Source organism: Coturnix japonica, chromosome 27, assembly GCF_054131305.1.
Source record: "Coturnix japonica strain WE chromosome 27, WE-NBRP24, whole genome shotgun sequence".
Lineage (NCBI taxonomy): Eukaryota > Metazoa > Chordata > Aves > Galliformes > Phasianidae > Coturnix > Coturnix japonica.
Genome location: NC_140689.1, coordinates 6,346,929 through 6,407,876, shown reverse-complemented (window position 1 = coordinate 6,407,876; position 60,948 = coordinate 6,346,929). Strand labels below are relative to the sequence as shown.

General features: G+C 43.1%; 2 protein-coding genes across 2 annotated transcripts; one reads left to right on the top strand and one right to left on the bottom strand.

Annotated features, from left to right (window-relative positions):
* Positions 1-2,352: 2,352 nt before the first annotated feature.
* LOC146756420 (nuclear pore complex protein Nup153-like) lies at positions 2,353-34,154 on the bottom strand. Its single transcript, XM_085524391.1, has 10 exons — positions 33,747-34,154; positions 23,162-23,378; positions 20,549-20,797; positions 19,778-19,917; positions 19,567-19,695; positions 17,764-17,934; positions 6,902-7,253; positions 5,795-5,992; positions 4,452-5,291; positions 2,353-2,916 (listed from the first exon to the last, which is right to left on the bottom strand). The coding sequence occupies exons 1-10, from the start codon at positions 33,864-33,866 to the stop codon at positions 2,465-2,467; spliced, it is 2,868 nt and encodes a 955-aa protein (XP_085380517.1). The 5' UTR covers positions 33,867-34,154; the 3' UTR covers positions 2,353-2,464.
* A 24,177-nt stretch (positions 34,155-58,331) lies between these two features.
* Positions 58,332-59,272, top strand: LOC146756419 (uncharacterized). Its single transcript, XM_085524390.1, has one exon. The coding sequence runs from the start codon at positions 58,415-58,417 to the stop codon at positions 59,270-59,272; it is 858 nt and encodes a 285-aa protein (XP_085380516.1). The 5' UTR covers positions 58,332-58,414.
* Positions 59,273-60,948: the final 1,676 nt, after the last annotated feature.

The window sequence follows — 60,948 nt, the reverse complement described above, 5'->3', positions numbered from 1 at the left end:
CTCAGCACCTTGGCCAGCTGCTGCTGCAGCTCCCGAGCCTGGCACAGGGCTGCATCGCAATCACGCTGCAGCAGCTCCTTTGTCGCGCGCAGCTCGGCCTCCTTCCAGAGCAGCAGCTGACGGGTCCCCGTCGCCCGCTGCCGCTGCTCCCACTCCTTCAGCTGCTGCTCTTCCTGGGCCTGCTGCTTCTCCCAGGCACAGCGCAGTTGGTCGGTCAGCAGCTGCCGCTCCCGCTCTGCCGCCTTCTGCAGTTCACATCTCTCGGCAGCCCAGCGGCGCTGCAGCTCCTGGCAGTGGAGCCGCTCGCCCTCCAGCTGGGCCTGCAGCACCTCCAGCTCCCAGCTGTTCTCCTCCTGCTGCACAGGATGAACGCACATAGTGGTGCAGATGAAGAGGTATTGTACAAGCCATTCACTGTGCAGGCTATATTCATCTCTATAGCCGAACCATGCCAAGTCAGTGAAAGAAGTAACTTGCTGGATTCTAAAATAGTTTCGCTTGAGAACGGCGCTGTTGCCAACTCTACTTGTTACAAAATGAACTACACCAGAGAGAGAAGGAAAGGGCAGCAAAGTTTTATATTTGTTTAGGCAGATCTGACTTCAGCTAACCCAGCACGAGGTACGATCCCAACAACTGAACAATGCAGGGCAGCAGCTGCTTTGAAAGTTGCTTTACCAATCTGCCGATTACTTTTTACGTCTAATTGCAGTCTTTATCTTCCGACCGGGAACTGAAGATCCGGAGGCAGAGAAAATATTTTTTCCATTAGTCCTATGAATAGAAACCGGTAGCACAGAGTTAGGACAACGCAGAGTTAGCGCAACGACACATCATCAGTAGGGTAAAACTAACCTGTCTCACGACGGTCTAAACTTCATTCACTAAACTTCAGCTGCACTTCATGGAAACCAACTCACTGACTAACCAAGCTCTCTTTGAGACCTGAAACGAAAAGGATGGTCAACACTCACCAGCATTGGAGGCGCCGGAGCCAAAACCTGGCTGTTGGCTCGATTGCTGTCCAAACACAGTACTGCTTGTCACAGAGCCGAAGGCAGGAGGCGCAGGCTGAGAGCCAGATGAAAACAGTGATGTCGACAAAGATCCAAAGCTGGGAGCATTTGGCTGGCCGGAGCCCTGGCTCTGGCCAAATGCTGGTAGCTGACTGGCACCAAATGCTGGTCCAGCAGCAGGCGCTGAAGACCCAGACCCAAAGACAAATGTAGAGGATGACCCTAAAGGAAAAGAAATTTCAGTATGTGCTGAGTTGTTTTGTTTGTTACAGAGCTTTATGTTTGCAGCCAAGTAGGTAAAACAACAAACAGCACCTCATTCATGATAGGAATCCTACCTTTTCTTGTAAGTTACATGAAAAACAGCATACTTAAAGGAGTCAGACAACACACACCTCAAACATGGGTTGTCTAGACTCAAATTACTGTTAGCCATTCATGCTCTAGAAGCAGGCTCCCACAAATAGCACAAGCTGATTTGTATTACTAAGACTTATTTATACCACGGGTAAAGAACACTCACTCACTTATTTGTATTATTTTAAGCGTTCAAAACACAGCTCCTGATCTATTAGAATGAGGAGAACGCCAATCTTTCCTCTCATAAGCAACTGCACCCCTTCCTCATCCAAATGTTCACAATTATCAATTTCTGGAGACCACATCAGGCTTGCAGGGACCTAACTGAGCTACCAGAATAATTCTGTCTCTCCATATAATAGCAAACAAGCTCATTCAATTAGCTGCTTTGGTTCTGCATGGCCAGCAGAAATAATGAGAAAAAAATACAGGACTGAGCTGTGACTTCAAACATACACACTTCTGCTGAGCAAAAAGAGACCTTCTAAATAGCGCTGTTAATCTAAATGCAATTTAGATTAATGTCACGCAACATAAAAATAACAACTGCTGCAACGTAACTCGGAATGGCTGATTGTTTTTCCAGGAAGGAAAACAAAAGTTAAGACGGACTAAAAGGCATTCCAGTACTTTTATGAAGATTTGAAGATTATGAAGACCAAGAAAATGAAGGACTGGCTATCGTGCTCATTAGAAGTCACGCTTTACAAAGCAGCAGCTGCATATATCAATACTGTGTTTGTAATATACACTTGTGAAGGGTGGATAGTACAAATCTTGATGTTATTTACAACGCTCAAAGAGTTTTAGGTATGGGAGAGAAAAATTCAAGTTATAACTAACTTTTAACCTTCAGCACTGGATGGATACTGAGAAGAGGGAAATTCATTCTCACAATGACAAGTTCCTATGCAAATGAAAGCCAGTAAAGGATTATCCAATGCACAAAATATCACCACAGCCAGTTGATCCCTAAACTGTATTTCCCAGACTGCCTCAAAACTTGACCTGAGCCCCAAGCATTAGCACTGTTTATATATTGTTGGATGTAAATATTCACTACTTTTCTCAATTTCCACGCATTTTCCCTACCTGTTCTCCAGGAAACACTCTTTCCCTGCTCCACTTTTGTGATCTAAGAGCAAAAACAAAAGCACCTGCTTAAATGTACCTGTTGTACTCGATGTGGCCGTGGCTCCAAAGGTAAAGCCAGAACTTGCTGCATTGCTACTGTTGGCTCCTGAACCGAAGACAAATGGATTAACTGCTGCACCAGTGGTGGAAGATGTGGTGGTGGGTTTGTTTTCTTGAGAGAAGCCAAATGACTGAGATGCTGTAGATTCTGCAGAATTGCCAAAAGCGGTGCTGCTCACAGTGTTGCTGGCTTGCCCAAACACAAAAGGAGTGGGAACTGGTGCAGGGTTGGAGGAAGAAGTGACGCTGCCAAACAGGCTGCTGCTGTTGGCTGAAGTAGCAGGTACGGCTGCGCTGGAGGAACTGGAGCTCAAGAAGCTGAAGGATGGCTTTGCTGCTCCTTGATCTGAGAGGGAGAACAGAACATAAAACGCTGCAAAACGGCAAACCAAGCGCAACAGAGAGACCCTGTTCCAGCCACTGTACAAGGAGAAATGCTGGACGATGTCTCAACTATTATCCAGCTACTGTGGATTACATAAAATCCAGGTTTAATACACTGATCGCTGCCATGTGCAATTAAAGGAATGGGAGAATTGTGAAGAATGATGACACCACCACAGTTCTAGGCTTTAGTAGTTACAGACACCACGCACTGGCTATAACAACTGGAACCAGAATGAACCAGTACATCTCAGCTCCTCAAACAAAACTATTCTTCAGATGCTCTGAGAAGAACAACATGCATTACCTGCAACACTTCTGTAGTTTACTAAATAACACAGCAAAAAAAAAAAAAAAAACCCACAGTGGTACAGCTGCTTTTGTAGCCTCTCCTGAAATTACAGCCCTGTGCCTACAGCCCTAAAGCTGGCTAAGCCCATCATCCTGCAGCCTCACTCTTTTGGCTTAAGCTCACTGTAATTCAGTACTTTCAAGACCTGCTTTTGGGAGCCACGGAGAACAGCCCCCTGTTACAGAACTGTCACAAAGTACTGAGTGCAATTTTACATTTAAAGTTATCTTTTAAAGTATGCAGTTCTTCAGCTTTCCCTAAGCTTCTGCTCTCTCATTATTACACCTGACCCTGTTCTTGATTTCCCACTGCTGTTTTTCCAGAAGTTACAGACCCTTTTCATCTATGCCACTTTTAAGGGACTCTCTACTGTGCTGAAGAAGGCTCGTTAAAATCTCATTTTTACACAAGGTGTTTCATCAAATTTCCATGGTTAAATCAAACTCCAGAACTTCAACTCAATCATAAGAACCATAACCCCATGCACTGCTTTTATTCTCTCTGTTCCTTCCCTTATAACTTCCAAAGTTAGTAGAAGTGAGTAATGAACGCTGTTCTGCAAACCATGGCTGATAAGTCATGAAATCAGAATCAGAATTCTTCCACATGGCAATTGTTACTAAAATCTTTCAGCCCGCTCTTTCAGAAGGTTAAAGATGCACAAAACTGTGTAGTACCTATTAAGCAATTTCCACACCTTCATGGCAGTAAATTGCAGCAGCACAGCTGCAAGAACACATGAATGAGACACCTCCTCACATCCCCTTTCACTATGAAAACCATCGCATGAGGCCTCTGTCGCCACACTAAAGACTGTACCACCAACTATGCTGCTAGCACAGAAACCATACAAACCATCCATGCTCATGTGGGATGCAATACAGGTTCCTTAATGTGTGACAATATGTATATATTTTTTGTCTAAACCTAGTCTTAAAACTCACTGAAATCAAATCAAAACAGGAATTCTACTAATTGTCTATACGTCAACAACTGGAACACAAATCACACTGCACAGAGTAATTAAGCTTTTTCTAAAGCTCCAGTACATGAACCCAGCAACTCCTACAGATTCTGTAACTTATGACTTCAGAGGTACCATCTGAGGGACTTAGACAACTGAAGACAAAAGATATTCTGCTTACCTGAAGTATTGGCTTGGGCCCCAAATGAAAAAGTTGGCTTTGCCTGCTCAGTTTCTTTCTCCGATGGTTTAACAAAGCTGAAGTTGAACATAGGTTTTGCTGTGCTTTCTTCTTTGGTACGTTCAGGCTGCCCAACAGAAAAGACAGGTTGTGCCTTTGACTCTTCATTCTCAACTTTCTTCCCAAACAGTAACGGAGGAGCAGAACTGACAGAATCCTGTTTCACTTCTGTCCTTCCCAAAACAAACTGCGAGGCAGGAGCCGACTCCACGTTACCAAAAGAGAAGCCTCTCTTTGATGCAGGAGTTTCGTCCTTTTTCTCATCTGATTTCTTAAATGCAAAAGAAGCTGATGCAACTTCATTTTCTGCCACAGTTCCAAAAGTGAAGCCAGCGACTCCAGTTTTATTCTCACTGGTAGTTATGGAAGTAGAACTTGAACCAAAACTGAAACCCCTCAGTATGGGTTGTTGCTGTTTCTTTTCCTGCTGTCCCATGCTTGCTGTCCCAAACTGAAATGTTAAAGGAGCTGGACTACTTGTAGATGGAAGGCCAAAGGTAAAGTTGTTACTTTTCTCTTCATTTTTACTCTCTTCTGGTTTAGAGTCCGAGGATGAAACTCCAAATTTAAAGTTCCCTGAACTGCTTGGAAACTTGAACCCCCCAGGTGCAGAGTTGGAAGATGCAGTTTCAGCTGCAGTGCCAAACTTGAAGCCCCCTTGTTCTCCAAATTTAAAACTTCCTGTGACACTCGATGTTTGAGAATCAGAGGATGATGACTGAACACCAAATGTAAATGATGGCAATGGAGCATTTGTGGACACAGCAGGAGCATCAAAACCTGCAGAAGTGAGAAATAACGTTTAGCTTATAACCTATGTCACAACATCTGTGGCACATGAAGGCTTTAGCTACTTAGCTGTGGTTCCATTCCCAGACTTCCCAATCAAACAACTAAAATCAACCTAAAATCGAAACAGAAAACAAAATTCCCTCACAAATCTCTGTAAATTAACCTTTTCACAGTGGCATTTTTCTGTCTGCAGCTTGGCTTTCAGATGTGTACTGGTATGGGATGTAATGCACATAACATGATTATTACACTTCTTGTCTAAACTGTAAATGAACATCATGGAAGATGATGCGTGTCATTAAAAACTAAAAAGTGTATGTTTTTATTCTTGGGAAAACGTGTGGAAATGTACATATGTGACCTTATCTAGACAATATTCCTACAGGAAAAAATGAACAGATTTGCCATAGCTTTAAGGGAAAAAATAATTCAGCTTTAAAAGAAGTCGAAGCAAAACAAACTGCATCCTCATTTCGATCATGAAGTATTACCTTTGAACTCTGCTTTGGTGCCTGGCTTCGCACTCTCACAGGCTACACACTTGGTGGCCTCTGCTTTGTTTTGGACCAAGCAGACCTCACAATCCCAGCTTCCTTCAGGCTTCTTGAATTTGTCTAAATCCAGGAGATCTCCAGAAGGAGCAGCAAATGCAGACGTGCTGCTGCTGCTGGTCACAGGCACTGAACTCCCTGGGAGATAAGCAATAATTAAACACTCTGCTTGAGTTACAAAGTGAATGTGAAGGTTTTTTTTTCAGAACCTCTCAAATGCTCTTTAGTTTACATACCGGACAAACACAACAGTAAAACAACAACAGCAACTCATATAATACAGCAACACAGCCAATTTCAGATGTAATTCGTGGATATTCTTATCAACTAAAATCATGACAATAATTCCTGCTTGCACAAGTAACCCACCGTCAATGTTAGCACACATAAATTGATGATGAGAGTAAAGTGACATGAAGCTGAAAATTCATTAGATTTGCTTATCTCCAAATTCCAAAGTCAGACATGTTCAAAACGATACCGTTAGGAAACAAAAAAAGCCCAGAGAGGAACTCAAAGCTCCCAGGCTCACAGCTCTGTTCAGCACATAAGCTGCGCTGTCATCAAGAGCAGCAGAAACCTCCATAAAAGAGACCTGAAAGACACTGCTTTCCTTCTGATTTTTCTCGCCTGTAAGGGAATTGTTGCCATTTGATGCTGCAGCAGAAAACTTTTAGCTCTCTAAGCACGAGGATTGAAGCAGTTACCCAGAAGGCACAAAAGCATCACAGTGACATCTTCACTCCAACCGTTTTAAATCACTGAGGGCAACTTTTAAAACAGTAGAAGAAGAAAATGCCTTGTATTTGAAACAATAAAGACGGGGTCCTCTCTTTCATGGTATACCCAGCAGATTTTATCCTCATCTTACTTGCAATGCTCTTCCCCTTCACAGACATAACATATCCATGCAGATCCCTGCACCAGGAGGATAATGGTAAGCCCCTCATGTTTTATACACACAGTTTGGGTATTTTTAGTCTGTGATTTTTGTTATGGAATAAGACGGAAACAACACAAGCTTAAAAAAAGAAGAAAAGGCCATACCTGGTTTCTCAGACTGACAGGCTACACATTTGCTGTCTTCTGCCTTATTTGATACTAAGCAGGTTGCACATTCCCAAGAGCCTTTTGGCTTCTTAAACTTGTCTCCAAAGCCCAGACTGACAGTGGTGTCAGTGCTGCTAGAGGAGGCTGTCACAGTCACCGAGCTCTCTGTGGTCACTGGCAATGCCAGAGTAGGCATCACTCCCATTCCAGGCTTTGGTGTCTCACATGCTACACATTTGGTAGCTTCAGGTTTGTTCTGGACCAGACAAGTATCACAATCCCATGTTCCAGGCGCTGCTTTGAATTTGTCTCCGAAGCCCAACACCCCTACAGGAGGGGTGGGGTTTAAAAAAAAAAAAAAAAAGGAAAGAAAAATAAGAAAAAATTGTCAATTTCTTTTTGAGCTATTGTAGCCATCATTAGTCCTTGAAATGAAACCTCTTCATCAGAATCAGAAGAAACAGTTAAGCTGCTTCAAAAGTTCCTAAATGCCGGTAAATACAATTACTGCTATATAGAAAATCAAGTTTTAAAAAAGAACAGGAAGGAAAATGACATACATAAAGTTGCAACATCCATATGGAAATAATGACTAAGCCAGAAGACCTGAAATAGAACAGCTGATTCATATTGATAATTTCTAATGTTTCTTTTAATTAGCCCAGACGTGGACTGGTTCTCCAGTTCTGTGATAAACATTAACTCTGCAAGGATATAAAAAGAACAACTCATGAAAATACACAAAAAGTGCACATATGCACATAAGGGAAACACCGCCAACAGCAGAGCAAGCCTTTAAGATGGCAAGAAGTTTGAGAAGCAGCTCAGGCTTTTATGTGGCCATCAGCAGGAACAGCAGAGGTGTTTGGCTATGCCAACATTCCAGAAGTCTTTTCAGACACGAACACAGATCCCTTTTGTAATGCATACAAAGGCATTTCTCTGTTTATTATGAAAGCCTAGATCAAAACCAGAAAGATTTCCCAATGCAAGTGGTTAAGAGAAGAAAACGTACCCCAAACCAGAAGTGAAATAAGAAATAACATCAGAAGTACTGTGGCAACAAAATGAAATATCCCTGGGAAAAAAAAATAAATCATTATATCAATGCTTATCCCATCAGTTGTTAAAGTAATCTATTAGTTGACATTGGAAGACACCAGGTCCAGTTTCTGGAAGACTGAGGAAAAGAATCAGTCTAAACTTGTCAGACACTTGAAAGCAGCTTGATTAGCACTGTAACTGTTGAGGGGAAGCCAGATCCCTAAGGCCATAAAGCTCGGGCTTTTCTCTAAACCAAACTGTCAGTCAATCAGAATTCTGAAAAAAGTCTTATGTCAAAATAGATATTTGTACAGACAACTATAGCCTGCATATAACAGTCTGTTATCCCTCTTTCTCTTAACACGTATCAGCTTCAAGGGGCAAAGACATTTGTCAGGCTTCAAGTAAATCCATCCCACAACCAGGCAAGTTTAAAGAACAAATAGCCCTTGGTAGGTTGAAAATAGTTTAACCAGTATGCCAGCTTATCTACTCTATGGACAAAAAGTAAGACACTGCAAAATTGCAATAGTGCAATAAACATTGCGTACAAAATAAAATGCAGTATGTATTCTGAATCTCTACATGGAGGAGTAGAATGGATTTCAACAAAAGACGATTCAGAGCTGTTTGGAATGAAACCACAAGTCAAACTGAACGCCTCTTTTCATTAAGACCAAAACCTTAAAGCCAACCTCTCACACCCCTGACAAGGCAGCTGCTGTGAAGTCATACTTTTAAATGCCAAATCAAAGCGTTGAGGTGTTGTTTTGTTGGTTGTTTCGTTTTGTTTTTTATTATGAGCCAAAGAATGCCCCAGGCCACACTGGAATTGCTTGGCAGACGAACAGAGCCCTGTTACTGTTGTTTGAAGAGAAAAATCCACACCCTAAAAGGTAACCTTAGAGTGCAAAGTGCCTTCAGTCAAGCTTTACAGAACAAACTATTAGTCCAGAAAGGAAAGCTATTGACGTCATCTGGAGAACTCATCCTACCTACCTAAACCCAGTAAGCAGTATAGCACAGATCAATCTCCTCTGGACAATTACAACTGTTAACTCCCTGAGAACTTCGTTTTAGGAACAAGCTGGCACTTGGCCTCAAAAGGTTCTGTAAAGCTCCGGGTTCTCATCCTAACTAAAACTAATAGGTCTTACTCCAGAGAATATCAAGATGGATAAATGGTTCCATTGCCAATAAGTAAACTGATAAACTACAGAATATCTGCCAAAGTGAAATTTCTTACACTGTAGACTTCATTGAAGTGAAAACTAAACTGTCTTTACTTCCTAAAGAAAAAAAGGCCTCCAATAGCAAATACTCTTTCTGCAGATACAGCATCGTAACTGTAATGCTACAGTGCAATGGAAAACACAGCAATGACAGCAGGGTAGCTAAGTTCTAGGCTACAGAAAGTGAAGATAATCCCAAATGCAGCAGCCATGGATGTAGAAACAAAGTAAAAAAGCTGCCATTTTTACACTCAGACCAATACTGGGAATGCGGTGGTTTTTCAGAAAGAAAAACATAAAGAAAACTTTGTGTACAGGAGGATACAAAAGGAAAATGTCACTTCTGTCTTTTAATATTCTTTCACTGAAAACAACCTGATCCTACAGTACATCATTACATTGTGAAACAACCACAAGCCACTTAATCGTTCCAAAAATGTAATTAAATACAGAAAAACTCAACCTATTTCTCAGTAGTTCCTACAGTTTTAATGCATATCCCAAATGTACTAGCAGTACACTCTGCAAAGAAAGAACATCTCGGTATAGGAATTGGTCAGAAACATTCCAGGCAGGTAAGGGCTGCAAAATTTACTTACTTTGTGCTTTGTATCTACTCTCTGGTGAATTTTGCTAGAATCAGCAGATGGAGTCAGAGATGGCTTGACATAACGGGCCAGAACGCCTGACAGAGAGATTGCCTTTGGTGTCACCACTCTTTGAACAGGTGGATGCTGAGATTCCATCTTAGAAAGGGAAGCGATAATCAATTTATTCTTTCATGCACCAAAACTAACTGCAGTATTTATGGATGAAAACATTTACAGAACTATAAACATCCTATTAGTCTTGGAACTCAACTCTAAATGCATTCAACTCACAGAGGGAAATCACCAGAAAACCAGAGATCAAGTCCAGAAAGCTACACAGAAGCTACATAGAAGTAGCCAAAGCTTGACTAAATCTCATTTCAAACTTTGGCACTTAGTTTCATAGACAAAACAATTCACACTACCATAACCAAAATAACTCATGTTCCTACAATACTCCCTGTCACGGGTTACTTAGATTTACCTATGCCCGTGACAGGGGAAGCCACCCCACGCCCCCCCCCGGGGCCCGGAAAGGAGGGGGAAAAGGGGAGTGGGATAAAACAGCGACAATCTAAGGAGGAAAAACTTATTTTACTAAATATGATATCGAAATACAAGATAACACAATATAATATAATTAAGGCTAACAAAATTGAACGAAACAGAGAGAGAGAGAGTCTCCGAAAACCGAGAGGCCTACTGTGAACTCTAGGCGACACGGCTGGAACGCTTCCCACTCTCCGAGAAGTTCGAGAGAAGAAGGAGGGCACTCCAGCCTGGGAACGAGATTATATAGAGTCCTGGTCCCGTGACTTATTGTTACTCCTGTTGTTCTCTGGGATATGTAGTCTTCTTCTGTGGACTGCACATTCAACAGAAGTATCCATACTTGACATGATGTTATGATGTGGAATACTGATAGCAAAATTACAAAATTACAAAACCATGACATTCCACCCCTTATTCTACATTATTACATCATGGTTAATATATACATATATATACATAAATATACACGTATGTAAAATTGTGATAGCTAAATAGTAGAATTGCATGTAACATAACTAAATGTACAACTATAATAACTAAAATACACTACACATGCAAACATATATACATATAAATACATAAAATTATTGACTGCACTCCCCCAGCGTCAAATTCCCTTGTGGCACACATTGAACATCCCCATCCTTCTGCATTACCCACCAAGTGCACCCAGGTCCCTGGGCAAAGACAGTTCCACGGATAGGTTTGCCCTTTCCAGAAGCTGGAAGGACCCAAACAGCTTTTCCCAACATGTTCTTTACATGTACAACAGGGACCTTATCTCCTTCTACAGTGTGTAGGGGGCTAGATTGACTAGGACCATCACGATTGACAGATCCTCTAGTATTCACCAACCAAGTGGCTTCTGCCAGATTCTTCTCCCAGTGCTTAAATGTTCCACCACCCATTGCTTTCAACATAGTTTTCAACAACCCATTATATCGTTCAATTTTACCAGAAGCTGGTGCATGGTAGGGAATATGATAAATCCACTCAATGCCATGATCTTTGGCCCAAGTATTTATAAGAGAATTTTTGAAATGTGTCCCATTATCAGATTCAATTCTTTCTGGGGTGCCATGTCGCCATAGGACTTGTTTCTCAAGACCTAATATGGTGTTTCGAGCAGTAGCATGGGGTACTGCGTATGTTTCAAGCCACCCAGTGGTTGCCTCTACCATAGTGAGTACATAACACTTACCACTGCGAGATCGTGGCAAGGTGATATAATCAACCTGCCACGCCTCCCCATATTTATACTTTTGCCATCGCCCTTCCTCCCAGAGAGGTTTCATCCTTCTGGCTTGTTTAATTATGGCACATGTTTCACAATCATGAATAATCTGCGCAATAGCGTCCATGGTTAAGTCCACCCCTCGGTCTCTGGCCCACTTATATGTCGCGTCTCTTCCTTGATGACCTGAGGTCTCATGAGCCCATCGAGCTAGAAATAATTCACCCTTATTCTGCCAGTCCAAGTCAATTTGAGCCACCTCAATTTTGGCAGCTTTATCTACCTGATGGTTGTTTTGTTGTTCTTCAGTAGCCCGACTTTTGGGCACATGTGCATCCACATGACGCACCTTTACAACCATATTCTTTGTTCGGGAAGCAATGTCCTTCCATAGTTCAGCGGCCCAAACAGATTTTCCCCTCCGTTGCCAGTTATTTTGTTCCCACCGCTGTAACCACCCCCATAAGGCATTTGCCACCATCCATGAGTCAGTATAAAGATACAGCATTGGCCACCTCTCCCGTTCAGCAACATCTAAGGCCAGCTGGACAGCTTTTACCTCTGCAAACTGACTTGATTCTCCCTTACCTTCAGTGGCCTCTGCAACCTGTCGTGTGGGGCTCCACACAGCAGCTTTCCATTTGCGATGCTTCCCTACAATGCGACATGATCCGTCAGTGAATAGGGCATATTTCTTTTCATTTTCTGGTAATTCGTTGTATGGTGGGGCCTCTTTAGCACGTGACACCTCTTCTGCTGGTGATGTTCCAAACTTTTTATCTTCAGGCCAGTCCATGATTACCTCTAGGATTCCTGGACGATTGAGGTTTCCCATTCGCGCTCGCTGTGTAATCAGCGTAATCCACTTGCTCCAGGTGACATCGGTAGCATGATGAGTGGAGGGAACCTGTCCTTTGAACATCCAGTTCAGCACTGGCAGTCGAGGTGCCAAAAGGAGCTGTGTTTCAGTCCCGACTACTTCGGAAGCAGCCCGAACCCCCTCATACGCGGCTAAGATCTCCTTCTCAGTTGGAGTGTAGCACTCTTCAGACCCCTTATATGATCGACTCCAGAATCCCAGGGGTCGGCCTCGGGTCTCTCCTGAGGCTCTTTGCCACAAACTCCAAGTGGGGCCTTTCTCTCCAGCAGCAGTATAGAGGATGTTCTTTACATCCTGTCCAGTCCGTACTGGCCCCAGGGCTACAGCACGGGCTATCTCTTGTTTAATCTGTTCAAAAGCCTGCTGCTGCTCAGGGCCCCATGCAAAATCATTCTTCTTCCGCGTTACCTGATAAAGGGGGCTTACAATGAGGCTGTAGTTTGGAATGTGCATCCTCCAAAAGCCCACTGCACCCAGGAAAGATTGTGTCTCTTTCTTGCTAGTTGGTGGAGACATGGCAGTGATTTTGTCGATCACATCTGCTGGGATGTGACGACGTCCGTCCTGCCACTTTATACCTAAGAACTGAATTTCCTGGGCAGGTCCTTTTACTTTGCTTCGCTTAATAGCAAAGCCAGCTTGTAGAAGAATCCGGATTATCTGCTCTCCTTTTGTAAAAACTTCTTCTGCTGTATCGCCCCACACAACAATGTCATCAATGTACTGCAGGTGTTCAGGAGCACCACCCTGTTCCAGTACAGTTTGGACCAACCCATGGCAAATGGTTGGGCTGTGTTTCCACCCCTGGGGCAAACGGTTCCAAGTATACTGAATGCCCCTCCAGGTGAAGGCAAACTGTGGCTTGCATTCTGCGGCCAAAGGAATAGAGAAGAAGGCATTGGCAATGTCAATGGTGGCATACCATTTGGCTGCTTTTGACTCCAGCTCGTACTGGAGTTCCAACATGTCCGGCACAGCAGCGCTCAATGGGGGTGTGACCTCATTCAGGCCACGGTAGTCTACTGTCAGCCTCCATTCTCCACTGGCTTTACGCACTGGCCATATGGGACTGTTAAAAGGTGAGTGAGTTTTACTGATCACTCCCTGATTCTCCAACTGGCGAATCAAATCATGAATGGGGAGCAAGGAATCCCTGTTGGTGCGATACTGCCGTCTGTGCACTGTCTTTGTAGCAATCGGTACCTGCTGCTCTTTTACTCGTAGCAGCCCCACAACAGACGGGTCCTCTGACAGGCCAGGCAAAACAGACAGCTGCTTAATGTTGTCCATGTCTACAGCAGCTATCCCAAAGGCCCATCGATACCCCTTAGGATCCTTGAAATGCCCCCTTCTGAGGTAATCAATACCCAGTATACATGGAGCCCCTGGGCCAGTCACAATAGGATGTTTTTGCCAGTCTTTGCCAGTGAGGCTTATTTCAGCCTCCAGCACAGTCAATTCTTGAGAGCCCCCAGTCACTCCAGAAATATGGATTGATTCTGTCCCTTCATGACTGGAGGGCATTAGGGTGCACTGTGCACCGGTATCCACCAGTGCCTTATATTTCTGTGGTTCTGATGTGCCAGGCCATCGAATCCACACAGTCCAATAAACTCTATTATCCCTTTCCCTCCCCTGACTGAGGGCAGGGCCCCTCTATTGGTTACCTGTGATGACTGGAGCAACTCCACTGGTGGTTGGTATGTCTAGTAGTTCTTTCACCCGTGCTCGTAGTGCAGACGTGGGCTGATCATGCCACTTCCTCATGTCTTCTCCACGGTCACGTAGGTAGCGCCACATGGAAACACGCGGTGCAATCGTACTGTTGTTCTTTGCTCGAGCTGGGAAGCGTGTGCGTTTAACAGCTGAGACTTTTGGTGATGCAGGTGGGGAGTAGGACTGGACTAGTTTGATCAGATCCTTCATTAGACCTGGTGGCCCGTACGAGGATTGACCTTCATCAGTTGTTTCTGATACTGTTACGGGATCATTGCAATTAGTTGATGGAAACAATTTCTTGCACATTTCATCTACTCGGTTTTCTAGCCGTGAGATGGCAGAAACTGCGGCATGCAGTTGGGGGAGCTGCTGATCGGTGGTTTGAAGCATTATAATCAGCTCAACAACTCGGGGCCATCTGTCCACGAATCCTTTAGATCCTGATACCAATGACTGTGCAATTCTCTCTGGTGCTGTACTTGTGATTTTCTGCCACATGTCAGGATCGGCCCTCACTCTCTCTGGGTCAAGTTCGCTTGGATCAGGGCTGTACAACATTTTCGCCATGGCCAATTCCCTCAGGCGCTGAATACCTTTTTGGACGGTATTCCAACTATCAAATTTAGGCTTCAAAGCATCCTTAAAGGGGTACCTTTCTCTCACGGCTTCTAACAGCCGCAACCAGAGAGTAGCAGCTCCATCCGAACATCTGCTAATCCCTCTGTCGATACCTGCATCTTGGGCAATGCTTCCTAGTTGGCGAGCTTCATTACCATCTAGAGACAAGCTGTTGGCCCCGTTGTCCCAGCAGCGAAGCAACCAAGCAAGGATACCTTCATCTTGACGCCGTGTGAACTCCTTTCTTGAGCCTTGGATTTCAGTCAGCTTCAGAGGTCGACAATAGGTGATTTCCTCCTCATCATCAGTCTCTTCTTCATGCCTCTTGGTTTTTGCCTTTGCTTTTTTCGGTACTGCTCCATGCCCGGCACCTGGGTCTTCTGCTGCCCCCCCCTGTGCTTCTCCTTCTTTTCGTTCTAGACGCATGGACACCCGTTTCCATTTCTTGCCTTCCACAGGGGCAACTGATATTGCTACTGATGCCTCCTGTGACTGATCAGAATTAACTTGGGCTTGAATCTCAGATCGGAAACTCTCTCTCTCCAGAATAGTATGATACAAAGCACGGTATGCATAAGCCAAACCCCACATAAGGTTTACCTCCTTAGATCTCTGACCCAAATACTCACTTAATTTCTTAGGGTCCCTTAGGTGTTCAAGAGTGAAATCCCATGACACTGCGGGTCCCCATGCTTCTAAGACTTTTCCTAAACCTTTCCATATTCCCTGCCAGTCATCATTCTCTGGTTCTGGAGGAGACTTCCGCATAGAACGAATGCATAGGAACATATATGCATGCATTGATAGTGATAACATGAATGCAAGTATGAACCCTATCTCAGTTATTGAAAAGCGTGTGGAAATCTGAGAGTACAACCTAAATAAAAAGGGTTTTTTTAGCCTGTACAATGAATTAAACATGGTGGTGTTTGTAAAATTGCCTGTTCCATCTGGGATGCAAGTATTTGTAAAATTGCCTGTTCCATCTGGGATGCAAGTGTTTGTAAGATTCACAATTCCATCTGGGGTGTAGATGCCAAAATTCTGACCATACCACATCTCGTAAAAGTACCAGGCAGGTGTCTCCATCAGTATCCACCTTATTAGGCTATATACCTGCACAATTCCACAACACCAAATTATGGTGTTAATAGTTGACCAATACTTTAAGAAGATCATAATTGCTTTCAATCCCTTAAACAGAGCAACTGGGATGAAGAGTGGATTCATAGCTGGCAGGCTCTGTAAAAGTCAGAGCTAGCTAGCTTTGCTCTAAGGGAGAAAGAAATCCCTTTGTTTTCTACACAAAAGTTAGATAGCAATGCTGAGAATGTGCAGCAGCCCTTAATGTTGACAATTTGTCTGGTATTTCAAGGTCACGTTCTCTGTGAGCAGCTACGGAAAGATAACACTCCCAACACTCCTGTAACGAAGCTCTTTAAGAGCAAAGAGAGAGTTGTTCTAAAAGCTAAAAAGCTCTATGCCCGCATTCTCCACCAAAAAATCTGTCACGGGTTACTTAGATTTACCTATGCCCGTGACAGGGGAAGCCACCCCACGCCCCCCCCCGGGGCCCGGAAAGGAGGGGGAAAAGGGGAGTGGGATAAAACAGCGACAATCTAAGGAGGAAAAACTTATTTTACTAAATATGATATCGAAATACAAGATAACACAATATAATATAATTAAGGCTAACAAAATGGAACGAAACAGAGAGAGAGAGAGTCTCCGAAAACCGAGAGGCCTACTGTGAACTCTAGGCGACACGGCTGGAACGCTTCCCACTCTCCGAGAAGTTCGAGAGAAGAAGGAGGGCACTCCAGCCTGGGAACGAGATTATATAGAGTCCTGGTCCCGTGACTTATTGTTACTCCTGTTGTTCTCTGGGATATGTAGTCTTCTTCTGTGGACTGCACATTCAACAGAAGTATCCATACTTGACATGATGTTATGATGTGGAATACTGATAGCAAAATTACAAAATTACAAAACCATGACACTCCCCTCTTTTCCTCTGCCTACACTGTGATAGTTTTTACTAGCTTAACCCATTGATTTATCATTCAAAGCATTAAGCAACTGATAGGGCCTTCTGAGCTACATACTACATAGATTTTCCTCCTACAGAGCCAAACAAACAGTAGAGCAAAAAGTAAAAAATGTTGTCAAATAATATTAAATTAATCTCATTCACTAATATGTCATCTAACATTTTAGATTTGTACTAAATAGATTTAAAGTACTTTAACTTCCCTGTTCAAAGTATTGCCCAGTTAGCTGTTCAGTACACCAAGAGCTATTCTGTCTGGTGCAGATCCTTGAAATAAGTGAAATGCCACATACATCACTGCTACCCACTGCAAAAGTTTTGCCTGAGCGTACAAGAGCTCTGTCAACCACACGCTCACTTCAGCAGGAAAACGGAGAGCCATGTCCTTCACAAATAATTGTTTTCATCACGGGCCACCCTTCTCCTGCCAAATATTATGAATCCTAGTATTGTGAACAGACAGTCTATCTCCTTTTACCCAGTGACAGCTGTGTGCAACATTCGTTTACTGCCTGACAACTTCAAGCTCCCTGTTGCAAATTTGGCAGATCTTTCTTAATGCCTTATCACAGGTGTGGTTCTACAATTTGACTGAGAATTCACACCAGATTTGCTTGCAGTTAATTGGGTAACAAGCTGTACTTTATTTTCAATAATCTTGCAATTTAGTACACGGCAAAAAGAAGGTGCAGGAAGTCTCAGATGTTTGGAAACTCTGAAGTGATTGTAAACTTAATTATACACCGATCAAGCGATTGTATAAAGGACAGAAATTAACAGTTTTCTTTCTCGTTATCTGGATGGTGACAGTAAACAGAAGTATTCTTTTTCTGTGCTTGAATCAACACAGAAGCCTGCACAAAATCTGGAATTCTTTTGGAATCCTGTGGAAAAAATAATGCAATAAATTAAACAGGGCTCAACATAGGGAAGACTTTCATTCTTTACTGGCACATCTACTAAGTTTTACTAATATATTAAAAGGAGTGCTGCTTACTGCCAGAGGACTTGACATCTTCTCTAGTGACTGCAGGATGCGCCGTGCTGTGGAACTCGTCACACCATAGGATTGCATGTTTGCTTGTTTAGCTTTCATTTGCCTTACTGGTGTCTGAAAAAACAACACTGTAATTGTCATGCTGTTCAATTTCGAGTTAAACACACGTGTATTTTATGGCCCCAGGCTACACGAACAATATAACCAATATTCTCCGATGACAGAGAAAAACGCATTCGCTGGGAGCTCAAGACAATGAAAAAACATTCTGAGTTATAGCAGTTTAACTGGGTCTCCAATACATCTTGCACACGGGATAAAACAAAAACAAGAAGCCCATATGTGTAGAAAGTAAAGATGGAAGATGTTATGACTGCCGGTGTCTCTGAAGCAGTAATTAGGAAAACTGAACTGAAGCAAAGGCTTGTGATCCAGACAGCGCTTTCACTAACAACACAGACCTCAGGAGTTTCATGATGGTACAATACCATCTTTAAATCAGTGTATAGAACCACAACCAGGAGTTTTTAGTTCTACTTCTCTCTTGCCTGCATCCAGACATCTTAGGGAGACCTCCAAGGAAGAGACTCGACAGCCTCTGAATAGCCTGTATCAATGTTCCATCACCTGCACAGCACAGAAGTGCTTCCTGGTATCTACATGGAACCTCCAGTGTTCCAGTTTGTGCCCAATGACTCCTGTCCCAGCACTAGGCAACACTGAAAAGAGACCAGTGCTTCACCCTTTTGGCATCCGCTCTTCAAGGATTTACAGACACTGATGAGATCTCCCTAAACAGGCCCGGCTCTCTCAGCCTCTTCCCACAAGAGAGGTGTTCCAAACCCCTCATCACCTTGGTGGCCTTCTGGACTCTCCTCAGTATGTTGCTGTAATCCACAGCATACAGGAATAAGTAAGCTACTGTCTCCTTTAAAAGCCTAATATTTTGGTTCCTATTTTCAGTATAACCTACAGTTACACTGCAAAAAGTTTAAATAACTGATCATAGAGGGCTCCCAGCTTTCAGGAAGTTTTAAAAACAAGTTTTCAAGGTTTCCCATACATCAGAAACTTGCACTCTAGCTATTAAGAGTTGTCAGCATTCATTTACAGCTTCATTTCAGAACACCAAGAACTCTTATGGGCAAATAACTCTCTTCAAGAACAGTGTGAAACATTAAAAGAAAAAAGAATGCTACTGTTCACCTCGAGATTGGCATTTAGTCCTGCATGCTCCTCTCAGTATTAGAACAAAGGACCTGTAATGCTAATTCTAGATACAGTAAAGAGCAAACAGCCTCATACAATTTATTCATAGCATGAGCATAGATATGATTGTGTAATTTCTACAGATAAATATCAGACAGGTCTGACCACTGCAGCTTTTGCTACTATAAGCACAAGTTTTCAGTGTTGTGCTGTCATTGTTCTAATTGCATGACGTTATTTTAACGTGATACAGTTAGAGGTATACAACAGCACTCAAATGGAATATTTTTAAAGACTTAACAGAGGAAATCCCAACTACAAACATCTAGCTTTAACAGTCATTCTCCTTCATTCCAACAAATACTTACATAATAACCATTAAAATAATTTGAATAACAATTGCCATTTAAACTTCTACTCTTGTAGGCAAAGAGGGAAGAATAGGAGCTGTTGCCACATTCTTGGCTCCCCTCTCAAAGCTACAGTGCTACTTTAATATTTCAACCACAATTTCTTACCACGCTGTTTTTCTCTTACCTGATAAGGAGCAGCTCGCACTTTTGTCTGCCTTGCAGCTGCAGCCCTTCCACCATAAGTGGTCTTTCCAGGGTAAAATGGAGAGTCTCCAAGCTGGCTTGTCTTAAAGACAGAAGTGTTTCCAAGCGTCTATAGAAACATAGCATGGTAACTGGTCAGTAAAATGGGTATGCATTTCAAATGATTAAAACAAATACTGTGCAGTACTTACAGGAGAGAGAGCTCCAAAAGCAGATAAATTGAATGCAGGTTTCTTTGAACTAGACGCAGAATGTTGGGTGAGGGAATGAGATCTTTCAGCTTCTGAGGACCAAAGCAGTGGTGCTGAATTATTTTTTGAAACTGCGGTATCTGCCAAAAAGACAAACACTGGATATAAAAGCCTCGAGGACAAAAAGAACTCCCGTTATTAAGGATCACACTGACCTAAGCTCTTTAATACAAAAATCATTCCTTAGTGAACTCAGCATAAAACACGGCAGCACTGACAGCTGAAGCCTTCTTTCAAGAAAGGCCAGAAAAGCAGCTCAAAACTTGCACAGTCAGAATAGTTCCTTTATCTGCTCTTTGTGAAACACAAGAAAACAACCCGCATTGCCATTTGTCACCTGTAGTTACTCACTAGCTGTCTGTTGGACAGTAGCTCTTCCTTCTAAGCAATAAACCTAGTTGTTGAGCTAAAGCAATTCACTTTCACTTGCTACCATCCCAGTTCAATATTTACATACAACTAGCTGAGAGTGGGTAAATCAGAACTGATTTTTTTTTGTAATACCAAGGTCTCATAATGCACTTCTGAACACAGTTACATTAAAACGTTGACTGAAACAAATACTTCTAAAACACTAAAAATAAAATGCAATTCTCACTTCCAAAGTTGACATTCACTTATTTACTAAGTTGATGAGGAATATGAATGGATGCAAAGTATTTCACATGATGTAAAAATTACACTAAAGCCTAAAAAAAATATGAAAATTACCTTTCTCAGATGCTCTAGAGGAGAAGCCACTAGTTGTTGCGATGTTATCATCATCGTGCTGAGAGGTAGAATCTTTTATTTCCTTTACTAGAGACAGTCCAGGATTGCCAATGCCAAGTGAAGAAGATGTAGAGGGCTGACAGGGTGGCACAGTGGAATCTGACACGTTACAGTTCAAATGGCCCCGATGAAGAGAGGGCCTCGTTAATACAGATGAACAGTTCAATGCTGATCTACTCGTGGATGGTTCTAAATACAAACAGGGAGACGATTAGCTTTCCTATAGACGAGCTCATAGAAGCCAAAATCTGTTTTCTATCAACAGTCAAGCTATTGCCAAGATCTAAGCACAAAAATAGAGAAGCCAAATTTAACTTCTTCCTCATCCAGATAGAGTTTCAACTGTGTGACTATAACAGCAACACTACTTGCAATTCTGAGTATTAATATCACATTAAGAAGAAGTTAATTACGGGGCTTTACAACACCGGCCCCTGACTTCATGCTCAAGTACTTCAACACTGGATCTTTAACTAAATCAAACATACAGACTCCTTCCTCTTGCATGAAAAGCTTGCAATAAACTTTCCAAAATTTGAGACCATGCAGCAAATTGCAGACAACACTGCCGTTTACATAATCTCAGTACATTAGTTTGAATACAACATGAAAATGAATGTTTGCAGTACTTTTTATTTTTCCTTCCAAAACAAATCTACAAATCAGGTCATGCCACATGTAAACATTATCTCCTATCCATAAACTTTGGAGATTTTAAGTCAAGAAACAAGTAAGCATGTTTTCCTCTGGAACCAAAGGGTCAACAAACACTGCCAGTGGCCTGGAGGGGGTGGCCTCACAGCTCCAAGTTGCTGAATGAACAGGACTACTAATAAATATCTTGCCTGATGAAAGTTCACTCTCTCAGGAATCCTGGGAATTCAAAAGATTCTGAGCCGCTCTCCCCTTGATACTTGCACTGAAGCTTAAACTAGCTAGTTCAATCCTCATTACCACTGCTATAGCACTAATCAGTTCTCTGAAACATTAGCAGATTATGAGGACAGTATTGCTTGACAGTTTATTGGCCAAGCAAGAAATACATGCTGTAGCACGTAGGTATCTCAGAGCTGAAGAAATACATATTTCTAAAATTGCAGTAATAACTAATCTTAAACAAAAAACTGAAATATAGCAAGTAACATACACAGACAGCAACATAAGCTAGCAGAGGTCCCACACGGTCCACCTGCTTCCGATATTCTGGACTTAATAAGTTTGCTGTGCAGCTGTTCTTACTAACAGGTCCTTTCACACAGTCCTGTAGAAAAGCCAACACACGCTCCTCAGTCATGAAGACATTATCTATTCCTTTATTCATACTTATTTCCTCAGGTCCTGTTTGTCGCCTGGGAGAAGAGGCCAAACCCCTCCTCATCACAACCTCCCTTCAGGAAGTTGCAGAGTGCAATGAGGTCTCCCCTGAACCTCCTCTTCTCCAGGCTAAACAATCCCAGCTCCCTGAGCTGCTCCACATAAAACTTGTGCTCCAGACCCCTCACCAGTTTTGTTGCCCTTCTCTGGATGTGTTCCAGGGCCTTGATGTCTTTCTTGTAGCGAGGAGCCCAAAACTGAACACAGTACTCAAGATGTGGCCTCACCAGTGCTGAGTACCATTGTTTACAATTACATGGCATTGTAGGCAAAGATACTTCCTCATTGTTTTTGACTCTGACAACAGAAGCAACTGTTTCGAACTGTTTTTGAACTGTTTTTGAAGCGACTTTCCACATTATCTACGATTACCTTTACATGCTCAGACTAAACTACTTTCCTTAAAGAGGAACCCAACTGAAAGCACACGCAAATTCACACAGCACGACTACAGACTACAGAATCAGGGAGGAACCTGATTTAAAACAAAGATGAATTTTTAACATAGTACAGAGGCTGCAAGTCTCTGCCAAGAGTCCAAATATCTTTTCAAAGACAACAGCCTAGATACTAACACATATCTTAATTTTACTGAATATTCTAAAAATAATGTAATATATCACATGCATGAGTTCCCCAGCTCGCTATTAAGCTAACAAGGAGCTTTACTAAATCGATCAAAGTCCAAAAAGTAATAAACAAATAAAAAAATAAATAAAATTCTAAAAATCAAGACATGAGAAGAAATGTTTCCTCTGCCATTCTGGAATCTACTTTTTGTTTTCAGGACTTCAAAACAAATTAATGTTTTTAACTGCCTAAGGCAGTTAGACAAAGACTAACAGGTCTTCTAAAAAATAAAACAGAAAATACAATTTAGCACACTTGTGAGTATTTTCAACGTTTCCTCCCTGACTAATAGAGTACATGAAGTCAACGGACGGCTTCCAAGAGTTGTAAGTTCTGTGCTTTACAACTGTATTTACAGTTTAAAGCTAAGAGACAGTTTCACAAACTGTTGTTTTGAGGTTTGGGTGGGTTTTTTGTTCACTTGTGGAGGAGGGGCTGATTTTAATTACATCAAAAACCCTCTTAGCAAATTCCTTTGGTTATTTAGATTTGAAACCAGAAATCTGTGAGGAAATAGAGAACCGGAACACCACATGATTTTTCACATACCTTCCAGGTTAATTCCTGCTGGTTCAGGCGTGACTCTCCCATCGGTCATTATGGTATCTTCATCTCCACAATCGTGATGATAATTTACTGGATTCTCTTCCTGGTTTGTAGATTCATTTGTATCTGCACATTCATCTTCACTTTTATTAAAATACTTCTGTAGCCATCCTGGTACAACGTTTTTCACCGACTCCGTCATTCTGCTAATGATTCCCTGCTTGAAAGAAGAAATGCTTCTTTAATTACAGAAACAGACAACAGCATATGCTGGGATACAATCTTCCACAAACCTCAAAGACAAGAGTAAGATGCAAGAGTTTGATCCTAAGTGTAGGATTGCTATGCTTCTGGGATGCCTAAAATTTCCCTAATATTAATTTCTGACTAACTATTAATATTCAAAGTTCCGAAGCTTCCATCAGAGTCAATTCACAAGGCCACCAGGAAACTATTTCTACATAACTCCTCATCTACATACTTGTTTCACAACTCTTCCTCCACACACTCCATTGGAAACCACCTAAAACAGAAGCTCAGCAGTTATCTGCAGTGATAGTGAGGATCATTGTATCTGCTATCATTCCCTGAAAACTTTAGCATCCCTTTCTGTCAAATCTCAACCACAGGCAGACAATCACTTGCAGCACTCCTTCTCGCACTGCTGACAACCATGGAGCTGCTTGGCTCCTTACACTACAAGCAAACATGAAGGCTGACTCAGCAACTCCAACACTGAAAACCAAGAAGTGACACAAGAGTGAATGGAATTCAGCAAAAAAAATCTGTTGCTAATGGGTACATCCAGGTTTTGGCTGGTTCTGTACCAACAGGCCTGCTCTAACACTTTTCTGGGTTTGGGAAATAGAATTCTCCAGCTGAACTTGTTATTTGGGTGTAGAAAATTGATAATATGCTTTGAGCATGCTGAAGCTAGCTACAGTCTAACAAAATTCTGAGATAACAACCATGCACACACATAACAACACAACAAAAAACCCAAATAACCAAAATAAAACCCTGTATCATTGAAGTATTCCACAGAAGACAGTGCAAAAACCGAGATACAAGAATTATAAACACCGATACATCCTTGAATCCAGAGCTGAGAGGGAGGTAAGAGAAGAGGAAAAAGTAGAAAACAAAAAGCCTTTTCGCAGGAAGAAAGTCATCCTAATTCACAACTAGACATTTTTCCTAATGATCTGTAATTCTATTGTTTATTTGCACAAGGACAGAATAAATACCCGTGGACAGTTTGAACCACACAGGATACCATGGAATGAACACATCCATCACAATTACTACCTTAAAATGCACACGACTACGAAATGCTCAGAATGATGCTATTCTCTTATATGCTAAGCCTCAGCTTCCCTGCAGAAACCACAAATGCAGATGATGCCAGAGTTCACAAGCAGTTCAACGCAAGGTGTCAGCAGAGTGGCTCCTTCTAATCCCCCAGCCCCTTATTTACACCCTTTTCCCTGACACACTTCACTTTTTACCAGGGCTACCAATGAAAGAGCATTGGGACAAATCAGACGGGATAATATTTGCAAAAAAGAGCAAATGCTTAGGACACAAACAGCACCCAGGGCTGCGTTCCTTCACAAAAGGCACTGCTTCATGTAGTCAGTAGAAACTGACTCAACAACTTGAGTTCAAGAAAGAGAAGAACTGGGTCCTGCAGAGGCAGGGCAATGAGCAGGTTTACCCGCTTCCCTTCATGGCATCTTACTGAGGAGAGGGTGCACAACCACCAGAGGCCGTTGTCAAAAACTCTGTTATCTTCTAGAACTCCCTTGCTGAACAGATGTGAGGGACCTGCCACCTCAACGGCATCCTCTAAACGACTGGAATACTTGATGGTGAACACACACATTTTGTTGTTGGCTGAGTCTCCACCCACAGAGCAAGGCTCCAACTCAAGACAACACTGGATCCAAGAATGTGGTGGAAAATCTCTTTCACCTTTGTTTCGTCTATTCTTTCACTGTTTCTCCCCTCGATCTCTTTCCATTTGTTTCCATCACCTCCAGGGATAATGACTCCACCACCTTCATGGGCAGCCTGTTCCAATGCCTCATCACTATTTTAGAGGAGAAATTTTTCTTAATATCCAACCTGAACTTCCCCAGTTGCAACTTAAGACCATTACCTCTCATTCTATCACTAGTTACCTGGGAGAAGAGCCCAACTCCCACCTGGCTACAACGTCCACTCAGGTCACTGTAGAGAGAAATGAGGTCTCTCCTGAGTAGCCTTCTCCAGACAGAACAATACCCCAGTTCCCACAGACATTCCCCATAAGACCTGTGCTCCAAATCCTTCACAGCTTTGTTGCCCTTCTCCGGATGTGCTCCAGGGCCTCAACATCTCTCTTGTAGTGAGGGGCCCAAAGCCAAACACAGTATTTGAGGTGCGGCCTCATCAGAGAGATGATCACTCCCCTACTCCTGCTGGCAACGCTAGTTCTGATACAAGCTGGGATGCCATTTGCCTTCTTGGCCACCTGGAGACACTGCTGGCTCACGTTCAGCCAGCTGTTGACTAGCACTTCCAGATCATTTTCTTCCTTACAGCTTGCCAGCCATACTGCCCCAAGCCTGTAGCACTGCATGGGGCTGTTGTGAGCAAAATTGGTCTCAATGAAACTCATACAACTGGCCTGAGCCCATCAATCCACGTGGTGACCAATGCATATGGTGAAGTAAATCAAATACAAGTAAAACGCTACCTGTGTTTATTTCACTTACAACTTCCAAGCTGATTTCATTACAAAAAAAATACATAATGAATCTTACAATTCCTGGAATATACTGGGCAATGCATGCAAAGCAGAAAAAAGGAAACAACCCAAGAAACAGACGTGCTTCATTTTATAACAAGACTTACTTGTGAAATGCTCACCCCTCACCTCTTCACACCACAGTTACTTACCAGGCCCTCCCTTGTCACCTGAACTCACTAGACATACGCCCAATGTGTTGCCGCACAAAAACTCTTCTGGTGCCAGCCCTGTGCTCAGAGGAAGGGCAGCTCTGTAGTTCCTCATTGCTACTGGCCTGGGAGGCTCTGAAACATGATACGGTGACAGGGAGAATCCAAACTGTGAGTAGCAGCAATTTGGTCAGTGAATACGTTTTGGTCCTTCAGCAGATTCAGAATTAACTCACTGATTTCAGCAGTTTGAAAGCTGCTCTCAGTTCCAGCAGTTGTCTGCTGATGTTAAATGCACTCACACGCTAAGCTCATCTGAAAACAGCAGCGGCAGGAAAGCAGAACAAAACACAGAACGTGGAGAAGAGATCCAATAGCTTATGAACAGGTATTTACAACAGCTCCTCGAACATGGTACCCCCCAAGCACCTGCAGCACTGCTGGGTATGTCTCCACCAACACATACATGCACCACCACAGCAACAGTAACTACAGCTGCAGCTCAGAGGCTCGCTGCCTTGGGATGCGACTCCAAACAAATGATGTGCTGTAGGCACCCAAGAGTAAGCAAGCAGGTGGCCTAATTTACTACTTTGAAACACCATTTTCTGAAATGGTTGATATAAAGAAATAAAAGCCAATAGCCAACAGAACTCAGGCTCCTTCCATCCCCCACATTACCCGGTGCCAGCTCTGGTGCAGCAGGCTGCTCTCCTTACTAGCTGAATTTGTTAATCTGGCAAAAAGCGCATGTTTCTCTGCTGGACTAATGAGTTCAGCTGGCGCAGTGCAACGAAAATGGCTCAGGAGAAAGAGAAATATCGGGCAGCAGGACAAGATAAAGAAGCAGCAAGACCTTCCTTTGAGCAAATATCCACAGATACACAACCATGGACAGCCGTACCAGGCCTGCTTCAAACCAACTCAGCCAGAATTTCACCTTCAGCTTGCAACAGCTCACTATTTAGTTACAGTGGTGATAATGCAAAAGCAAGGACAGAAATGGAAATGTGACATGGTTGTCTCCTGCAGCAGCACAGATGCAGAATGGCTCCGAACTCGCCGTGCTCTTTTCCTTTAGGGAGTGGTTTCAATCTGGATGTAGGACAGCAGAGTTTGATATTTCATTTAGAAAACAGACAATAAAACTTATGACTTAATAAGAACAATATGTTACAGGAATGTCATCAATTATACGACAGTGGAAAAAAACAACTATTTAAGGCAACTGGACTAGTACAACTTTACTTCCAAAGACCACGAAGAAGGGTTTACGCTTTCAGATGCCAGTACTTCCTTCTTATAGTGATAAACGAGCCTTTCTTAGTCCAGCTCTAGAATGAACACCCAGGGACACTGGTGCTGTTCTGCATTCTGGCACTGCCTGCAGATTTCCAGCAGGAAGACGACAGCCCATCATCATCACTTCCATCCAAGTGCAAAAAGCCAGTGTATGGTGTGCTCCTGTATGTAAACCAGCATGTAACTATAGCTTAAATCCTAGTGACACCACGGATGCCCCGTCCTTGGAGGTGTTCAAGACCAGGTTGGACGGGGCCCTGGGCAACATATTTCTGGCCACGTGCCTTCTCCACAGTTCATCTGACAGAATCAAGAGCATCTCTCAAACGTAAGTGGATCTCTAAATACCATTATCTTACCACTACCAAACAAAAAGATTGTCACTGCACAGAGATTTACTCAGTGGCTGTAGATAACAGCATACAGTTCTACAAATCTGTATGTATTCTGCAGCTTTGCATACTATCATAGTGAATACTTAAGGCTGATATTACAGCAGCTGTGATATTAGAATGACCACATGCCCGGTGCAGATGAAGAGTTTTAATCTTTGGTTGATACCTTAGAGACAAGCAGAGGTAGAGCACTAAGAGGGAAAGGAGCCACGAGACCCAGTTCACACAGAAAAGAGTTTGTCTCAAAGCAGAGCTACAGCTTCAAAGCAAAGTCAGCTATTTTTTCAGGACACACTTGCACAACTCCTTCCAACAGCAGCGTTATGGAGACAATAATAAACAACCTTACCAAGGAGAAAGAAAATTTTCTGCTGGCACAGGTATTTGCAAAGCAAGCATGTGTGTTAAAACTGTAGCTTTAAGCCTAGTTCCAGAGGTATAAATGTTAACAAACACATTTTTTTCTGCAACAAAAGTAGAGATTATCATGAGCCTATGCTTACTTTAAAAAAGATCACAGAATCACAGAGTTGTAGGGGTTGGAAGGGACCTCTAGAGATCATCGAGTCCAACCCCCCTGCCAAAGCAGGCTCCCTACACCACATCACACAGGTAGGCGTGCAGGCGGGTCTTGAATATCTCCAGAGAAGGAGACTCCACCACCTCCCTGGGCAGCCTGTTCCAGTGCTCCGTCACCCTCACCGTAAAGAAGTTCTTGCGCACATTCGTGCAGAACTTCCTATGCTGTAGTTTCAACCCATTACCCCTAGTCCTATCCCCATGCACTAGATGGCAATCACAACCATGCCAAGCACGCACAGAGACACTATAATTAAATGCCAAGTGCAATTAGAAGATGAGTTACAGAATCTCAAAAGGAACTGCCGCCCTGAAAACGTCAGTGCTACCGCCCCACCACAATAGCTTTAGTGCTGTGCCACTTCCTAGACAGCAGAAAAATGACTTCAGGTCTTCTCTTGTCAAAAGAAGGGGAATATATCTGTATTCCCTCCAATAACAACAAAGAAAAGCAAACGTTATAGTTAAGAGGATCTTTTAATTAATGAGTGTTTTTTGTAAAATAATCTAGAATACCACTATGACAAACACTGCATCAGCAAGTTGCAAAATGACTTACGCTTCAGGCAGTCAAACAAGCTAGTTCCTGCTCGCCTTGGCCCCATTTTCAGATGACCCATCTGCCTTGGCTTTAAAGGGCTCTGTAATCTTCCAGTCCCTTTCACTAACAGAGGTGAGGGAGTAACAGCCTGAAGTGGTGACGCATAGAAGTGAGTACGAAGCTTATGCAGACCAGGATGTCATTGGTGTCCTTGGCCACACTGATGGCTCATGTTCATCTGCCCGTTGACTAACACCTCCAGTTCCTTTTCTGCTGGACAGCTTTACAGCCACACTTTCCCCAACCTGTACCACTGCATGGGGTTGTTATACCCCAACAAAACAAGGTTCCTGTCAGCCCACTACTGTCAAGAAACACTGCAGCCTTGCCCTTCAGCATTCGGACATTGCCCCCTTAAGTTTGCTGTCACCCAGGAGCCAGCTGGGGGTGCATGCCCTTCTCTTGTCCCTGTTGCTTCCTAAAGACCTAAAACAGAATTAGTCCAAATATCAACCCCCAGGAGATTCTTAACAATTGGCTGTCAGTGTCCCTCAGCAGCACAGATCACAACCCTTTAAGGCCAATGGTCAGCTAGTCTGGCCCAACCACCTGGCAGTCTACTTGATGAGCATGTATTTCACCAATCTGTCTACACAAATAATAGAGAAGACCATGCTGAGGTCCTTGCTGTTCTCCGGGTGAGCCATGCTGACTGAGCCAGCCATCCATCCTGCTTATGTTAAATTTGTTACACAGTGCTGCCGTAGCAGTCGTGCTGATCCAAAATAGCTCCGCTCAAACTTCTTCAGGTAAGCAGAAGAAATGTGGTGCTCTACCCTCAGTCTTCTGAATCAGCAGCTCAGTTCCCACACAGCAGGGAAGCAAGAAGCAATGCTAATTACCGACTGGAGGAATAAACAACACGGAGGAAATGATGAGCCGCTGGCAAATGAAGGCCGTGTCAGTGTCCCAGCTAAGGGACCATTCTTTCATCTACTTTAAAATCTTCTGTCTGAAGACACCGCTCACTAAGATTGCTCTCCTCCAACACTTAGCCCCCAAGGCTGTCGTGAAAACACTTTGCAAGACAGAAATCAAAATATTCATAAAATGGGACAGCAATCAGATTCTACTGCTTGTCGTACCACTGACAGCACTGCCAGCTTCAGTGAGGGAAAACTGTCAGCATCTCAGCTAAGGTCTTCCCAACCAGGATACGACGCCGCTCCAAAGCCAAGTATTAGATTTAAACACCTGTTTTGCTAATACAATTTGATATTGTTGGAACAGAGACGAAACATCATTTAAGGATGATGATTCAATTAGTTCTGGAAGTTCACAAACGTTGAGCCCGATGTGCTCACCTGCTACTAAATCAAAACCAGCAGAGAGACATACAAGTGTAAACACAACCACTTCAGCACACTTTGCGGTATAATCCTGTTGGTAAGAATGAAACCGATAGCCATAATTGCTTAGCTCTCCATGGACATTCTTAATAGATTAAGTATTTTTATAGATTAAGATTTTCCCTCCTAAGATTTACAAGAACTAACTTACATTACTCAACAGGATATTCTAGGAACTTTCTGCATGATTTCAAGATCTCATCCCCAAATAAACCCAGCAGTTTATAAAACTCCTGCCCACTGCTTGCAGGCACTGCACACCACAGAAATCCCAGACATAAATCAAGTGCGAGTTTATAACTGGCCCATGTTCATTATAGAATCTAGTGATAATGCAATGATTCAGGCATTGCTGCAGACAGTGGAAGTTCCCAATCCCATAACTACTCTGTCCTTACGTGACATCGCATGTGACCCTAAACTTCATCCATCCAAGAAGAGCTGCTTTACAATCAGGACACACAGAAAATGCACCTCTCATCTTTCTGGTATCATCCCAAGGACGTCAGAATCAGACTGATCACAAATATGTAGCAACTCCTGCTGGTTTCTTCCACGCTAATCAGTACATCTACACAAAACAGCAAAGCTAAACCTAAAACTAACAATAAGAACACAGAGATATCATATAGATATTTAATAAGTTAATAATGTCAACAGATATCCCATTAACACACCCACCCTAGTAATTGCAGTCATCATCCTACTTAAATGACCAGGACAACCCAGCATTTAAAGCACTTCCAGCCACATCCAGGAGATGAAACCCACATGCCAGGAACAACAGGTCCCTTGCTGTACCATACTGAGCCCTCAGAGCAAATACATGACTTTAGGCCAAGTGTCCACACTCTTCAGGTCGTGCTGAATGAGGATGGATGTTTCAGCACGAGGCAGCTGACTGAACAGGTCGTTTGCCAAGTATGGCGTTACCAAAAGTCAACACAAACAGCATGGAGCTGTCGTCATTCAGCCATTAGGAAAACCCAGTTGCTGAGAGGAACTCCTAAATGTTACCTGCAGAATGCCTCACCTAGAAATACAGAAGGGCCCTTTTGGCTCTGAGGACTGCCAACCAGGAATCCTTCACAGTGGAAGAGTCTGTATCCCCTTTACTTAGTAAGGCTGCTACTTCTCATTTGTTTGATAACAAAGCCACTGACGGTGCCGTTTGTTGTAAGGCAGGAGGGAAAGCACCATGGTTTAAGTTCCTTCACTTCTGGGACAATCAGCATTCGTATCTCCATCCCCCAGGACAGCACATGAATTGCAAGTCACCAGCGTTCTTCTCCAGACTGCATCTGCTCACCTTTCCTATTACGGCTGATTTTAAAAAGGCACTAGACTTTAAAACAAACAAATAAAAGCATAATGAAGCATGGTTCGAAAGATTAATCATCAAGCATATGGGCAGGAAATACTAGGCTTTGGATGCTCGCTGCAGGAACATCTAATGTAAAATGAGTAACAAGTTCTGAAACCCTGGACCAGAGCCTGCACACCTCCATTCTTGGAGGGCAGCATTTTCTTATATATCCTCTTTCTGGCTCAGTGAATCACGCTTTCTTTTTCTGGATAGCAGCACAGCTTCAACCAGGAGAGCTGAAGCTAACGCGCAGCTTGACGGCTGGGATATCTGCCTGCAAAGTGGAAGATGTGGGTTGATTGCTCCAGGCAAAAAAAGGAAACTGAAGCGGGGTCTACCACATTTTGAACAAACGCTATAACTAATAGCCTTTAAAAAGCATCAGCACCTCCTCTTGCAAACGCCTTCCTAAGCTGTCACTGTGTTTTCTGGAAGACTGACTGCAGCATATATTGGAGACGATCGGAGAATTCCCACCTGACTAAAATCCCCAAGAACAACAGTTAAATTACAACACCCAGAAAGCAGATGGTGATGAGCTTGGCATCCCGCTAATCATCCCCCTAATCATCCCCATACAAGTGGGGAAAAAAGAAGGAATTGGATTTCCCAGAGATTCAAAGCTGCCTGCTATGCTGCCCAGAGTGCCCAGTCACCCTCAGAGCTTGACAGTAAGAGACCAAGGGTTTTTGGGGCCACTATTTTGACCGTGAGCATCTCAAGCAGGTCTACTCAAGTGAATCTACTTAATGATAAAAGCTGGAAGGGGAATGATCAGAATCAGAGGTATGACTTCAAGATAAAATTGCGCTGATCGCTTTCGAGTCCTCCTGAATGCATCACTGAGACTAATAAATCACAGATCCCCTGTGGAGAGCAAACCTTATATCGAAAACAGGAACATATGTTCATTAATTTCAATTTCAACTTCGTTGTCAGTTAGCTACCTACCTAGAGCTCATTCTTTTATGTAATATGAGTTTACACTACTCATACGGTTAAAAAGCTATTCACTATAATAAGAGCATCTCTCAGTCCATCATTTACTAACCCACTACAGCTTCCCGCTCCAACAAGCTACTCTTGATCTAGTCTACACGTTGGCTCTGCAGCACCCACTACCAGGGCAGAACCTACAGACATAGAATCACAGAATCATAGAATGGCCTGGGTTGAAAAGGACCACAATGATCATGTAGTTTCAACCCCCCTGCTATGTGCATCCAGCCTGGCCTTGAATGCCTCCAGGGATGGGGCATCCACAGCCTCCTTGGGCAACCTGTTCCAGTGTGGCACAAACCCTCTGCGTGAAAAACTTCCTCCTAATATCTAACCTAAACCTCCCCTGTCTCAGTTTAAAACCATTCCCCTTTATCCTATCGCTATCCACCCTTGTAAACAGCCATTAAACATCCATCTCTCAGCACAGGTTTATGCTTAAACAAACCTACTGAGAAATTCCTCTAGATATCAGACAACAGCAGAGCTAGGAAGCCACCTCTGCCGATTACTTTAAACACAAGCACGAAGCTTATCAGAAGCACTATCAGTGCAGGAAATACACAGCAACTTCAACACTGATTCAGTCAGAGCTTTCAGCACTGTCAGCGCGGCGATGCTCCACACAAAGTGCTGCCAGCCTCACGTAGACAGCATCGCTCAGTCAATGGAGCACGCGAGACTCAGCGCTCCTTTAAAGAACAGGACGCAGTTCGGGCACAACCATACGAAGCCAGCGGGCACTGGGCACCCACAGGCACTGGGTACCAACATACTCCCCTCCCGCTCCTTGGGCCGCTCGGAGGGGCTGTAACCTCCCGGCCTTTGTTCCCCGCCCCCTCCATTCCCGGGCCGCACGCGGAGCGTGGGGCGGGCGAAGATGAGGGAAGGGCCGCTCCCGTCCCCGCTCCCCCCCGCCAGGCGGTGAGGCCTCTTCCCTGCCAGTCCCGCCGCCGGCACCGAGGAGAACAAAAGGGGCCGCCCTCCCGCCCCTCACCCGCCGCCTCGCACGTGGGGACCGAGAGAGGGTCGGCCCCGCTCCGCCGCTCCTCACCTGCCTGCTCCTGCGGTACGGAGGATTCGCGGTGCCCAGGTGGTACCGCCGGGTCCGGATCTTGCCACCGCCGCCGCCGCCGGCTCCTCCTCCCGCTCCTCCGCCGCCACCCGAGGCCATGCTGGGACGCGGCCCCTCGGCTGCCCTCCTTTCCGCCGGGCCGCTCCCTCGCTCTGCGCCTTCACCGCCTGCCAAGCCACGCGCCGCGCGGCCTGGAAGGCGTGGGGGCCCCTGTCGGCCTGCCCCTGCTCCTCCCCTCCACCCCGCTCTCCAAAGCTCCGCTCCGCCGGCCTTTCCGCTCCGCCTCTCCTCAGCTGGGCGCGCCTCAACCCCGAGCCCCGCTGCCTCGCGACCTTCGCCCGCTGCCGCCTCGCGCTCTGGGCGCCGGCCGGCCCCGCGCTGCCCGCCCGCCCGCTCGCCCCCACCCCCCTCCGGGCTCCGGCTCCGACCAACCACACCAAGCCGCCCGCTTGTCACCGGGAAGCGCCAAAGCGTCAGCAACCGCGACGGACCGGCGTGCACAGCGAACACGGGTGGAGGCGGGGCTGCGTGGGAAAGCACGGCGAGAACGTGGGCGAGTGGGCCGCAAACACACAGAAATTGAAGCGCCTCAGAAAACGCGTCCGGCACGGGACTCGGCCTGAAGTGCGCCTTTCCCCTGTGAAGTGGGAAAGAATAGAACGTTCGATTGTGCCGTTGTGTTGCCGTGGTGTTGGAAGGGCAACGGTGCGGCTCTAACGCCCGTTTAGAACGCTGCTTTGGGGAGTGGGCACAGCAGGGAAGCACGGCGCCTACAGTGCACAGAATTCAACACAGAATCAACAAGGTTGGAAAAGACCTTGTTCTACGTCTTTTCCAACCATTCCCAATACTTCCCAGCTAAATCATATTCCTCAACACCACATCCAAACGTTTCTTGAACACTCTCATGGTCGGTGACTCCACCACCTCCCTGGGCAGTGCATTCCAATGCCTGACTACCCTTTATGAGAAGTAATATTTCCTAATGTCCAGCCTGAATCTCCCCTGGCACAGCAGGGGAAGCAGAGGAAGCACTCAAACGTGCTTCCTCGTGCACAGAACACGCTCAAAGTTGTGTGGAATGAGACAGCGAGCATAGAATATCTTCATGTGGAAGGGACACAGAAGGTGACTGAGGCCATCACAGGGAGCCCTTGGATTGCTCGCAGCCGTCCCACCTTTCCCCAGTCAAAGTCCACACAAAGTGAGCACTGAAGGAACTGCTGCAGGAGTCTCAGTCCAAAGCTTTGCAATAAATCCTCGCTTGTAGTTGCATGCTTTTTTGTTGCTGTTATTTTAAACCCCCCTCCGGTGTTTTCAGGGTCATCCTCCAGGATCTGTTAGCTCTCAGTTCTCGTGTACTGCCATACAAAGCACTTTTGAAACCCCTGGTGAGCAGAATTACACCCTGCACTTTCAGAGCTTCCCCCCCACACACACTGTCAATACACGTTGAGCAGCAGCAGGATGGCTCCTATCAACACCCTCCCTGCAGAACATGGAAGGCCTCATCCTTAGTCAATAGTCAAGAACACGACTATCATGCTCAACTCTAATTTCCTCTGTAAATTCAAACGCTGCTTTATTTATTTCACTTCCGTTTTTCCCATTTAGAACAATTTCTAAACAAGTGACCTTGAATGACACTCACGACTCCGAAATATCTGCAGGTGTAGTCAGTGCCCGTTAACACGTGTCACTTCAGTTAATTGTTGCTAAAAGTGAGCCGAAACAAAAAAAAAAAAAAAAAAAAAAGGCAAATATATATATGCATCCAGCAGAATGATAGTGATCATCGCCATTTGATCAGTCTTCCCTGTGAGTCATATCTGCACGTTACTTTGAGGTAGCGCTAGAAAGAAGCGGTTGGTCCAGAGCATCCCTGCAAAAAGAAACATTCATGGCTTAAGTACCATTTACTATTCATGCATCCTCTTAAGAACCCTTTAACCTTTCTCCATAGCTGTTTTTTCCTCTCTCATTGACTTAGAGATTAATAGTAGCCCCTCAAACCTTCCTGATCAGAGAAGAGATAGGAAACACCCCACTACTATTCTTGAAGAAACTAGCAGGTTTTGTGTAAAGGTACCCCCTGCTGCAGCTGTATCCAATGGAAAGAGTTTACGAAACCATTACTGGATACTCCTATAGGAAACCTCAAACAATGGGGTGGCCACAGACTTTTTCTCTGAGGCTCACATGCTTTGGTCATAGGCCACAACCGCACCAGACTAAGTGAAATCACATACACATAAAGTGGCAAACCTTGTAAGCTTTTGAAGCTGTAACACTGCCATCCAAATTCAAGAGGCCTACACCTACTGTCTTGAGTTTCTCCCCTTCAACAACTCCATATATACACACAAGCAAGTTATTTCCCTCTAGATTCTCTCTGCTTTATCTCTCACCTCTAGCTCAAGTCTCCTGTTACTAAATCCCCTCAACCTAATCCTTTAAAGATCACCAGCTCACACAAGGGAATGGCCCAACAAATTCCTGTGCCCAGCTCCAGTGCTTCTCTGCTTTAGAGAGAGCCAGCTGCAATTGCTGAAACTGATGCCCCTACCCCACCTCCATATATGTATACCTACATCACACATAGTAGTAGGGAACTGCCTCACCTGGCATTAGCAGCTTCCACAGCTACTGCCACAGCAATTTCTGCTCTTAGAATATTCTGTTTCCAACCTGACCTATTTATCATTATATATATTGTGAAGTAACAAGTAATCCAATACACAGAGGGTTAACTAGATCCAAGGCCTAGAAAATCATTGATACCTTCCAAGATGAGTAGTTTAAAGGCACAAGATTGCTAGCTCAAAGCTAAGTTTTCCTCCCTTCTCTCACCTGCTTTGAATACAGTCATCACTTAAGGTTTTGTAACTTCATAACTAAAACACCTAGTCATCAGGAATACCACAGAAATAATCAAGGACAGGCAGGAAATTAAAGCACTGTTATTAGGATATTTGTGTTTATGGTTGCCTCCTTTAAGTCAACAAGTTATCTCCAATAATTTCCAGGTTGAAAAGCATATTGTATACATGCGTATACAATATGTATATTGTAAATGTACAAAGTGTGAGCTGAGAAGTCTAACACTAAGGAGGGTAAGCAAAAGCTGAATGCTGAGGCTGAGATTGACAGCGGGGATCATCCTTAGTCCACAGAACTTTTACAGCTATGACAGCTGAAGCCTGCACTTCTGTATGCTTAAAATATCAGATTTATAAACCAATTTGAACTGACTTTCACATTAATAATGGTGCCAGACTCCTGCAGGAGGAAGGGAACACAAGGATTTTCATGACAAAACCCAGGAACAATCTCCCACCTTATGCTGTTACGCTAAACAAGTAGTCTACAAGTGAGTGTTAGGTTTTGCCAGTGTCCTAACACACTCATATAAAAATAAAGATGAATGAGATATCTTTACTACCCCAATTAAATGCCATAAGCCAGAAGAGAACGTCCTACACATACATAAGAGTGAAGTCCCTTGCTGGCAGGTTTGCAGGTTTGTTTCTTTAGAAACAAGAGTAAACAAAAACATCTTTCGTGGCACAATCCAACAAGAACAGAACACATCCACTTCTGCCACAAACAACAACTTCCAACCTTCATGAATCTAAGAATCTTTAACATTCAGCCCACTTTACAACTTTTAGTTACACTTTATAAAGCAGATCTGTCACTGAAAAAAGGACTGTGGAAGCCCAACACTGTCTGCAATTGCTAACATGCTCAGAAAGGACAGATTTAGTATTTGATACCCAAAAAAAGAAAACCTGCACTTCAGAACTGAAATGCTAAAGTTGCAGTTACCACGGGTAAGTAAGGATGTCACTGGTGTATCGCTGGATCCAGAACGCTTTGCCGATTTTACAACAGGAACACTAAAGGTAAACCCAGTCTGCTACAAAAAAGAAAGGTTTTTCAGAGTCAGAAACCTAAGAAACTTTAATGAAATTCACACACAAGCACAGATCTGAAAGCAAGTCTCCAAATTTTTGCTATACATACTGGATGATTAATTATAAGGCAGAAAGCCACATAATTGTTTTCCCCACTAGCACAGCCACCTCTGTCTTAATGGTCCGCAATACTCTACTAAATGTCTGATAAAAAGTTGAGCTTTTTCATTTTACTTACAGACAACGGAGGTAGCACTTCTGCCTCAGTAGATTTCACAACTGGAGATGAAAATCTGAACACATGACTGCCAACGTTACTTGTTGGTTGTACCTGTATTTTCAAAAGAATGAAAGGTTTATATCTAAGAGCAGCAACTACCTGAATTCAGAATGCAAAACAAGTTTTGCAGTGAAGTTCAGAAATCTGTTGTTTTAGTTATTTCTAATCCACAGATTAGAGGAATAATAAAACAAAATGAAGTCTGCTAGTGAGTCTACAAGACATCATCTTTAAAACCAAATCACACAAACCAAGAGAAAAAGATGACATGCTAATTAGGTCTAAATAGATGGAAAAGCAGGAAATTGAAGACATCTCTAAACTCAGCTCTACTAAAGAACTTCCTCAACAGGTTAAAGCAGATATTTGCTTCAAAAAATGCAAAACTATTTCAAGTATTCTAGAACAATTAATGTTTTTTCCTATATAGTAATATTCCAATTAGTGCACCCTAGGCTCATTCTATGCAAGGCTTGAATGATCACCTTATGCTACCTCTAATTCAGTAACTTCATATCATGGCGTAACCATAGTAGGCAGTTACTCACTCCCTCAAACATACTCTCATTATTCCCCCTTCCCTCCTGGCCCCATGTTTAGTGCCAAGCATGATGCTATCGGTATGGCTCATCCCTTTGGTCACACGGGACCGAGCCCTCTTCCAGCCCTTGTGCACCACAGCCTTCTTGTTGCCAGGGCTGCTTGAGAAGCAGAAATGGCCTTGATGCTGCGTAAGCACTACACAACAACAGCTGAACACCGGTCTGTTATCAACACTGTTTTCATCACAGACTGGCAACTTTTCATAGCTACTATAAAGAAAATTATCTCTGACAAAACCACTATGAAGAACTTGGCATAAAATCCCACCTCCCTAAAATTCCATAGTGTTTGAACAGTTATCTTTAACCAGACATTTGCAAGTCTAAGACTGACAATCAAAAAACTGCATTTTTCTCTCCAAACTGCAATACAACTCTGACTTACTCAACTCAGTATGAACTAACACCAGTTAATTTCATGAGCACCACAGAAGTTAACTTGCAAAAGAGCAGATACAGACTCATACAGGTAAGCATTTATAGCATACAACATAGATTCACCTTGTTCATCACTGATGTTGAAACAGTGCTTGGTGACGATGAGACAGTACTGCTAGTCAGAAAACTAAAGTTGAATGGAGCCAGAGATGCAGTACTGATGGGTAGGGATATTTTTGGGAGTACCGGTTCCTCCACTTCCTAGAGTTGTAAAGTAAAATTTTTCTTTTACAAATCATGCTACTTTCTCATCCTGCTCCGCTCTGATTCCCTACAACAGCGAATTTGGAACAAATATAACATTTAAAGTATTGTGTACTGAACCCACACAACAAAACACAAAATACCTACAAAGAAAACTACAGATGAAAGAACATTTACTCTGGTAAATCCAGCCTATACCACATGTAAGGATGCAAATCATATATCAGTACATCTTAAAAACAACAGCGTTTGTTCTTGCCTTTTAAGCTATTTGATAACCAAGACTGACTGAGTTAGGGTTTAAATGAGAACTGCCAATCTAATCACAGGCTGCACAGAAGCACCAAGATCTAAATAGAAATGAATGACTAAGCAGAGGGATAAATTGGTACTACAGACATTCAAGCGTATCCTACGACTTACAAGTGTTTCACTATTATGGTCTGAAAAGTTAATGGAACTTAGCTATTTTTATCTGCATCACTATTTTATTTGAATTACATAAACATACTCCATTGTTTATGATTTCTTTATATTGCATCAGCTAAAAGACCAACATAAAGACTGACACTAAAGATACAGTCATAGGCTATGTATCATATCATATGATATGATAACATCCAATCAGAAAAATAATCTTGAATATTTGTGGCTACAGTTTGATAAAATAGATCTTTTCCCCTTAAAACAGGAAAAAAAACCTTTCACTACAAGTTCAGTAAGTATCAGCAATCCTAAGTCATCATTAGCAGACATGCAGAACACCATTTTCTAATTCTCTTTTGGACTCCTGGCCCGCACAAGACTTAAACAGGAAAGAATAAATTCAAGAAACTTTGTTTACATACTTGACACTTGTTTCAAGTATCGCTGCATTATAGAAACCATACAAACCTCCACCAAAACATTCCTACTCTTTGGATACCTTGAAAATTGTAATACCAGGCAGAGGAGAGACATGGTTCAGCAGATAAATCAGCATATTCTTTCATATAATTTAAACTATAGAAATGAAATTGCAGTGAAATTCATGGCTTCCATAGGAGTTGTTACAAGATTTCCTCTTCTTGTATGGTATTCATGGGAAAAAGAAAGAAAGAAAAAAAAAAATAGTGTGTTATTAAAAGCAATGGGAGATTTAGTTGAGCAGTGAAAATATTTAGTTCAGCATCTTGTTATGCTACACACTATTTTTGAGTTCCCTCTAATCATTTCCTATGGTGGAACCTGATGAAGAACTGGGCCCCCTACTTAACATATTTCCCATTGCTACCAAGGTAAAAGGTCACCAATACACAGGAATGTTCACCTAACAACATGAGTCATGCAAATATCATCCTTTACCTGAAGGCAAATTCCTGCCCCTTAATATTTAAATCCCATCTAGCTTTCACTGATTTCTAAACATCACATCCTTCAAATATTCAGAACACACTGAGGGACAAAAGGTCCCTCTCTTTTTTCCTTCCCCTGTCTAATAGGATTTTTCACTTATTTTACCAAAGCAAAATGTTGGCAGAGAAAAAAAAGTCAATTAAAACAAGTTCCCTCCTTTGGCAAAGATGTTCACACTAAAGACAGAGCTGAAGACAGCCACTACTATATCTGAGTTTAAAGACCTCAACTCTACTGAGACATCTTGTCTAGTACATGGTGCATTTAATGCATAATAGCAGTATATAATGCACTCAAGCTCACTAACCAAGGGACCATGTAAAATCCACTCTCCTCCACCCTTAGCTAACAACTATTCAGTAAGGATAGAGTAATTCTTAAATCTGCATTCTCCTCCAACTTTGTCATGGCCGTGGTTGATGCCACTGTCTCCTTGGAATTCACAGCTCAAAAATTTCTCTTTAAGACTGGTGCCCTTTCTCTCTCTTCTGAAGAAATGAGACAAGTAGGTTTGATTGTTTTTAAATCGCTGCCAAGTGGTACAACTTTTCAGATGACCTTCTTGGAACAGGACCAATATGGGAAGTTGGTTCAGAGCCTTGCCAGGGTAGTCTGCTCTTAGACAGGTGAGGGAGAGCAACGAATGAGTTGAATTCCAAAGAAATATTCCATTTACCTATATTTGTCCCCAGAAACTCTGTTCTTGTTCTGACACTGTTAGAAACAAACAATAATACAGCCATAGAAGCCTGCTGGCATAAACACATCAGATGGAGAGCAGAATCAAGCCCACTGAATCTTTTATTGCAGTCACTGAGATGATACAGCTACATGGCAGTGCTATAGCTATCAGCTGCAACAAAGCTACCTGGAACACAGTCATTTTTCATAAAACATTCTCTATCCAAACAGTGAAAGAAAATAGGAACAAAGAACCATTTCTTCCAGATCAGCAGAACTTCGCTTCTACCAGGTCTGAACCACAGTGCAAGTCTGCTTTCACAGACACAAAGGTTAGTCCACAAAATACTAGTCCAGTTTCTAAGGCAGAGACAAAGCTTGCAGTGGTGATAGAGTGTTTAACTTGGGTTTCCAGTATGGTAGCACCACAAAGGTCCAAAGGCTTTTGGCCCTGAAGACCTTTTACTCCATTTTGAGTATAACATACAGAAATCCTTCCTTTAGACTTAACACCAAAACTTTGGAGAGCTCCAAATAGTTCGGGGAATAACAAAACCCAGCAAAGAAAAGTCAGGCCAATTACAAGCATGCCTTGCTCACTGTAGATTCAACCAAGTGCTTGGATCAGATCAAGAAAAAGCAGAACGATACACTTTTCCCCGATACTTCTGTCTGCTCATTCCCTCTGCCCTGGAGCAGTCAATTACGCATTAAGAGAGCACAGCAGAGACACCACTCTCAGCTGTAACTGCTCTTGCAAGGCCACATCTTCTGTCTCAGAAATCCCAGGCCACAGTCTGCTAATTGCTAACAGGCTGAAGAGAGCTTTGCAACCCCTTAATGATAATAACCTGTGACAAGCCAAAGAACAAGGCCGACAGTGAAAGGAAAGAGACCTTGTGTCACTCGTTTCCTTGCAGAGGCATTGCCAAGGAGAAAGTGTTTAAGAATTTGCAAATGCAACTGAGCAGTACAGCTTGCAGAGGTGTTGGAGAGTGTTCACAGTCAGCCTAAGGCATGGTGGCAGCACCCAGGCAGGCATGGAGGACATGGGGACAGCACCACTGTGCTACGTGGGGCTCTTACACCTCATCCTGAGATTGCTCTAAGGGTCAGCACCACTCATTCCTGCCTTATCCCTGTTTCTGACCACATTTTGCTTTGGTTGTGATGGCTTTGGGATCCTTTGACTGACTTCCAATTGTTTTTCGGCCACTCCGTATCTGACATTTTGACTCCTCAGATGTTTGATTTTGGCTTGTATGTTCTGCAATGCCCTATTCCTACATCCACCCTCACTGTGCTTTCCTGTGTTTCTTTGAGTCCTAATCAGGAGGCTGTCTGAACTGATAAATGCCCCCCAAGGCATGGTCCCAGCTGCAGGAATACAGTTCTGCAACCTTTTACTTTTATGTTTCAGCTGCATCCTATTCTGTCTCAACTCAATTTATAAGCCAGTGTTCATGGAACACCTGTGGAATTTCTGAAGTGCATTTACATGTGATTGTTGGCTTGTACTTCAGGCAACAGAAGCAAATAAAAACTGAAATTCATTGCAATGACCTAGAGGTACAGGAAAGCAGACCTTGAGTCTTAATCACTTGAACACGCCATGAATGACTTAACAAATTAATATTAAAAACTGTAGGAAATACAAATCCTTCTCAAAATAATGTTCTAAACAGCAGAGAGTGGTAAAGAAGAGTATTTATGCTTCTGTTCTACACAATATTATTTACTACTTCAAAAGAAAATTACTGACAAAGCTGGCTACAACATAAACATAATCTAAATTTGTTGTCAGCTAATAGAGGCCATGTGCGCCATCACCTGGATGTGAGAAAATGATCAATTTTCCTGTTACTTCTGACTACAATGTCTCAGCAAGATACAGAAAATAAGAAGTTTTCCTGCCTTGTCCTTCTTCTTCAGAGCATTTTCATTTAGTTCATATTCACATTGTTTAAAAACAGAGCAAACTCACGCTGGTCATGCTGGAACCACTTGACCACTCTAGTGTTTTACTGGAGCCTATTCTCCCTCTGCATTGGAGACTTCTGAGCTATAGGGAAGCTGGAAGAAGATTCAAAACACTGAACAAAAACAGATGGTTGAGAATGGTGTGCTAGAATAACTCCCAAACACAAACACATAGGAGAAAAGTCATGTAAGGTTTAAAAAGAGAGAATACTAACCAGGTCCCAGAAAAGTCTGAAAAGCTGTATTATGTTTTTAAGTATAAGAAACAATAATTCACCAAACTTTCCAGACATAATTTGATGATGCTTCTGTCTCAGGTGCAGCGAGAAGAAGAATTTGTTTAAAGTGTGCCAAATAATTCACCATGATATTAAGTTATGCCATCTGGAAATGGGATATAGAACTCAGATTTCTCTCAAGATCAGATTTAGAGAAAGCATCTCATACTTTGATAGGCCATTTAAAAGCAAACATCTTACAGCCGACCCCAGATGCTTTCTCTATTTGTATCAAGTGCTTATTAAAGCTCCTCATCATAAGTAGGTTTTTGTTTTCCAGTCTTTTTATTTCCAAGGGCAAACACAGATGGTGCACAGCAGCATAATGCAGGAAGGACTCAGGCTGAGAATGAGCAGCAGTGTGGCAGAGGGCTGTCCCACGTGGGGTGAAGCTCAGGCCTTGCAAGCAGGAAGATTTCTGGTCATGCAGCATTTGCTAATAAGCAAATGTCCTGTAAGCACAGTCTCGTGGCTTCAAGGTACTGCAGTTTTTCCTCAGAGTCCAATAAAGACCCATCAGGGATAAGCAGCATCAAAGAAAATTCTAGTTAAATAATAGTGAAAAATGTGGATCAGAACTGAAACTGGGGCCCATAAAGGGTATGGAATACTCATCCTTGGAGATTTTTAAAACTTGATTAGACAAGAATTCCAGTAACCTGGTTTAGCTTTGAAGCGTACCCTCCTTTGAGCAAGGCATTGGACCAGAGGACCCAAAGGTCCCTTCCAACCTGAATTATTCAATACAGCTAAACGGCACTAGCTGTACTGATGCAGAGCATTGGGAAAAGACAGGCAGGTAAGATTTGCAAAATCTGTCAGCCTCAAGATATCAAACTTACACTTGCAGGGCAAAGCAACAATGGAAGTAATCATCCTTCCCCACCAACAGCAGTATCACAGGTATCCCACTGATCCTTCTCCCCAGCCTCTGACTCATCCATAGCATGCTCTTTATGGCAGGGCTGAAGTAAGAAAATCCATTTTCCTATACCCTTTCTCTGCTCTTTCCTCCAGTACCTCCCCAGCAAAATTTTCACATTCCCACTGCGTTCACCTGAGCTCTGAATGCCTAACAAGAAATGCAAAAGCATCTAGCAATCATAATAGGTGTTAAAATCCTGCACGTTGTTTTTACCTGGTGTAACAAGCAACCATGAGGCATTATGCAACTGACCCAATTTGAGGCATTTAACATACCAAGGCTTAGCAAAGAGTGCCTGCTACAATCTACAGATTCTGTTCCCAATGAAAATCAGTAACCCTGTTACTGGAGGCAGAGCCAGACCCGACACGTCAGTGCCGCCTATCCATATTTCTAAATAAGTTGTGCAGGAAACATATTAGTTTCTAATCTTGGTGCTTCAGTGCCTAAATGAGCCTCATCACCATAGCAACAGATGGCTTCACAATCTTTAATGCCTTTATTTTCACAAGTCCTCTGAAAAATAGAGGAGGACAGCTGTCCCCATTTCACAACTGTGTAACAGCCAGGCAAAGAGGCAAAGTAATTTGCCCCAAATCCTGCAGGAAATGTATGGAGAGCAGGATGTCAGGGCATCAGGTTTCCCAGCCTTCCTACACATGCTCCAACCTACCCCATCCTTACTGCTAAAAGTACTACCTACATCTATGGATACAGGAGCATGGCCTTTAAAAAAATGGCTTTTCTATTTGAAAGCTTGGGTCTCCTAAAAGGCTGGCCTGTCTCTGCAGGGAGATGACCTACAGAGGAGGTCCAAAGGGCAGTGGAAAATGGACTTGGCCAATTCATTAAGCCGGAAAGCAGTGATGCCATGTGTAAATCTCACAAGTTTCATAGCGTTTTAAGAGGCTGCTAAGGGTTCTAATTCTGTAATTCCTTTCTGTTGTATTTGGCAAGCATCTGGCTTTTACTCTGTCCACAGTGTGCACTCCAGGGAACAACACATTAAGGAAGCCAGCAAAACCAATACTTGTCCAGTTGTTCTGGATGTGTCAGATCACAGCAGATTTCCCCAGGCAGGTGCAAACTCTGACGAAAGCCATATCTCCCCTTCCAATGTCATCTGAACTTGTATTTTGTTTTAATTCAGTCTATTCTCCTTCCCAGGCATAAAACTTAAATTTCCAAATTTGGGATATTCTGATCATGTCCTTCTATGTTGAGCTGTTTCAGCACAATTCATTGCCCAATCAAGATAGGTTTCTAAACCCATTTTACGTTGTTCTGTTTCCTCTCAAAGTTCAGACATTCTCTTGATTCTCTTATTTATAATGGCTTATAGGTAAAACAAATTTAACTCATGCAATTTGTACCTCTATTTTATGAGGGGAAAAAAAAAAAAAGAAGAAGAAGAAGAAGAAGAAGAAGAAAAAAAGAAGTAAGACAAGGTTCATTTATCAATATAATCTTTTTCGTTTACAATTAGCATCGGAGTTGTATACAAAACATCTCAGCCCTAAAATGCCTCTACTTATCACAGCAGTCTACACTGTTTATATTTATGAGGCAATTTGCACAAATGCCTTCAGATTGATGCGGCATTTATATTTATTTCATTTTTCTACTTCTGGTATTTTGTGTTCCTCTTCCCTTTATATTGCCTTTTTGAGAAACCTGCTTCATTCATCTCTCAGGAAGAACTGCTTTAAGAGAGGCAGATGGGAGCACCTATAAAGTGAAATATCGAAACTGTCTCTACATGACATAAGCGTCCTCCTGGTACTGCTGAATATTACAGTTTTAAAAGTCATGTTTTACTTTGGAAATAGAAGCAATTACTTTTAATTGTAGTTCTCAGCATGAAAAACTTGGAAAAGGGATGTTTTTCTCCTCTTCAAGTCAGATCCTTATATTAAAAACAGAAACACTTCAGCACACACTGAGAAACAGGCCATAGTTACCCTAGGAATATGCAGCAGCAGCACCGTTAAGCATGACTGCATTAAAAAGATATGTTAAGTGTGAAGTTGCCTTAGGTTTATCTTGGCTGTCTTAACTCTGATGAGATTAGAGTTGCAGAAGCAAATGCAAACTGCCTGTCCCTGTTTTACTACAATAAACTTGGAGCTTCTTTAAACTACCAAAACATGTCAGTGCTTCACTGTATTGCCCTGTTCTGAATGTTATAACTTGGTTCTTCAGTTATGGAGAAGGAGTTGAAAACCACGACAGATGCTTTAAACTAAAGATGGATTGCAGAGCTACACCACTCAAGACAACTGATGCTAGGAACAGAGTTCAGCTCAGGCTACGCAATTGACCTCTTCAGTTCAAATATGCTGTGATGAAGTCTATCAAGCAGTCTGCTACCAAAAAAAAAAAAGTCAAGGCAGCACAGAGGACAACACGAGGATGCTGTGGCAAAAATAGACATAGAAACCAAAGGATTCATGTCTATGGTATGGAACAGTTAAACAAATGAACTTCTTGATGGATGTCCCAGCAATGGGGATTAGTGTTGCTTTTGTAACACTAAACTGAAGGTTTAGTTCAAAGGTTGAATGTCCACATGCTCATATACAGAAAGTGTAAAAATGACCTGTCTCCCTTCATAGGGGTGGAAATTAAACAGCATTAACTAGTAACTACTTACTGTGGCATCACACACCATCGAAGAGAGAAAATAGAAGTACTTTAAAACATATGAGGCGCATAACAATTTGATGAACAGGCAAATTCAGCAGCCTTTGCCTGAAGTTGAACAAAACAGGTTTCACGTGTCAGTTTGCATTTATGGTTACTAACAACAGCTATTGGCAAGGATTAGGTCACCAAAAGTAATTTAGATGATAGAGCACGGCTGGAGTGGCATACTCCCAATCCATTTTCATTCCGTGTATTAAAACAAACTTCCCTTAGATTTCTACTTGCATTTCTCTGAAACAGTCTGTGGGAATACAAGAAAAGCTGTTCAGAGCAGCAGCTGTGGAGCAAGATAAACAGCATGGGAACCAAGGACACCTCTGCAAGGAGAAGAAGAGTCTCACAGCTCTGATTGGTTATGTGCCTGCATGGACAGTTGAAAAGTGTTTTGTAGAATGCTTTGTTGACATGTAAGATGTTTGGGAAAGTTGTAAGGGCGGATGGGAAAGTTAGAAAATAACAACTTGTGAAGGTATATAAGGGATGTGAGAACTTGTAATAAACGATTTGGATCGTTCACATCTGAGTCCGTGCCGAGTCGCTGCAAATGGCGCCCACCACGTGGAGCAAATCAACCCGCGGCTGAGCGAGCCCGGTCCGGCAGCGTCGCCCGACTGAACTTCGGAGAGACTGTTTCGCGCGCACCCGCACCGTTCTGCAGGACAGAAGGTGAGCAGTCGGGAACTATGGGGAGCTCACTAACGAAGGAGCAGAAAGTAAATCTCGAAGTATTGCGGTCAGTGTTACCGTATCAGGATAAGACTGTGTCTACTAAAGCATTAGCTACTCTTCTTAAATGGATAAGCAAAAATGTCCCTGAATTTCCAAAAACTGAGTTCTCTCTCGATGGAGAACTTTGGGACAAAATCGGCTCAAAACTCTACGAGGCTTCTCTCGCTAAAGACAGAAAGGCTGCTAAGCTGTTGCCCGTTTGGAGCTGGATAATGGAAGGGATTAAGCAATCACGACGGGAAAGAATTTATTCCGACCATTCCCTGCCGCCCTCCGTCCCAACCCCGCCGCTGCCTCTCGCTGCGGGAAGCGGCCCGTGCCCGGATCCGACTGGCGGCTCCGACCCCTCCCCGATTCGGGGAGACGAGGGGCCGCGGCCGCCCCCCTTCGCGCTCCCGCCGTTCGCTCCTCCCCCGACGTTCGCCGCGTTGCCGCCCTCTACGGCGCCCTCGCCCTTCGCTCCGCCTACGACGTTCGTCGCGCCGCTTCTGCCCTCCTCCCCCCCCACGTCATGCGCTGCTGCGTCTGTGCAGCCGGCGTGTAACGTGGTTAAAGACACGGACGGATCGAAACCAGGGGATCGTTGTGACCCCGGTCCAGAAGATCCAGAAAGAGAATCGGACGCATTTCCTCCTGATGATACTTTGAAGGAAGCAGGAATGACAAATTTCCCTACAGAGTACTGTGATGTCTTAGAGCAATGCAAAAAAGAAACAATATTAAGGGGTGATGCTGACACGTTGCAGACCTTTCCTAATCAGGTCCCCCGTTTGGAATCTCTGCCTTATGAGGCAGTGAAGGAGCTAAGGGAGTCAGTGAGAACATTCGGAGTTCAGTCAGCCTTTACATACAATCTTTTGGTTGCAAACAGTGACAGTTACGCTATGACCCCTCACGATTGGAAAACTGTGTTAAGAATGATCCTCTCTCCTATGCAATACACCGTGTTTATGACTGAATATCAGCTACATAATTTGACTGATAGCTCTTTGCCTCCGACTCGGACAAATCCATGTGGCACAGCACCTCTTCAACTGTGTCAGACAGATGTCACTCACGTTCCTGAATTTGGCCGTCTAAAATATGCACATGTAACAATAGATACTCATTCTTCTTACGTATTTTCCACAGCACATACAGGTGAATGCAGTCTCAAGATTTAGAGTTTAAGGCATTAGCTAGGATGTTGTGTGCTTCTTCTATTTTAGTAATAGATCAGATGTGTATTAAACAGGATTTGATCTAATCAATGCTAGAGTCTACAGGAATAGCTCTTTTAATGTTTTAGTACTGTTTGGTTATGATGTTATTAACCTATTAATTAGCTTTTCTTAATTTGCAAAGACAAAACCTGGAAAGGAATCCCAGGCAAAGAGAAGACCCTGGATCATAGAACGGATACCTCTTTTACATCCAATTAATTGGGATCTGAAAATATAACCATGCATCATTTTAGACAAAAGTGCACGCTAATAGAACTAAATTTGATGGTTTATTCTGTTTTCCAAGCAGGTGTTCCACTTGGCTCTATATCACGCACTGGCCATGCGGATGTGGTGTACAACTGGAAGAAATCCTTCAGACCCTGAATGCAGGAGAGAATCTGTGATGGGTGAGAGAGGAAATGTGCACCTTGAAGCAGGGGACGCCCTGCTGGCACTACCTGTCACATCCACCACCAACATGGCTTGCTGTTTCTCAAGGGTCAATAAGTATTAATGCCCCTAGTGATACTCTAGTACATTTGTCCTCTAAAATTGGTTCTATTTGACATGATATTCCATTAAATTGTGCGATCATTAATCAATTATTAGCCCGGATAACTCAGTTGGTAGAGCATGGTTATGAACATCTTAAAAGCATTTACTGCACAAATTTTAGTGGTCATTAAAAATCAATATATCAGAGTATATAAAAATTGAAGACTTTTCCTGATCAGTTACAGATTAACACAATGGGACCCTCATGGATTTATTTTCAGGTTGCAGAAACTTAGGTTGCAGGACAAACATGTTTGTTCTTTTTAGTGGGTTTAACAGTATTGTTGTTATGTTGTATTTGACTTGTCTCTTTTTTCACTTTTAGAGTATTGTCAATCGAGGCCTTGATTGAGTTATAATGATTATGTTATTAATATAATTAGTGTTATTATTTTATAGTATGGTAGTAGCTTGTCAATAAACAAAAAAGGGGGAATTGTGGGAATACAAGAAAAGCTGTTCAGAGCAGCAGCTGTGGAGCAAGATAAACAGCATGGGAACCAAGGACACCTCTGCAAGGAGAAGAAGAGTCTCACAGCTCTGATTGGTTATGTGCCTGCATGGACAGTTGAAAAGTGTTTTGTAGAATGCTTTGTTGACATGTAAGATGTTTGGGAAAGTTGTAAGGGCGGATGGGAAAGTTAGAAAATAACAACTTGTGAAGGTATATAAGGGATGTGAGAACTTGTAATAAACGATTTGGATCGTTCACATCTGAGTCCGTGCCGAGTCGCTGCAACAGTCTCACTAGAAGATAGCACAATTGAATTAACAACTGCTTATATCAAATGCATTTTTCTTGCATGTTCTACCTGCCCAGAGGTATGTCTGAAAGTGGACCAGAGTTTAATGGAGATGAATTTAAAGAGCACCTAGAGACAAGCAACCACTAGTCACCATTATCCTTCATTTAAATAGGTATTGGAAAACAGTATCAAAATAAATTGCTTATTTGAAAGACCTTGGAATCAGTTTCCTATCCGTATTCCGTACTATTTAATTAAGGAACAATACCATTAAAGTGTGGGTTGTCACCCTCCGACACTGTGTTCAACAGAAAATTGAAAACCAGAATGCCTGCCTACGCTGTTGAAACCCAGTGTCAAACACATTAGAGATTTGCTGATTTATAAAGCAACAGACAGAGAAAAACAAAAAATAATACAATTAGAAGCCTTAGAAACTATCCTATTTCATGAAAATAGTTCTGTGTATCTCAATAAAGAGAAACAATGGTTGTAAAAAGAGATAGTGTCTCAAGAGGTTGCCCTCATTTATATGAGATTGTCATCACAGACGCATTTTATGAAGGAGTAGACAACTTATTCTCACAAACACACAAAGAAAGGATATACGTGGCACTCAGTCTGCCCTCTTGCCTGAATGGGACTGGGAGAAAACAGCTGGTGCAGACTGAGACTATGAACATGGAACAGCCAAAACAGATGCATCTGTCAATTCCTGACAGTCTAAATGCTATTGAGAATATCTCACACGTTGGAAGGAGCAGTGCAGAGCATCTCAAACATAAGTCAAGCACTTTGAGCAGAGCTGCCTACTAAGTTGAGCATAGTGGCTTTGGTTAGAAGGTGACAATGAGCAGCACACTGAAGGTCACCTCTCGATACACTTTCTCAAAAGAGACACATCTCAAAAGATTTACATGTATGGTTGGTGTTAGGAACAACGGAAATTTAGAGCTGGTACAGTAGAAAAGCCTGTTCAGGTAAAGGTTCAGATGCTGTACTCCCTAGTATTAATTCAGAATCTCTGTTTTATTCTGTGGCCTAAATTCACACTCATACTGATGAAAGCAGTAGAAAACTTCTTGATTTACTTATTTTTCAATCTTGCTCCTCACAACAAAAAGCAAACTTAGCAGCTTCTGACCAAAGCAAATTGGAGGTTCTGAAGTTAATATTGCCTTCACATTAGTGCACATACATAAAATGCCCCTTGCTCTTCCCACTGCTCATGCAGTCACATTTTGCAGTCTATTCAGCAGGTGATGCAGTAACAACTGAACACTGATAAAACCTTGACACTAGCTTACCAAGAAGGCTTGGGCGCAAAGCTAAGCAGCAGCACGTATCCTTACTTTCAGCAGATGGACAGAACTACTTCCAGAGAGCTCCCTGGGGAGCCCTTGGCCAAGAAAAGCTGCAGATTTCTAAATGGGCTTTACCAGTTACTCTGCTCTTGCTGTCACAAAGGTCCTTCTCTCAGTTGCTTTCCTCTTTAAGCCAGCAGTAAGGCACCTCAGCAAACGTCCAACCACGTGAGATGGCAAAAATTCTGCAAACATCTATGAAGATTACAGGCATGTCATGGGGAGGTGCTACAGAGGAGAAACTTCTTCACTAGTTTAGTTGGTTGGGATGAAGTAGGTAATGAAGTAGATAATACTCATAACAAGCTTTCCTGGTATTCTGCAGGCATAGACATAACTGACTTCAGAGATGAGCTGAAAATAGTGACATAACTGAGCATACTTCCAGTATAAGTGATACAAATATTTCAGCTTTATTACATCTGCTGCTTAGCAATCGGGGAGGTAAAAATCCATGCTTCTTTGGCTTCAGAGTGACTTCACATGCTGAACTGCCTTCAGTTCTAGTTAGTAGATAGCAAATTTTGCTTTATGTTAATAAAATGGACAGAGTTTAAAGACAAGTAAGACACATGAAGTAAAGGAACTCATCTATAAGGGAGAATTAAGAGTCTCCATAACCTGTCCAAACCACTGGATGACACACTTTTGCTTCATCTGCACTTCCATGCCAGAAACCACTTTGTTAGTCTGCCCTTCTGCTTCTATCTGTCACACAGCAACAAAATGCAATGGAATATTGGTGGGAATTTTCATTCTCTACTGCCGTACCACCACCATCTGCCTCTAATGTTGTAGGCCAACAAAGTAGGAAGCATTATTTTTGAAGCAGACCTCATATTTCACCAATGTGGATGAACTATCATTAGTTTTGTTCAAAATTAATTTTAGGTGGAATATATGCAGCAAAATAAGAAACCTTTTCCTCTGATGAGAACCTTCCTGCGAACTCCAGAAGCATGAAGCTCAGACTGAGCTTCCCTGTGTCGATGGATCAGCACGAGTTCCATACAGAGCAATTTCATACACTGCTGCATCAGATCTCTTAGAAACAGTACACTTGATATCTTAAGTATTTCTTGATAGTGATTCGTATTAGGCAGTAGAACATCCTCCTGAGAAAAGATAAGGCAGCCTTATTGTTGAGAGCATATCAAACCAGGAGAGCACAATACTAGAAACCATAGTCCAGAGAATAAAACCTGTAACGGCCTTGTTGATGACTGAATAAGGCTTTTCCATCTTTAATATCTCCAGCGATGCACAAGCCCTTAGGAAAGCAAAACGGATTCATATCTAACAAGTCACAATATTAAATTCATATTTTGGAGGAAAGGAAAAAAAAAAAAAAAAAGGGAATTCTTCTTGCTATCCTAAAGATAAAATGAGGTCTATCTAACTACTAGCACTACTGTGGGACTTTAGGACTAAATTTTAAACAATCTGCCATTCTAATATAAAATATGAACAAAACTACTGAATGCTAATTTTTTCTGAACTAATACTTGACATATTTCTCCTTCCTTTATTCACATTTTTCTTCTCCTTCTTTTCCACTGTAAGTGGACTCACATAAATACTGTCCCATTACCTAAATTCCCAGTCCAAATTACAGCAGTTATTCCCCTAAGGAATTGCTGAGTTCTGAATAATAAGATCTTAGTGAGCTTTCAGCAAGAAAACAGAGAACAAGGTGCTCCTCTAAAGCAATATCAGAATTGATTTCTTTACATTTGTCAGAAACAACTGGAAAGAAAATGTATTAAGTACAGCACTGTCAGCCACAATCGACTGAAAGCCTGAAAGACTGGGGGAAAGAAATTGCTAATCCAGGACCCTCAGAGTCTTCTTGACGCCTACTTTTCATAGAAGATCCAGCTGTTCTAGAATTCAAGCTGACCAAAGCTTTCAGAAAGAAGACTGCGAAAAACTGTGGCCAACCCAATATTCAGAAATATGGAACAAACAGATGCCAAGAACCCAATCTGCCCTTTTCAGAAAACATGCCAAATATCGTTCTCTACTTTCCTGTATTCCCTCCTGTATAAACTTGCTTTTTTTATTTTTATTTTTTTAAGAAGGATAAAGAAATGGTTATATAAAAGCACACAGAAAATGGCTTAATTTAAAGAAAAGCTGTGCTCTAAAAGACCAGGAATACTTCACTTATGCTTGTAGAAAAGCACCATAAGCTACTCAAGTAACTCCCAGACCATTTAATTTCAGTAAAAATCACCTGAAGGAAAAACCTGTGAATGAATATCATGATTCCTAGCAGAAACAGCTGGCTTTACACCAGAGCTAAGCCCTCCATCTCCATCCACTACATAGAGTGAAGCAAGACCAAGGAATGCAGATCATGCCCAGAAAACAACCTCAAAATACAAGCGTGAAATAACCACAGCCTATGCCATTTCCTCCCCTTACTTCAATCTTTTACCAACTTCTGATAAATTAAATTAATTTTAAAAAGCAAGAGAAGTTAAAGCATCGGAATGAACATACTGAGTTGATCTCTCTCTTCCCAGATGTACTGGTTGCTACCAATTTCCCATGAACTTATCTATGTTAGCCAAATAGGCACCTGAATAGCAACAGGTTCTCCTTATGCCACAGCAAACTGAGAGTGCAGAGTGCATAAAACTGTTATTAAATGGAGCCAGAATCTGTCAAACAGTCCTTAGATAAGTGACTCAAGAGGAAAAATGATTTGGGACAAAGGCTATGCCTTTTTTGTTACTGTTGTTCCAAAACACTTTCCTTGTGGGTATTAACAGTTCAACGTGAGTTCCTCCTGTTTCAATCCTTAGCTGTTTTTTTCTTCCTTTTGAAGTTTTGCCCAATCACTTATAATAATAATGAATAATTTACTAAAAGAAAATCAAAGAAAACATAAGTCTGTCTTAATATTGGCATGTCAAATGATGTTTAACAGTTGCTTAGCACCACGGATTTCAGTAGAGCATTTCCTCATCCTCATTAGTGTAAGTCAGAGAAGCAGCAGCAACACAATGAAACATTTGCAGAATTTTCTAAGTGGCTTACTTCATCTAAGAGGAACAGCACTTCACTATAATAGGAATGATTATATGTGGGTTTAGCTCAACTAAGCATCACCTTGGTAATGCTCTCTCTTTTGTTATCCCAACATCCTTGTGTATGTTTATCAGGATGACTGAAGTTTGCCCAGGAAGCCAAGTTAAATTTCTAGCTTTATAGTTAAAGGAGCCAAGTTTAAAGAAACATTTCAAACACGTACTGGCTGTATTCCCTGACAAGTCCCTTCCACCTTTTTTCTGAACCTTACCCACGAAATTAAATATATTAGGTTGCATGATCAGAGAAAGAGTGGCTGGTCATGCATTCCCACTGAGCATACAAGGTACCTATAGAAACTAAGAAAGACTTCTCCCAGGCAGCTGCACAGATAAACTCATTTTTCAGAGTTGTTCTGGACTCTATGCTTCTGTAAAAGATAATACACATTTCCAGATAAAAATCTCATTTCCCATCTGTGCTGCATCCAATGCATCATGACAAACATCTTGAATAAAAAGAAATCTAAGGGACTCCTAGAAATAAAGTATAAACTCAAAGGGCATTTGATGGAAACTTCAAGAACAACTTGTGAGTGGTTTTTTCATGTTTTGTATTTGCACCTACGTGGCATATTAACTTGGTACCAGCCTGCACATGCAGACCCCAGAAAATTATGCATGAATGCTCTGTGTCCTATCATTTATAGGGAGCAAGTTCCAAACACACTGCCTACTTTTTTCCTTGTCAAATGGCATACACAAGAGGCAATGTTTACCATATTTATAACACAATGTTCAGGTTTGTAAAGCTTAAATCCTACCTGTGGCAGCAAAATTATTCTGTGCTCAAGTTACTCATGTCCCCTCGTTAACTCTTTACTACAATTGGTGCCTCATGGCAGACAAGCAAAAATCTAAATTCCTGCATTAAGGTGTCATAAATCACAGTGTGGCAGACTCAGATTACACCAGGATTCATGCAGGCTTTAAAAAAATTGCATAGTCAGAATGAGCAAGCTAACTGCTGGGAAGTTAAAAACCATGGCATCTCTTTGCGGCAGCTTTTCCTCTTCTGGTCTGTGTCCGGACAGCTTCTTAAAGCTGATCACACATTCATGTGTTCAAAACTAATAGTGACAAAAGCAAAAAGATAAACAAAGAGACATAGCAAGTTCTCTTAAAGCATTCTGAATTCATAAAAAATTAAGGTGATAAACAAGAAGTACAAAGATCATGCTCCTTTAAAATAAGAAGGCTCATCACGAAAGAAAACTCAAACGGCAGTCACCTCACAACAGAAATATCCTGGTTTTCAATGTTTCTTTGACTATTCAAGCGCTCCAACAGCCAATAAGATCAAAACACTATGTATTTTTAGTAAGGTACCCAAATTTGACGTATTTCATAACAAAAACTCTCAGAGAGCATTCTTGTTCTTCTATGTCAGCTACTGCATTTGCATCAGTTTAAGGGCAAAGTTCTTCTAGTTCAGAAGAGAGCAAGCAGTGCGTCATAGAATGGCTCAGGTTGGAAAGGACCTTAAAGAAAATCCAGTTCTAATTCTCCTTAATATTCTTAATATTTTTTTCCCCACTGAAAAGGACCGTGCTTAGTAGAAAAAGGTTTAGATACCAGTCCCATGAGGTCCTTCGACAGTGCTAGTACTTATTTTTCTCCTTCACAAGGTCATTTAAATTTCAAACATTAATTGACATGGTCCTTCATGTCAAAAGAAAACAAACTTGTTGTCACTCAGTCCATAGGTTTCAGATTACTTCTCAATGAAACATCTTCTTAGACATTTTATATACATTCACCCAAAATGGTACATGAAAAGAGGTAGATGTTCCTATCTTCAAGGAGCTTAATTCATCTTGCATTTTATACCCCTCTGGACAGGAATTAAATAAAAAATACCCAAAAAGAAGCATAGAACTTTCATATGACACGGGAGGAAGAAGCCCCAAAATGAAATTATACTCCAAATAGAACAGAAATACAAGCAAGCACTAGCGAGGGGACAGTTCATCTTTTTGCAGTAGAATTTTCATCTTCAGCCAGGAATTGCTGCCCCTGAGCCTTCAAAGCTAGCTGAAAGAGAGAAGCCTCAAAACCACTTGCTGGGAGACAGCATCAATTCAGCCACAACTCAAATAGGACAGTCCTTATGCAAGTCACAAGGCAAGTCTGATACTCAGTAGCACTTTGAAAGCAGTAACAAAACATCCATTCACTTATGTGGGTGCCATTTTCTACATAGTGCCAGTACAGCATTCAATGGGGCGATATTCTGTGACAGTAGATATGCTCTCCATACAAGTGAAGGTGTAAGAATCATAAAGTACCTTTGTCTGGAGATCAGCTAGAGCTGAACTGTTGTTGGTAATGCACTACATTTTCTCCACTGAGTGCTAATAACTTGATGTATGTGCATTTGACGTCTGTTTTGTATCTCTTCCAAAACAGAAAAACAAGACACTGGATGTAAGAAGTAACTTTTTTACTCTAAGATAAATCTACTCCAAGATGGCTTATGAAAATGGCTAAAGCACAGTGTTATGTACAGGAATAAAATTTATACACTTACTAATAAAAACTTCACTTTACTAAAAAACAGAAAAAAAAAATATATTTTTAATCTTGCATAATAAATAGCCATGTAACTTTCCTTTACACCAGCAGCATATGTCCAACTAAATACTTGGATAGAAAATTGTTTCTTATTTTACCTTCTTCAAACTACTTGATAAACAAATCTTAAAACAGATTCCATACACTGGCAGTGAAAATTCATTAACAAAGGTTTCCCTCAGCATCTAAATCAGAGTGATCTTGGGTAACACAAAATCATAGATTCATAAAGGCCGAAAAAGATCTCCAAGATCACCAACTTCAAAGAGACAGAGGGAAGCAGGAAATTTTATTGAATAATAAAACGTGCAGCACGTGAGGCTGGCGCATAGTGATGACCAAGCAGTGGATGACACCGTCGCTGTGGGACGGGTGGTGATGTCCCCCAGTGAAGGCGAGGCCCTGCAACACGGCCAAGCCCTGGTCTGTGACATCTCCGTGCAATGGATTGTGACTGCTTGGCCCACGCTGCTCCAATGCGGGCGTAGCAGCCCAGCCCAGCAGTTCGTGCCTGGCCTCCAACCGAGCGAGTGTGCGAGGACTGGAGTGTGGACAGGGCGAGTTTTGGAGCTGGAACGTGATCTGGGTGTTGCTTGCACAGCACTCAGCCGCCGTCCCAGAGCCTCTTGAGCTGTACCCCGACCCTGCTGGTTGCAGGCGTCTGGGACATCTAGGAGAGGAGCGTGCAGCAGCGCAGGTGGGCAGCGTGGCAATGCCTGACGCCAGAAGCTGGGGGTGCTTCTTGAGGGCCCCTCCCCAGGCCGGCCTATGCCCGTGGGGACATGGCCCCCGCAGTGGCAGGAGGGGAACAGGGACCGGGAGGGTTTGCTGATGAGAGACTGGGACAGTGAGTGACCGTGGCCTCTCTCTGTCTTTTGCAGTTGGTGACACCGTCTTTCTGCCTGCTGCAGCACCTGTGAGGGGAGCAGCTTCCCGACCTCAGCTCTCCCCAGCCCACCGAACAGCCCGGGCCATGGATGCGACATCCGACTGGACCTGCCCCATCTGTGGGCAAGTACGGGAGGATGTGGCTTACGTGACCCCCTGCCAGCACCAGCTGTGCTACGGCTGTGCCGTCTGGTGGGCACAGAAGAAGCCGAGTTGTGCCGTATGCGGGCACAAAGTCGCCACCATCCGATACTCGGTGAGGTCGGACGAGGATTACCTGGAGTGTGCTGTCCCGCAGCCCGCAGCGCACTCAGGTGACGGCCTGCAGGACGAGCAGGGGCCTGCAGAGCCGGTGCTCATCCCAGCTGAGCACAACTTCCCAGCCGAGGTCTGGGCTGCCTTCTTCCAGCAACATCCGGAAGACCTCGGACCCCTGCTCCAATGGCTGCAGGAAGAGATCCAGCAGGTGTCCAGCGACGACTGGTGGGAAGTCTACGTGGCACAGTGCACCACCGTGAACTTCCTGTGCCAGCACGGGCTGGACCAGGAGGCCTTGGTGCAGGCGCTGCAGATGACCACCAGTGGTGACGTGGTGCCCTTCGTCAGAAGGCTCATCGGCACCGCTGCAGCCCTGTACGGCCCCACCATCCGCCACCAGCTGGACCACCAGGACACCCGTGCTGCTGGAGGGAGGGAGGACAGTCCTGCAGCCAGCACCATCACCAGCACCTCCCGTCAGGAGCCTCCTGCCTCGGGCCCAGGCCGCTCCACCAGCACCGCAGGGCCCAGCACGGAGCCAGGGCAGGCGGCCACAGCGGGTCCCTCTTCCCAGGGCAGGGACCGCTCATCTGGGGGGCCCCGGCGCCCCCCGAAGAGGAAGGCCCACAGCAGCCCCCAGGACTCTGCGCCGCCCTGCAAGAGGCGGCCCCGGCGGCGGGACTAGGACGGCTCCGGCAGGCCGGGAGCCCAACATCTGCCTCTCAGCCTGCTGCTTATTTATTAGAATACCTAATAAACATCCCTTTAAACTTAGAACAAAAAGTCTCTGTGTTATTGACAAGACTGCTGGCTTTGCTGTTCCTACCCATGCTACCCATGCTGCTTTCTCCATATTTCAGTCCTGATAGATAGAGGGTGTTAAATTTCATCTTTGTTGCCATGACCATAAATCAGTACTCATGATATTACTAATAAAAGAGACAAAGACGCCAAAAAGCAGAAGATGGACCAATTGTGATAACATGTGATGACTTTGTGTGCTGACATCACAAAATCAGACCCCGTCCCAAACCATCCCACTGTGAGTAATGCAGGAACTCATCAGAGGAAGGAAAACACACGGAACACTAAAGAATCAAACTCCAACCCAATAGCAGCACATAGCCTTGAGTGATACCCTTGGTTTTTGAAACATTTAAGTTACATCATGATCTTTTTTTACTTGAATCCCCTGTTTTTTTTAAATGGAGAACAGCTTCATATGTGGTACCTCAATTTGTTTTTAAAATCTGTCCATTGAAAAACTCCAAATAGCACGAGGTACCAGTGGCTGTTCAAGCGAGCATAGGAAAAATGAGAAACAATCCCAGATTATTCAATGAAGTGAAACACCGTAGCAAGCACACCTGTAATAGACTTACTGCCTCGTTCCGCAGCCCAACCAGCTCCAGGAGGGATGAGGTGCCAACCATGGCAGAAGAGCTGCATCTATTCCACCTTCATTGTGGATCACGCATCATCTGGTGAGGAACTGGCAGAGCCTACGGCAGGGCCCTGTGGCATCAGCCCATCTGGGGGGACCCAGTGAGCCTCCCAGAGGAAGGCCAGTAACTACTAGGATCTGCCATCACCAAAGAAGAGGCCTCCCAACCTGCAGCAATAAACCATTGTCCCAAACCATCCCACTTCAAGTAATGCAGGAATTCATCAGAGAAAGGAAAACACACAGAACAGTAAAGAACCAAACTCCAACCCAAGAACAGCACGCTGCCATGAGTGAACTCCTTAATTTCTGAAACACTTAAATTACATCATGACCGTTGCCTTGAATTCTGTGATATCTGACAACAGAGTACAGCTTAATATGAGGAATTCAATGCAGTGAAAAGCTTCAGCAAGTGCACCTGGAACAAACCTTCTGGCACCCCAATCGAGAAGTCAGCAGAGCCACCTTGTCCACTCAGTGCAGACGTGGCAACAACAGCTGAACAGCAACAGACCAGAAGTTACACATGAAGCACGTCAGGCTTTCATTTCACCACATTTCACAGACTAAGAAGGATCAGGATAGCGATCCCTCATGTGTGTCAAGTCACCACTGCAGGCCTGGTACTGGAAGTGTAAGGGCTATGCTGCAAGCAAACCCTGTGTAGTTACTGAACAAAACGAGCTGGGACTGCCCTGCGATCTCACACAGATGGCCATATTCAGGCAAGGCACACACACACATCCTACTCACTGGTGGCCAGTTAATTCCACAGCACTCTGACAAGCACACACAGTTGCCCCAGTGGCTACTCAGCATCTCAGTGATGGAAATGTATTAGTAATTCTAGTCCTCTATTCTAGTCAAATGTACTCCCCTTTTGCTACCCTCCCACAGCTAATTAGCAGCCCTAT

What these genes read in the sequence shown, in the direction of transcription:
- LOC146756420 (XM_085524391.1), bottom strand. Translation starts at nt 33,866, where the DNA reads ATGGCCTCGGGTGGCGGCGGAGGAGCGGGAGGAGGAGCCGGCGGCGGC. An exon ending in TGCGAGCTGCTCCTTATCAG is followed by an intron (nt 17,935 to 19,566) that starts GTAAGAGAAAAA and finishes TTGTTTTTTCAG; the next exon opens with ACACCAGTAAGGCAAATGAA. An exon ending in CTGTCAGTCTGAGAAACCAG is followed by an intron (nt 5,993 to 6,901) that starts GTATGGCCTTTT and finishes CTTATCTCCCAG; the next exon opens with GGAGTTCAGTGCCTGTGACC.
- LOC146756419 (XM_085524390.1), top strand. Translation starts at nt 58,415, where the DNA reads ATGGATGCGACATCCGACTGGACCTGCCCCATCTGTGGGCAAGTACGG.